Here is a 72089-nt window from a genome sequence, read left to right on the forward strand (position 1 = left end):
TATATAATATTGATAATATATTTATTAATTATGTAAACTAAATAAATTACATAACATTGATTTAACTTAAACTTATTCAATCTATTTTTAATAATACTCTTAATTCATTATCAATAATCTATATAAATTCAAATTCCTATACATTTATCGAATTTTTCAACTCAACAATAGAACTAACAAAATATAAAATACACCTGTTGAACATGCCATTATTTATTTCATCACAAAACACCTAAGTCACAAATTCAAATTAAATTTCATTAATTTATAAACAAATATAATTTTATAAAATATCAAACAAACCCTAATATGTTCAAATCATATATTCATACAACAAATTTCTATGGAAAAAAAGCTATAAAACAAGTAAACACTCAAACAAAATACATATACTAAAAATATACAATAGAAATTACATTTGAAAATTGAGTTCAAACAAAAAAAATGGGTAGTTTTACTCACTTAATATGGGGAATCCTCAAATTTGAATCAGAACAATGATACTAATAGACTGAGTGTTGGGGTGGCTAAATTTGTGGGGAGAGGTTGATTTGTGATAAAATTAGAGGGGGTGTACTATTTGTTGCAAAGCTAGGAGGAAAAAGAAGAAGAATTAAAGGAGAGGGTGATTGCTAGTCAGGTCATAAATTAAATATTACCGACGACATTACAGATGGAATTCATTGCCGAGTTAATTCTGTCAGTAATTCCATCTATATGAATGACACATCATCGTATTTTTTGGCTTTTTTTTTTTTCCCATTATAAATCCATTGGTATATACTTAGAGAATATTTCTACCAGTATTTATCGATGGATACAACAAGAGACTATTAAGTCGATAAAGTTCATTGCAATTTATTGACAGAAAAATTCCATCGGTATTTTTGTTTGTATTTACTAATTTTTTGATAGCGTTACCTTATTTATACTAGGAAAAACATCCCAAAAAAAGTTGAAAAAAAAAGGTTCTAAACCAAATTGGAAAAAATAATCCTAACTCTAACAAGGAAAATATCGCAACTTCAAACAATAACTTCTAGGTTTTATTTGAAGGCCTTTCCAATCTCAAAAAACTATAAAATTTTATCCCTATAAAAAATATAAACTTTAGCATCTTAAAAAAATTTTCAGCATAATTTCAAATTAAAATTGCATTAAAAAAAAAAACCAGCTCCTCGTTTTTCCCCCTCTATTTAAGGGTGATCGTCAAGCAATTTTAACTTGGATTATTTTTCTTTCAAGTTTTAGATATACCATGGTAATACAGAGGAAAAGGTGAACGACTTAATATATATTTCAATATGTCATTTGATATTTTTAATTGAGCATATTTATTCATCAAATAATTTTTTTTCTTTAATACATCATTCCATTTATTTTTTACATCCAAACTAAGCACATAAAATATTAATTTTTTTTTGAAAAAGCCCCTTATTCTAGATAGGGTACTAATAAATCCTTATATTTTATGTGCAGTGTCTTCAATAAATCTCTACATATGTAATTAGACCTGTCATGTCCCTAGCTTTTAGCATGTCTCCCTTCCTACAACTATTCAACTCAACAAAATTCATGCATCTTAATTCGAAGTGATGTGTAGAGTTAATTTTTAGAACCTCGTATTTCCCCTTCTAACCTGAAAATGATAGTCATCTACGTAATCAGCTTTAGGACAGATTGAGACATTCATGTTTACGAAAAATTATTTTCCAGTGGGTCTGACATAGAATATTTTGTTCTCTTTTAAGTGTGAGATGTGTTGTTTTTTTATTTTTGTATTTTAAAAATATTTTTAAAAAATATTTAATATTTTTATTTTTTAATTGAAATTGATTTTTTTATGTTTTTAAATTATTTTGAATGCGTTGATATTAAAAATAATTTTTTAAAAATAAAAAAAATTATTATTTTGATAAATTTTTAAGTGAAAAACACTTTAAAAATCAACCATAACTATATTTCTAAACACGCTCAACTCAAAAGGAATGCTTTATAGTTAAAAAGATTACTTTCATCAACTTATTGCACTCAAATCTTAAATTTAATATCCAAAAAGATTTGAATATATTAGATTGATATATCCTTCAAAATCATATGAAAAGAAAATTTGAACTGATTATTGATTATTATGTAAACTAGTCTTGTAATATCTTTTATCATAGAGATTAGAAAAAAAAAGATTTTTTTTTTTTAGTTATTGTCAATTCTGAAACTGCTTGAATTGGCCTGGATATTTATCTCCATTCTCATCATTTGCTTCTGGTTTGATTTTCTCCATATTTTCTCGATACTTGATGCAGAAGCATGTGGCAGCAGAACCATCATCCCACCTCGTAGTAACCACAGTCAACCAAACATTATCTCGTCATCTTTGTCTTAAATATCGATCAAACCTTTTCCACACAAGTACCTTTCCAAGTTAGATTCTTGTTATATACAGGTTCTCCATGCATTTATTTATAATTTTGTGATTCCATATGGCCTCGGCATGCAGACAAAAACATGAGAGTGCCACATCTGGACAGATCAACATCTGTATCACCTAAATTATTGGAAAGGGACCTGTTTTTTCCAGGGTTCTCCTTTCCCATGGAGATGTCCTTGTGAGATGCTTCCACTTGGATTTTTCTGTTCTGAGTTGGTATTTTGATGCAATGGAAGAGGACCCTTTTTGTTTTTTTTTTGTTTTTTTTTTCCCGATGCCTCGACCTCTTCAATCTATTCTTGGCAAACTACTCTTGCTTTACACACGTATTCTATATAGGTGTTATTTCATGACCTTCAACCATTTCAGTTTATGCATAGTGATGAAAATATTTTTTTGGTATATATTAAGGGAATTATAATGAAAAAAAATGAAAATAAGTAAAAAAATATGATGACGTGTCATTTTTGTAAATAGAATTACCGATGAATTTAGAACCATCTTTAATATTTAATTTATGAATTGACGAGAGACTATTTTCTCTCCCCTTCAATTTCTTTTTTTCTCTTCACTTTTCTCCATAATAGCCAACACAACTCCTTAATTTATCACAAATCAACATTTCACTGTAAATTCGGCCAACCCAGCACTAAGTTTGTCAGCATCCTTGTTTCAATTTAAATTTTATTGAAGATACTTCATTTTAAGTAAGCAAAACTACCCTTTTTTTATTTGAACTCAATTTTAAAATGTTAATTTTTATTGTATATTTTTGTAGTATATGTATTTTATTTGAGTGTTTACTTATTTTATGGCCTTTTTTCATAGAAATTTGTTATATGAATATATGATTTGTACATGTTAGGGTTTGTTTGAGATTTTATAAAATTATATTTGTTTGTAAATTGATGAAATTTAATTTGAATTGTGACTTAGGTGTTTTGTGATTAAATAAATAATAGCTTATTTAACAGGTCTTTTTTATATTTTGTCAGTTTTATTGTTGAGTTGAAAATTTTGGTAAATATATTAAAATTTGAATTTATATAGATAATTGATAATAAATTAATTTTATTATCAAAATAGTTTGAATAAGTTTGAGTTAAACTAATGTTATATTATTATTTAGTTTACATAATTAATTAATAGACGTTGTCATCTATATAGACATTCTATATAGGTTTAGAAGATTGGCAGGTTCGGAAAGGGAGAAATCGGACATAAAAGGCAGGCATCCAAGTAAGGCAACTTTGAAGTTATCCCTATAGCAATTCAGGCTTGTTCTTATTCAGAAAAGAAAGTAATTCATGCCATGCATGCCATCTTGTTCGAGTAGCCGACGAAATATGTTTATCAGAATAAAAAAACATAAAGAAAAAATACGTGAAGAATGCAATGTAAACGCATCTCAGCTAATGAACAAACAGTTAGCACAGGTAGTTCAAGCAAAGGAAAAATAATAATCAAGCAAGAAGGAATTTTGCGCAGTTGCAGCGTGAAAATAGACATCAAAGAAAGTCGCCTATCATGGGGATGGCATGGTTGCATGCATCTTCTATACAGGAGAGGGGGGGCAATATGGCTCGATGACTCAGGCTCATCATCTAAGTGTGCTGCAGTAGGTGCAATGTCTTCCAGCTCTGACCTCACCCTGTCACATGGAAGTAGTAAAAGGTCAGGATAAAAAATGATGTTGGGTTTTCTCCCTTTTTTCTCTCTTAATTGATGAAATTGAATGACCCTTGGGTTATTAGGAAAAAGGGAAGATAAGCAATGTCTTCCATTTTTTTTTTTTTCCATTAATTAGAGCATGCATGGTCAGGTAAGGAGAATGTTAAAAAGCAAGCAAATGCCCAAAAATCTGGAAAAGAATTTCAACGGGAGTTATGGGAAGATTGTCCTAAACCTGTGCTGCGCTGGCTCAGCCTGGAAATGAAGCCGCCTTCTGGTTCCAGTGAGGCTGGGTCCCTCGAGATCCTACTGAAAATCTGAGCTTGTTGTCTGGAAAGATGCTGAAGAGCTGATAGCAGGAGGAGGGATGCCTATCGGAGTTATTAGAGTGGTTGGTGAGGGCGTTGAAGAGCTGGACGAAGCTGCTTTTGAGCTTACTGGAGTGGTGTCAGACTGTGATGAAGGTTTAAGGTGTTTTATATGCAGGGCCGGTCCTTATACATGACTAAAAGGATGCAGCAAGTGGAGCTGCTATGACGAGAAAAAAAACGTGGCAGCCTCTCCCAAATTGAAATTGATCGGAACATGTAAGAAATAGACAGGATTGAAAGTGAATTAAAACCATAACCAGAACAAAAAGAAAACCATCACCTAACCCAGTCAAAAACAAACTGACCTATAACAAGAACCCACAGAGAAGAAGAAACAGAATAAGCAAAAAATCTAGTTAAAAATGAACTGACCTTCTAATCACACCAAACAGGGAATAATCCATCCCAAAATAGAGGACAGACTGAGCAAATTGCCAACTTGAGGGTGCATTAAATTAAATGCACGTCCATTCACAGCACCCAACATGCGTATAAAAACCCATGTTGTTTAGCCATCTGAGAACCCGAAGCCCGCACCCTAGGAACCGGGGAGAATTGTTGATGAGCCACAGAGTGAACGCAAGCCACTGGTGCAAGGAGCAAACTGATGGCTAACATGGACAGAGTTTAAAAACGAAGCGCCTGGACCTAGGAATTGAACGAAAAAAGGCTCCAATTTGAAGCCAAGCAAGGCAGATGACGGGGAGAGAGAGAGAAGCTATTAACAAAGAAAGAACAGGGTTGACCTAGCCCACCCATGCTGCATGAGCAAGCAATGTCACGCCAAGCTGCCTTTACCCCTCATACAACCACTCCCCCAGAAAAGGAGGCAACAACCCCAGCCAGAAAGAAACCTCATCTCATCCAAAGCCTACCAGCAGGCAAGTCAAGAAAGCATGAATTGATATTTCACTGTTAATAAAAAAAAAAAAGCATGAATTGATACAACTGTTTTGGTGAATAGGGAATTCTCTCCAGGTCCGTAGTGAATCTCTTCCATGGTTTTTTTTTTTTTTTTTTAATGTTCGTTCACATCTAATGTGTAGGTTTGCAAACTATCAAGTTATTCAATAAGCCCCAGATTTCTAATTCGCATTCCAAAACATTATTCAACTTTGTGTATAGCTTATTTACATATAAAATGACAAGCAAGCCTGTAGCCATGACATAAAGCAGTTTGCTGTCAGCTCACTCAGGAAATGAAGGCAGGTTTGGATTAAGTTTAAAAATGCCAGACTTCCAGGTCGGATGCTTTAGATTGTCAAATATGCCAGAGGCTTGGGACCTCAGTAGAGAGAGTAACCAATATTTGATGACGAGATGCATCTCGCCTCAACGGCCAATGTCTTGATAACCCCGCGGCATGGGTCTCCAAATACAGCATTCGAAATCGCAATATCACACTTATTTTTCCCCTGGCAAGCCTGCATGAAACGAATAAAAAGATAAAATCGCAGGGACAGACCACCGGAAAGACAATTTATCATTAAAATGTGAACTCTTCTAGTCCATGCAGTACAACTTGCATGTCTTGCGGAATTCCCAAAGCTATACAATGAAAGAATGTTTCTTCTAGGGGTTCATCTAGCACGCTCTCAGGGAAATATGTCAAGAGATTACTTATCAACAGTTATCCTATTTCTGCTTATCGGAAAATCCAATGGCCTGGAATTCATGGAAAAATAGAGGTGTAAGAGATTTTTAAAATTTTCAAACACTATTTTATTGACGAGTGCTCTGAAGGCACATTTTAAAATTTGCAAAATTCCAATCCAAGAAATTTCATTTATTTATACAAGGAAAAAAAGTTATGCTGTTCCCACAAAGAAGAACAGGAAGGTGAACTTCAGCCAAATAAATCAATGGATTGAGAGTGAAATATATGCCGTTCAAGTGTTGGCACTCACTGTGTCCTCCTTCTAAATGTTTAAACACCTCGACATGCAGTTCTAAGAATTTCAGGTTTTATGCCACTCAAGGACAACAGTCAACTAGATGCTTAACATTCATGACCAAGTTTGAAAATTCCAATTTTATACCTTGCATAGAAATATCTACCATGAAGTAGCTGTCGTGTGCTTGTGTTCTTCAATACATATTCTCAGAACCAAAAGAGCTTGACATTTAGATTAATCGGGTTCAAAAAGTTGTGTTGGTATGTTTACCTCAGTGACCACAGAAGAAGAATTGGAGGCATGGCAGTTGCCCCTAGAAAACTTCTGGCAGCTACCGTTAGGAGTTCCATAGCTAGCAAATTCTATTGAGGACATTATATGCCCATCTTGACACTTCAAGTGCATTTCTGGTGTCATATCATTGCGTGATATATTCCCACCAGTTAAATCTGCCCGGGACCACTTCCTGAGAGGTGGATAATGGGACTCCGACACTTGAGCACAAATCACTTTTGCTGACCGTGACTTAACTGAAATCTCAAATGGATTCCCTCCTGTTTCCTCAAACACGACTAGTAGATTATTTGATGCCTCTAACCATGCACGAGGGACATGGTACCTGGACATAAACCAATAACAGCAAATATTATTAAAACCATGATTTTTCATTGCTATTGTCAAATTGTAGATGCAAAACATGGTAAATAATTTATACTAGGGAAGCAAGCGTAGCTCCATCATGCACATACAAACAAACTGATACACAGCATGTCTGAGGAAACGTTACCAGGTTTGCGTAGGATTGCCACAATTTGTTCTACACTTTCCAGAACTGTAGGCTCCACGATAATCACAACTTCCGCATCCATCTTTTGGAGAAACCAATGTCCAGTATCTTCCTATGTGGTGACCATTGACCCATGCCTGGCCCTTTCCCATGCTTCCCAAATCAAGAGCAACTGGGTCAACCCCGGATGGTGCATCGAAGAATGTCTTCATGAATTGAGAGAAAAAAGATACTATTTTAGACTAAGAGTAAAATGCATGACATTATGTAATCAGCATCAGCTGTGTGTGTGTGTTCCTACCATTGAGGATATTTGTTAATCACTTGTGAATACCAACTTCGACTTAACTAATTAATATTTTATATTAATATTTACAGTACTAGATAAAATGGGACCAACAATCAGTTTATCCAATCCTCTATAAGCAAAATCAGTAAAGAAATTAACTTACAAATGTTCTACATAATAGCTTTCATGGTTGAATACCATAAGATATTAGCCTTACCTTATACCAGGTAAATGTGGATGGAGTAGCATCAACTGCCAAATCAGACCATTCAAACTTTTCATTATCGCCTGTGCTGTAAACTTCAAGGAACTCACCCTTAAGCCCAACCTTTATAAGAAATAAACAACTCAGTCTTCTACCTTTAGGAGAAAGAAAACATCGTGCACTTTGTTGCCATAACTAAAGAATCAAATCAGATGTGGAAAATAACATAATTGACAGAAAGGAGCAAGAGCCACATGATTTAAAATTTGCGCCACTGTGAGTATCAAAGTCTCTATTTAGTTTTGATGTACTAAAGGTAATGCATTGGTGCTTTCCTTTTAACTGCACATCCATGTATGTTCTGCTGCTTCTCATTTCTCCATCAAACTCACTTACTTTAACAGATAAACAAACTCAAAATAGCAAGATATCAGCAGTATTATAGTCAAAATACACACAGGATTCTATTTCAGTATTTCAGTCGAGAACCAAGGATGCCAGGCCCCAGCAGTTAGACATGGATTGTATTTTTCTAAGCTCAAGACATCAACATAAGCAATTGACTTCCCTCAGCCATGTCTTTGCCTTGTATAACATGTGGACATCCTGACTGCCACTCTAGAACCACTCATATTCCATAAGATTTTAGAACTTGATGAACAAACCGTTTGCTACAGGGACAACTTAGCAGATAACAGCAAGAATTTCAGTTGCCTAGTAATCCAAGTAGTTTTAAAATCAAACAAATAACAAAAAGTATTGTAAGAAATTTACCAAATACATGTTTTCTTTCATTTGCAAAATGAAACTACAGGATGTCGAACAAAATCATCAAAACATACCTGGTAAGTCCATGATAAGTTTGAGAGGTCTATATCCCCATTTTTAAATCCAGTAAGCTTAATTTGACCTTTAAAGCCTGCTCCATCTCTTTCTAAGAAGGCACCGTAATTCTGTATCATCAATTTAAATCATAGGGCAGAGTATATGGAATTAGTAATACCAGACCTAAGGAGACAGGTAACATACAAAACTCGATGTGCAGCTAAAAAAACAAGTTAACTAAGATGCTACAAAAGCAACTGAGCGAGCCTATCATCTGCCATTACAATCCAACATAATCTGTTCTGCTCAAAATTTACAACTCACAAGGATTCAAAGCCAATAACTGAGGAGAGAACAGAGAGTTCATATTCACAAATCACAAACTAGGTAGTGTGTCTGTAATATCAATCCAATTAAGGCAGGTAATTTTAAGATATTTTACATGCCACATGTAGTATATATGTGGAAAAATGTGGAAATCCCAAATTTAATCTGCCCCTTACCTGGGAGTAAGAAAAAGTAAACAGAAAGTCACAGCTCTAAAATATAATCTCCATGAATTAAAAGGAGATATAAGGATTGGAAAAGCTTAGATTTGTCAAATAAAACAATATTCATTAAGAGGTTCAAGCTTCAAATGTCCCAGCTTTTAATCACAGCAAAAAGGGGGAGAAGTGCTTTTCTCCCATGAAGAACAAAAAGTAAGAAACATGGAAATCCCAAAAGACGATGATAGCATGGAAGAACACCTATGGCAGCTTGAAGCTCATCAACGAACACCTGGGCTGACTTTTGGGGCATAAGAGAGATTTTTTTAAGTAATCTTGCAGCTTAAAGTTCATTAATAAATATTTTTCATTTTGAAACATTTTCCAGCTGAATCTCAAATATTATCCTTAGTAAGAACTAATTAAGCTAATTGAACACAAAGTGCCCTAGGGGGTTAGTTCCTCAAGACTACTACCGTTAAACACTTCCTTACCTTTGATCTCCTCATAGAACTACGAGTGACATAAAACTAGATTCCTTGTGTTTTTTCTAGGGAAATAATTTAACCTATTTTCAGGAAATTAAGAAACAAATGAAATATTTTCTATCTAGAGGTGAGAAACAATGCCTTCATTTCTCTTCTTCTTCATGATATAAGCCCTTCCATTTTCCTGCAGTCATTCTAGAAGAGCAAAACAATTGCAAATATCTAATTGTGAGGTAAAATATTTCATGGATGTCATCATTGTTTCCTGTAATAGCACCAATGAGGCAGGCTAAACCAATAGGCCATAAAGCATCTTCAAGAAAACAATTGGTCTACACAATTAATGGAATACAATAACCAAATATTGGCAAGAAGATACAGGATATTTTACCTGCAATCCAACTGTCTGAGACAACAACACTAACTCATTGTATCCTTTCTGAAACTGAACTGGCTGGACCGCCTTGACCCAATGACCAACCACACTGCCTTAACTTCCACGAGATATTCCAGCATGAATGTTAGAGAATAACAGGTTAGGGAGGTATTGAGAATATAAAGATGGCAAGCATTATAAGCAGTGCCTATGATAGAAAGCAATAATTTTTCTTTTTACTCGAACAAGCAGTCATAAAAATGCTGTAGCAGGCAGGAACCTACAAAATTACATGAAACATCTCTAATTTGCAATAAAATATTGCATTCAATCTTGGTGAGGATTTCTGGTAGAATTGATGCAAAAGTAAATCTAACACCCATGACTTTGCTACAAAGACCACACAAGCTGGAGTCAGTTGCCCTGCAAAAAGTGCAATTTATTTCACCTTTTCCCAGTAACCATGTTATGATTAGGAAAATGTAATGCTCCAGAACAACCTCCAACAAATCAGGAAAAATTATCTTAAATGAATTTCAATCTCTTTCAGCCTATGTTAAACCACTGAATCCCCCTTTTCATAAATGAAACAAATAATCAATGATTTAAAAATGGGTCATTAAAGAACAGAGTTTTGATAGGCTACACATTCTTCCTATGCTTCAAATGCATTCTTAACAGTTTCCTCGAAAACATACATCTACTAGTCTATTAAATAAGGGCAACTAGGGTTTATTATAAAATCATTTATACTCTTGGAAAACATTTCCTGGCTGAGTTTGCAGAACTTCACCGCTAGGATGAAACAACATAGAAAGAACAAAGAAGAAATGAAGCGAACAAAAGGAAATAAAATACAAACACACACATGGTAATGTAGATGGATGCACTTATATATGAAGGATAATACACGCCAATACCTGTAAGCTGGCCATTGATAAATACACGCAACACATCACGCATGCTATCTATTGAAACTGCAGGGCTGACTTTATTTTTCTCCCAAAATGCAATGTCATCATCAGAAACATATATTCTGCATTTCACGAAAGCATTTAATTGAGCAGGCATTAATTACATGAAAACTATATAAAAAATATGAACCTGTTAAGTACACAAAGCATTCAATTAACAACCTAAGGTGATAGAACTCAAGCATTGAAAGCTCATTTGTAAATATTGAGTTCCTTATGATGCTAAATGTTGATTGAATTCACCTGAATAACTAGATCTAGTTTTTTTAAACAAGTTGTGGAACGACAACACAGCCCGGTCATGGTAAATTTATTTTAGATTTCAGGTTGCTAAAGCCTTGTTATATGTTACTTACAGTAACTGTATTGGACAAATGAAATGCATAGCTCTATTAACACAACAAATTATATATCATGTCCAGCATACTGCATTTCTTTGTTTTCTACAAAGAATAATACTTTTACATCCATATTCAAGACACAATGATGCACCTTGTGAAATACCATAGATAGTCAGATTCATCCTTTGTCACATTCAAATGCTCCAATATGCCTTTCACAGTAAAATTCTCCTCACTCCACAAAGTAATTGGCTCTTTGGCAGTCAGCCAGGATGTTGATTGTGGAGAATCTTCATTCTGAACAATGAATTGTGGAAGTAGAGAACTGTTTGAAAGAGGCAAAACAAACTCCACAGTTTTGATATGAGTCTGTGCTGCAACCTGATTGATTTTATGGGGGGGGGGGGGGAAGGAAAGAATTAAAAGAAGAACAGCTTCAAACATCTACCAGACATCTTTGTTAAAAAATATAAAGGTAAAAAAACCTAAAATCTCATAAAGTCAAGTCATATAAAATATTCTTAAAAAAACATAGAAAGGGATGGATGTCAGGGTTTTCACAATAATAAAAATGGAATTTCTTGGTGTTTGGAGCGGGGGAAGAGAGAGCCAAATGCTTCTATCCAGAAGGATGCAATTATCTGGACAAGTAAACAGCTAACTTGAGAAAGATTTCATACTTTTTCATTTTGCAATTTGTTTTTTTGGTGAAACGTTGTACAAGAGCTATAACAATATTTAGTTTCAAAGGCATTCCTTTTGATAAATTATTCAGATGAAATTTATGATGGATTGTAATCTTCAGATTTTTTATGAGCATGATTTGACTTCAGCATGGAATTGTACAACTTACAAAAAGAACAAACATTCCCAAGCATAGGAGAGTATAGATGTGAAGTTATAGGACTGGTGCATTAAAATGTCTAGCAAACATATAGCAAATAAAGGCAAAATACATTTACAAGTGTCCACACAAGAGTGAATCATATGTAGATTTCAGACAAGTGCCTAATTTCCCAAATGTATGCATTATCCTAAATATAAGAACCAAACCTTGGCAGTGTTGAAGACAGTATTTCTGCAGTCCGGTAATATACTCACTGACCATGGAGGTAAAGTAAATGATTGACCAAGGAATCTCACAGTAGCTGCTTGATGTTCATCTATATTAGCAAGAAATGCGGAGCACTTGCTTTGACTTCCATACTGAGAGAAATTCATGCCTTGAATGCTTAGACTTCCACCGTACACATGTGCCTGAATAGTTTTTTGTTCAATAAAGCTCAAACCTTTGACTAGACAAAACAAGTAAAACTGCCAGTATAGTAGCGTAGAGATCACACCAAATCACATGCAAAATGGAAAAATGGCAAAGGTTCTTCATTCAGAGCAAAGAATAATTCGGTAGCTCTATTTTTCTAAACACTTCAAGCTTCAAATGGTTGGCATGAGTTAAGGAGTTCACAATATTTTCTCAAAAGCATTTTCTTTTTGTTAACATGAATTTGGAGTCGGACAATGCTGGGATTTCAGATATATCTCATTTCTGGCTTGTAGGATAACTGTTTTAAAATATGTCCTCATGTCGATTCATCTAATGCAGCCCTAAACAAAATAGAATCATTCAAAATCCATGCAACATCCATATATTCATGAGATTCCTAAGGGTAAATTGCACCATCCTTCCCTAGGTGGAGGTTAAACTTAAGATCTCCTCACCTTCTTAGATATTACATTGACTTGAAAATACATGGGCAGGTGCTAGCGGGAATACTGTTAGAAATGGTGATGCTTGTTTCACAGGGATCTGTTGGATCAGATCTAAAAATGGTGAAGGTGATGATGCTGGTGAAGCTGATACCTGGTATTTCTTATGCATCTTCCACATATAGTAACATAGATGAGATAGGTACAAGGGTTGAAGACAGCAATGAGAATACCATCCACTAGACAACTATGACATGAAGAAGAATCCTGTATTCAGGCTTTGGAAAACGATTCTAAAGAATGGAAAATCATTAGGTTTGAAGGCAGCAATGAGAATAACATCCACCTGACAACTCCACGTGAAGAGAAATCCTGTATTTAGGTTTTTGAGAAAGATTTTAAATGATGATAGAATCTCAACTCCCTTTGGTAGGAAGAAAGTGTGTTAATAAGGCTTACTGTGTGATAAAATATTATATGGGATATGTTTAAGAAGACTCACTGATGCCATAAATAAATCCATGGATTTATTTGTCATTTTATTAATTTCAGAATTTCGTAATTATTTATGTCATAAGAATTTAGGTCTATCCCTTTTCTATCTTTTTCCTTCAATTGTTCCCTTAGTTTTACATTTGATTGTCTCAGTTACCTTTGCAATTGATCTAGAACAACAATCTACATTTGATTGTTGATCAATTGCAAAGGCAATTGAGACAAAACCAGAAGAATCAGGACACTTTTTCTCCCCAACTTTCTGAATTAGTGCATATTGAAACCAATGCCATCAAATTAATGCAATTGTGGGGCATCACAAGTTGCTAAAGGAGCTCCATCAGTCATGCCACAACAAGACCTATTCATCTTTATTTATTTATTTCGCTCAGAAATGGTGTGACCATATCAATCCATGGAAACAACAACCTAAAACTATTCATGTGTGAAAACCCAAAGAAAATACAACACAAACCTCTTGTTTTGGTCCCAGTTTTATATACTGAGCTGAATCTACAGCAACTAAAGCAGGTTCACAAAGCTTTATGGCGGCATGCAAATCTTTCAAATGCCCCCACTTGGGCTCACTCAACAAACCTAGAAGAAGAGAAAAACAGGTTCATTAATTTAGCTGTGATAAGAAGATTGATATTTATAGTTTAGCGTGCACAATGGATTTATATGCAACTAAGGCAAGTTACTAAAGCCTCAGTGAAAAAACAGTTGCCCAATGATTAACTCAGTTCTCTGAATTCTTTCACCTACCATATTCATCAATTGGAGCATCATAGTCATAACTAGTTATATAGAATGGGCCCCCAGAGGTCCGGCCGAAGTTTGTTCCACCAAAATACTGCAGCCAAGCAGGAAACTTATCAAGATGCAGCAGGTGCACATCAATGGGGACAATGATTTCTAATCTTTTAACCTAAAGATATAGTTGACATACATCATGATGCCTATTACTGAAAAAAATCATGGAAATCGCTGGTTAACAACTATTGCTAGGAAATTTCTCCTAGTTCATAGAAAGCATTCACTGATGCTTTGGCAGTTCAGAACTTAAGAGTCACTCCCACTCATATATCTTTTTTCAGACCCACTGCCAAAGGAATTCAAGTTTGGCCCCTGAATTGAACACTTTCCAACAAATTGCATTGCATAATGGGTTCCCATATCATTTTCTACAGACTTCTACTTTTCCATGCAAGTTTTGGTAAGTCTAAATTAGCAGTCATTTCAGTAATATACTTTACCATATAATAATTCTGGAAACTCCCTCCACGTTGAAAAAAGCGTGCAACAGCAAAGGCAAGGTCTTCAACAGGCCTGTGAGGCAATCTTCCACCCCAAGTTGTATACCTAGAAAAACCAACCTAAAATGATTAACACTACCCATAAACTTTAGCAGTATGCATTTACGAAGTGAAGCTGGAAAAAGTGATGGGTTTTGAAATGAAAACAGTTTGAATTAGCAATGATATGAAACAGAAACATGCACAAGTTTAGCATGCCTCAAGATATGAAATCAAATTATCTCTGCAAGCACATTTTAGACTACAAATGTGACCCACACCCTAAGAGAGAGCTGTTTTGTGGGGTTTGATTGTGGTGGAAAACAGCATTTATCAAATGTCATCTAAATCATAAATTCCACATCATCAGCCCACCCTATCCCCACCACCAAAAAAATAGAACAAAAGAAAAGAAAAGAAAAGAACAAAAGAGAAATGAACACAAAGTTTACTTGGTTATTATTTCTTAGTCAAGAACTCTACTCTTAATAAGAATGTAAGCACAGAAGCCCAAAACGACACTTAAGGTTAGATCCACCCATTTATGCACAATGCAAGGAAATATTTCACTGCAACAAAGGTTGGCCTTCCATTGTGAATCTGTAGCATATGTCTTCTTATCATTTCTCTGACCATAGGTTTTTAGCCAGTGTATACTGCACAACTCATCAGCCTGCCTCAATATTTGATTCTAGTCATACATGTCATGGTATTTATAAATAACAAATCTTCCAAGTAAAAAACACACAAAAAAAATATGACATGAAACAAATTAATTTCCATATTGTGCTAAATTGAATCATAAGGCTTGGCCATACCATCCATCCCAATCTTCGGTCCAAAATATTGGTTTCTTAGGGGAATTTGGTTTAAAACCATCACAATAGTATCCATTGCATGCATCTATCTGCGTAAAAGTAAAAAAAAAATATAAGATGACTGGAAATTAACAATTCAAAGCCTTTTAGCCTTCAGATTATCAAGTCTCAAAACTGGATAAACCAGTTGATTTCAATAATTTCAGATTCTCCTTTTATTGTTCCTGACCAAAAAGCTTGAGCATTATTTATATCGCTAAGAAATTTACTGCTGTAGCAATCCTTAGGTGATGAGTCCTTACAATGTTTTCTGGAGCATCAGTTTGCTTGCACATCACCCATGGAACCCCTGCATCAAGTGCTAAAGCCATTCCAGCAGCCCATTTCATGTATTCCTTCCCTCCCTGGCCAAATGAGTGCTCAATATTCCCATATTCGTTTTCAATCTGTCAAAAAAATTGTTAGTTATCACATGTTAATTAAAAAACCACTATAGTTTTTGGGAGCATCGTATTGAGCAAGAACTGAATTTAACATGATTGATCCAAATCCCCAGACTGTATTATGTCTGCTGGAATTTGTGCCAATGGTCACAATAAGTTTCATAGCTGGAAATAATGGCCTCCAAAGCCTGCCCACCCAACCCCACCCACCCACCCAACAATCCCTCCTTCCTCGCATTCATGTCGTGTTTCTCTAACGGTACCTGAGAACAAAAATACTGCCCACTGGCAGGAATGAGATATCACCTCTTAGGCAATATCCATTTATCATGCCAGATTCTTCATTTCAATGAGATGAAAGATATGTGTGAATTAAAACAGTCCGAGAATGTAATTCCAATCCCCTCCTCCGTGATTCTTGTGAGCAAAATCAAACCATATGAGCAAAATCAAACCACAGAACTTATCCAAAATAGAACAACATTACTCTAAAAGCTAAACAGATTGGACAAAGAAACTCAAAATTGTATACAACCTGGAACATGATGATTGGACCACCTTGCCAAGATAATAGCATTTCCTCTCTCATCAGATCTACTATCTTTGTAACAAACTTCTGCATCTCTTCCTGTAAATGATACAGATATCATCAGCATCAGCATGTTATGCTAACCTCTACAATCTAAGACTCGTGGCTCAATTTCAACAATTTTACTGTTAGCACGAGGATATTATTTACAATCCCCCATCTAACAAGATTCTTTCACTAAGTTGTGGTACATGTGACCCATATAAATAGTCCAAAGAAATAATAATAACTTTCCAGGGATTAGTAGAGGTTAAATAAAAAAGGAAGATAATAAGAAATTAGTTAAAGGTTTAGAAACTGCAAAAATTGATGCCTCAAAGATTAGTTAGTAAAGAGGAGACAATAGAAGGTCAATGAATTATTGGATAATTTGGTGTTGCGTGAGTCAAAAGGCATGGATACATGGGTAAAGGCACAATGGTTGACATTAAAGGAAAAATAATGAAAGGAAAGCACAGGGAAAAAATGTTTGCCCTTCATTTTTATGATGGAGTTTGCTGATATTTTTATGATACTCCTGTGGCAAAATGATTCTTGAGAATGCAAAGGGCAAGTAGCAAAGGTATTACAAGGGCTCTATGATCAAAGCTGCTGATATTTGTATGATACTCCAATGACATCACCAAATATTACCACTGGAGATCTTAAATGCTTAAAACATGACAATAAAGGATACATTTAATGCAAGTTTAAGGAACTATGATATCTCATATTCAGTTTAAAGAAGCAACATAAATCTGCAGTATAGATGCTCATAGCTCCAATGTACCTTAAAAGGAGCATTATCTGTTCTAAAGACTACGCCGGGGACATCTCGCAACCACACTGGGAAGCCCCTGCAATATGATTGTCAAATAACAGCATAAATCAATTTAAGTTTTTAACAAAAAAGACCATCCTTTGCATTACACTACCCCCCCCCCAGCCTTTCCTATGTTGAAAATTGAGCATGCCATCAAGGTTTTCTTGCATTGAGTTGAGGAAATGTGCATTCCATCTCTCAATAGTCTGTCACTTCATTTACTCATAAATATCTTTGTTTTCTTATTCCTCTTTTTTTTTTTTCCGACAAGAACTAAAATTTTCTATCTTACACACATCAGCATCAATGCAACACCATCATCTTGATGCTTGCATATAAAACTTATCACTCCGACAAATAGATTCAATGATATCATAGGGGAAAATGGCAAAACAAATATACATGCTCAAAAAAAGAAGTACGCATTTTAAGTTTTTATGCACTATCTTATCTGCAAAGCATCTAGCAGACGATGGGAATAAAAAAAATAGAACGAGCAATGATACCAAAGAGACAAAAAAAAAAAAAAAAACGAAAAAGAAAGGTGAGACCCGAAATTCCACTCGGCACAAACATAAGGGCCTATGCGAAGATGAAGATAGAGTCCACTTTCACCCACTAGCTTCACAAACTTTACAAGATCATATCTCCCTTCAAAGTAATACTGGCCAAGAAAATAACAAAAAAAAAACCCATTTAGTATCAAGTTTCACAGAGTGATAAAATTACAAAAAAACAGGAAACTGTCATAAACAATCAACCAGGCTCACCTGTCCTTTAACTGGCTCATGCCCACCCCAAAATACATAAGTTTGAACTACATCCGCTCCACCTTCCTTACTTTTTGCAATCAAATCAGGCCACATCTGATATTACGCGAAAAACACACACTATAGTAATCTGATAAGTTGAATAAATAAACAGTTAAACAAGAACAAATTAGCTAATACAAAATTAACAGAAGCACGCACGCATCATCGCACATTTATTTATCAATTTCTCCTGTACCGCACATTTGCTTTTTGTTTTTTTTTCTCTTTCAACATCAAAAAGAAAAATCTCGAAAATCTCTTATAAAAATACTTTTTATTCTCAGATTCTAGGTCAGGTAGCATTAAAATAGCCTTAATTTATCTCATCAGTGTATAATTAAGAATTAACCTGGTTGAAACACAGAATTTTGAAGCAACATAGCGAAAGAGAAGAGACAGTTTATGGTATACCTCGGGAGTGGCGCGAGGATAGTGGATTCCGGCGGAGTTGAGCATGCGGCGGCGGCCGTCGATGATGAGAGCACGGTGATCGTAAGTAACATTGAACGGTTCGAAAAAGTTGGAAGATATGAGGGTGAATTGGATAATTAGATGAAAAGAGAGAAATTGAAAGAAGGATATTTTAAGTCTTGAAGAAATCATCGTTTTTTTTATTTTAATTTTTTTAGGGAAGGAGTGATGAGCAGAGCAGAAGGTTATAGCTTACAAGGAAGTTGAAAATTGGAGTGTAGTAGAAAGGAAGAACGATCTTTCGGACGTTGTTCTTTGGAGTATGGATTAAGGTGACACGTTGGCAATGACAAACTAACTAACGATCAGAAGGTAGTGACAGCTTATCCATCTCTCTATTTATCTTAATCAACAATAGTAATTATATATTATTAAGATAAACTGTTTATAAGAGGTGTCGTGGTGTAGTTGGTTATCACGTCAGTCTAACACACTGAAGGTCTCCGGTTCGAGTCCGGGCGACGCCAATTGTTTTATGTCAAACACCTTTTTCATGATTTGGAAAGTAAAAATGGTTGACGTGCACAATAACCAACGGAGAACATTTTCTGGCCCAACCTCTTATTGCAAAGTCCTACGCCCAATTTATTTAGATTTTTTTATTATTTTGATTGTTTTTTTTATATATATATATTTAAGATGGTTTTTTATTTTACAACTTCATCCTTCTTAAAAACACTTAAGCACTGTCTTAACGAGTGTTGATGCGCTAAATGAGAGTTTGAGGACGGTTGAATATTTTTCTATGAAATTTAATTATTAATGTTTTATTTTTTTTTTGAAAATATTTTAAAATTGATATTTGTTTTTTAAATTTATCCATTAATATTAAATTTATTGAGTATTAAGCTTCTTGATTGAACATAAATTTATGATTTAATAGGTTACAGATTTAAAATATTGACTCAAGATTAAAAAGTTCACTAAGATTTGTTTGGTCTTTAATAAATTTAGTTTTTTTAAAATGAATTTTATTTTTTAATTAAATTAAATTAATTGATTGAATGTAAGCATTAAATGCTCGCTTCATAGTATTTTATTTGGTTAGCTTTTCGAGTTGGTGTTTGACATTTGGGTCAGCGGGTTAATTCAGACCCATTTTTCATTCTATATTTATTTAATTAAAAACTAAATTTTTTTTTATAAGATTTCTTAGTAATTTGAAAAATGACATGGATTATTTTGTTTTTTTTATTGAATTTAGCTTTTTAAAAAATTTAAATTAAATCATTTTATAATATTTTGTTTAGTTTGTTTTCTGGATCAATGCTCTAATAGTGTATATGATCTCTTTTAGTTATCCAAAAATTAATTTTTTTTTAATATTAATATCACCTAAATATTTTTTATATTAGAAAAAATTTGACCTATAGAAAAACTTCTAACTAGTTATTACATAATCTTCCAATACAATCAATAAAATTGAATCCAAGATACTTCTGGTTTTTTCATTAATTGTAGCCGATGTAGCATGACAGTATTGAACCCAGAACAGTGTTTCTTCCACGGTATAAAGTAAACTCTCCTAAAAAATAGTTTAGCGAGAACCTTTGAAATTCCCATTTCCTTTTGTATAAAATATATATAATTGGACCCGTTGAGTTTTGACTGCTTCAAACACCTACACAAACTATGTAATAACAACAAAAAAATAATGGCAGTACACCAGCTCCCTTTCCATGATGACCTTCTAGATTCCAGTTCTCTAATCTTGTAATTTTCTGACTGAACTGTTGCAGAAATAAAATGGAGCAGAAACTTCCTTCCATTATCATTATCATTATCATTATTATTATTATCATTAATATGAACTGTTCAGATTAACTTAAACGCAGCTCAATCAATCTTCACATGCTCTGAAGTTAATTAACGATCATGTAAATTTCTAATGGCTTAAAATTTATAGAGCTCAAACTGGTAAGCTCTAAGAAGTAAACTTCAGAACCTGACCAGTTAAGCTACAGCACATAGAGTTTATTTTTATTATTATTAACGTGATAGTCTAAATCAGCTTGCACGCACCTCAATTAATTCTATGGGCCTTGAAGTTAATAACTATGTGAGTCTTCAATGATCCTAAAATTTATAAAACTCAAACTAATAATTTCTTAAAAAAATAAATTTAAAATCTAACTAATTAAATTTTACCTTATATACTATTATTATTATTATTATTATTATTGATCCTGGGTCCGATGACCTATTCAACTAACTACAAGCCTGAATCTAGAACTACAAGAAGGCCATGACTATTGACTGGTTCATTCATAGGTCAAGTCAATTGTTTTTTACTCATGGAAAAGGTCAAACTTCTACTTCAAATATAGCTGAAAACCATTGCTTAATAATGCTTTCGTTATTCTAGATGAATCATCCTCAAACAACTGTAAGAAAACCAAAATCAAGTTGAATAGCCATGTCAAGACTCCCACAAGAAATCATTGTTGATATTCTCACCTATTTACCAGCCAAGTCCCTTATAAGATTCAAGTGTGTGTGCAGATCATGGCGGTCATTGATCTCCGATCCTCAATTTTCCAAGTTGCATCTCAAAAGGGCCTATGAAGACGAGAGCATGAACCGTCAAAGGCTCCTCGTTGCTACTGATCCTCTTTATTCTGTAGACTTTGAAGCAGCTAGCGATGGTGATAATGGCAATGCATTAGTGAAGCTTCCTTATCCTAACGCAGAGAGTCATAAGGACTCCTTTGCCGTTGGATTATTTCTGGGATCTTGTGATGGCATAGTATGTATACTTGATGAAGTTGATAACGTGGTCTTATGGAATCCATCAACTAGAGAGTCCAAGAAATTGCCAGGACCAAGTTCTTTTCTGAACAAAGATTTCTCGACTGGACTTGGTTATGATTCCTCCACTGATGATTACAAAATGGTAATTGCCTCTTCAGCTACTGCCACTGGCTCTGATCAAATTATGGTTGAAGTCTTCACATTGAAAACCAATACATGGAGAACAGTTCAAGGCAGCCTTTCTGGTATCACCTTGGGAGGTCGCTATGAAGGAGTATTTTGGAATGGAGCTCTGCTTTGGTTAGGGAAGCAAGAAGGTGGCGCCGCTCATGATTTGGATGTTATTGTTCCATTTGATATAGAAGAAGAGAAATTCATGGAGGCTGTGCCACTTCCAAATCATTTTTATACAGCATTTTTGAGCATCTCAGGAAATTGCTTGTGTTTTAGGCCAACTAAAACCATCTGGAAGCTGTTTTGAAGCATGGTTAGCAAGTGAATACGGTGTCGAGACATCTTGGAAAAGACTGTTTGCCTTCCCAGTTGACAAACTATATCTAGATTGTTATTCAACAGAGATGTGGTTGACAAAGAAAGGTGAAGTTCTGGTAGACAATCGTGGATGTCCTGGGAAATTGACACTGTACCACCCAGTAGAAGATGCAAGAAAGTTATTAAAGGTAGAGAATGATGGTGATCCATTTTATCATTCGGCAATTTATACAGAAAGTCTGGTTTCACTATGCTAATATCAGAATCTAGACTCTCAAGAATATGATCCAACGAAATAAAGTTAAGAACCAGACCTTTTCTTTTAATTCCTTTTTGTTTTTGTTACATTTCTGTCCTCTTTTATAGGTTAATTTCAGAACACTGTTTCTTCTAGTGCATGCAATGCTGATTGATTGCCTGGCTACTATGTGTTGTAGTTAGCCACTTGGTTTTACAGTGAATTATATTAGTTTCGTGCCTGTCTGGTGCATATGGCTCTGCAATAGAGGTAAGTACCAGATATATAATCCTCCTCTCAACCAGACCTCACTGTAGAGACCTTGAACGTGCCTGTGATGGCTATGAAGATATATATTGCAGAACACGAGCCTAAATCCCGACACAATAAGGAGAAAAATATCCCAGCTTCAGCATGGCTGTACAAACATTTCAATATACATGAGGCCTGTTGTTTGGGGATCTTAGCTTGCCAGTTTCTATATCCACATGTTTCCCTTTTCTAAGGTTGTTGTGTCTGTAAATTGAAATATACCTGCTACCTCACTGCTACATTTAACAGTTTTACTGATAGAATTTTCTATCGATATCTACTCTATCAGCCAATCATCTCATATTAGTCTAACGCTTGATCGTTGAAAGGGACGGCAATGGAAGAGCTCATTTGTACGAGAAGAAGTCAAATGGCTTTATTCTACTCTTGCGGTTTCAGTTTACCCCTTCCCTCTCGAAACATGACCAGGTCAATGAGGAAACAGTATAATCATAAGAAAAGTGAAGCTTCTAATTAAAAGATGAAAACTATTTCTTAGTAATACTTTCATTATTTAATCTTAAAATGCATTTTTCTGGAAGAGTTGCTAAAGAAACCAGCATCAGGTTGAATAGACATGTCCAAACTCCCTCGAGACATCATTTTTTTACATTTCCACCTTCTTACCAGGCAAGTCCCTTGCAAAATTCAAGTGTGTGTGCAAGTCATGGTGGTCATCAATCTCCGATCCTCAATTTGCCAAGTTACACGATGAGAAGTTACTAGTGTGCTGGAATGAAAATATTCACACACACTTTTATTAGTTTTGCTTTTATATATATATAGTTGTGCAGGCAGCAGGTATGTTCTAAATTACCCCCGAGAGAAGACTACGTAGAAGAATTTTGCAGAACATATAACATCCTTTCTTATGTTTGATTTTGAATAGTGGTTTTTGCAAATCTACAAATCTAAGAAAAGAAAAGGTTTCAGGCAAGCATCCTTAACTACGAGGCAAGAAGAACATTTGTTTTAGACCAAGATTTCCTAAAGATGGAATAACTTAAACTTACAACATTCGAGCAAACAAACATCAACACAGAATAATATAAAAGAAAGTAAATGAATCGATTGTATGGGGAAAAGAAAAACATTTTAATTGATCAAGAGTCGTGCTAATTTGAATAACCTGTACTAGTGATTCATACAAAGATGAATGATCTGTACAAGTTTCCTTAAACAATACAACAACTTAAACTCATAATCCTAGAACTCTCTCAATGTACAGGTTCAAGCAAGCACCATCAACACGTGAACCTCGTGATCAGTGCCAGTGGAGGTTTTTCTGCAACAATTCCCGTTTCAGGACTTTCAAATAACCTAGTTGATTTTGATTCAAAGCACCATGTCGGGGAATTTCCATGCCCATCTTATCAGCCAACAGAATCAAGGATAATGATTCTGGAGGGTGTTTCCAAACATGCAAATCAAACGATTCAGAAATTCCTATCTTTGTTAATGCATCAGCTGCAAAGTTGCCTTCTCTGAGAGTATGCTGGATGAAACAATCCCAATCTTGATTTACATACGCTTGACATTCTAAGATGACAGCCTCAAACTGATTCTTTGGTTGGCGGATAACTTGATTTCGAATTCTTTTGACCACGGTCTCCGAATCAGATTCCAAAATAACCTTTTTGAGCCCTTTATCCCAAGCCAACTTTAATGCTTCTCGAACAGCCAGCAACTCAGCTTCAAAGGCAGATTCAGATTTGACTCTGCAAGAGAAACCAAACAGCCATATTCCATGTTCATCCCTGCAGACACCAGCAATAGAGGATTTTGAAGAAATGTTTTTATAACTGGCGTCAGTGTTGAGTTTAACAAAGCCAGGAGGGGGTTTGTTCCAGCGAATACCAGAGGGACATAATAGTGGGGGTTGAGGACAGTAGGGAAGAGGCGGTCGAGCACAGTAGTGAAGAGGGGGCGGAGGATAAACCAAAATAGGGTATGGAGGGGCAAAAAATTGTTGGGATTGCAGGAGAATGATATGATTCATTATTGATCAACAATGGAGATTGAAACAAGATAGAGGAAACAAAGCAGATTGACTGATTGATTAACAAAATAATGGCATAAAGAAAACGTTGGTGTTAGTCCGAAACTGGAACGGATTGACTGAATATAAAAAGATTTTGATGAACAATGTCAGTTAATCCTAAGTTAAGACGGATTGGATACAAAGCATGGATTTCTGAACATTACGCGCGTTCTCCAACGGTCTTCTTCTTTTTTTTCTCTTAATTTAAATTAATCTGTTTGACAGACAGTCCCAGCCCGAAGCCCATATACCACATGTTCTTCTTACTCATATAACTATATTTCATGGGTTCGAAAACCAGTAAGTAGATGGTTTCTCTCTTTGGGCTAAGCTTCTTAACCTAGAAAGTAGATGTTAGGCCATTCCAAATCTTGAAGAAAAGAAGATACGAACAGCCTGTGTTCAGGTCAATGAAGAAAAGACTGTAATGAAGTGAAAAATAGAAAAAAGAAAGCAGAGAGAAAAAAACATGCTATCAATAGTTTCTCTCCACGAGGGAAGGATTTGAATCCATATGAATCTCTTTTTCTTGAATCAGGCATGTAGGTGCTTCTAGCAGCCTCTGAGAAAATGACCCTGACCAATTGGTAGGGCTGGAATCGCAAACTCCGTGTTCAAGATAATAATCAACAGCATCAGAAGTGAGGAATTCGTCCAGGTTTGGTGTAGCTTGAGTCCAATAAGCGCTAGCCTGTGCTGTTGCTTTAGTTGCTGCCTCGTCATAGCAACCACTTAAATCAAGTAGCTGAAGACAGAAATTATGATCTAATGCTGAAGCGGCGTCCGCGTCTTTTTCATAGATGCACTTGGTGGTGCAGCATTGTTAGTGAAAACTAAAACATGGAGAAAAGTTCCTGATATCGGTAATGCTACTACCTCTGTAGAGGCTTATCAAGGGATATTCTGCAATGGGGCTGCTCTCTGGTTGGGGATGCAAGAAATTGCGTCTAAAAAAGTGTATGTAATTGTTGCATTAGATATATCAGATGATGAATTCAAGGAAGTTGTGCCCCTTCCTGATCATTTTGACACAGTTGTTTTGGGACGTCAGGAAACTGCTTGTGTGCATCTGGCGAATGCAATGGAAGCTATTTCGAGGCAAGGACACATGATCAAGAACATGATAGCAAGGCAAGGCATCTCTGAGAAGATGATTCAGGCTCCCAGCTGACAGGCTTTCTGAAGAAACCTAAAACAGAATTGATATGATTTTGCAATATACATCCAAGGTCTAGTTTCCATCAACGATGATGAGACCCTAGAAGAAGAAGAAGTTGAAGAAAAAAGATAGGCAGAGATGGCTGCCTATTTGCCAAAGAAAATTGTTAGGTTACTTTACTGCCATGGCTGGTTATTGTGATTTTTGGAATAATTGTGGTGCATTACTGTAGCTCAGGTTGCTAAATTCCATTTCAGATAGCCTGAAGATTGGAGCGGGTGAGACAAGTTTTGCTTCGGCTACTTGTAAATGCTTGTTTTGATTAGTCGGACCAAATACTCGGACTTTCGAGGTGTCTTTTCTAAAATTGTGAATCTCCATTTCCCAAAGCTAGCAGCAAAGGACTGATAAAAATAAAAAAATAAAAGATTTTTTTTAGTTTAAGATAAAATTAAAAATATATATATATATATATATATATATATTAAATTAAATAAATTAAAAAACTTTCCTGTATAAATTTGTGAAACTACAACTTGAATTATAAAATTGAGATAATTTTTGTTATGGGTTATGAAATTGGATAATTTTATAAAAAATGAATTAAAAGAATATTAAAGTTTAATTTTTAATTAATTTAATATTAATTATAAAATTAAAAAAATAATAAAAAATAAAAACTGATTTTTAACTTGCTATGGTTTTGATGTTCTTGGCTCTCTGTCTATTTTTTTGGAGCACATAATCACGTTTCTGTTAACTTATGCTGCTAGCCATGCTTGGTCTAGCTAGATCTTTTTTTTTAACATAAAAATCAATGCTAAGATATTGAAAATATTTTTAAAAAAAATAAGAAAAATTTGAGAACTAAATCATTAATTTGATTGAATCTAATAAATTTATTAATTTAATAATATAAAACAAAAAATATAAATAATAATTATAGAATAATTAAACAAAAAAATAAATTGAGTTAACTTGAATTAACAAATAAAATCTATAACTCAACACAAAAAATCAAAACAACTCAATAAAATAAAAGGAAAAGAGGATGAAAATGTTGTGCAAGATCAACAACAGGCATCCTCGGATAGGACAATGCTAATGTGATTTGGAAAATATATATTTTCAAAGGAAAAGTTGATGAATGTTTGTTATTTAAATAGCAATATATCAATGAAATTTATTGCTCTGACTTAATTATGTCATGGTATGCAGAGTTTTTAAACCAAGTTCAATGATCGACCTAGTATAAAGCTCGCGTTACAAGTTTTATTTAGGTATTGGGTTTTGATCGAGTCACTCAAGTCAACTCCAATATTTTTCATAAATCAAAACAGCGATGTTTTGGTTATAAAAAAATAATCAACGGGTTGCAACTGAATTTTTAATCGGATCTTGTCGCGTTAGCCAAGTCATCGATTCAGCCGAATCACCTAGATTTTAACTTTTTTTATTTTTTATTTTTTAAACCCGTTTCGGTTTCAATCTTCAATTAACAAAGTTCTAGACCGACTTGTCGAGCTGAAATTTAAACAATTGCAAGCAATCACATTTTCCCTGAAACGTTAAAACATTAATTAATTGTAGCTTTCAATAACTAAACTCAAATGAGAATTAGTCGAGCGAGAGTTAATTAACACCAAAATTTATTGTGGCCTGCATCATAAGTTACAATGGCGGTATGTTCTTATCTACTTTTCTCCGTTGGTTAAACCTTCCTCGCAGTATATAGCGTGAGAATAGGGTTCACTGCACGTAAAATCTTTCGAAAGGACACAGTAATAATTAAATTGGAGAGAAAACTACAGGTTTAAACTTTAAATTTAAATATTCCCGAAATTGATAAATGAGTTTTAAACCCTAAAATAAAAATTTAAATAGTCTACCATCATCAATCATGGGCTATACAGAGTAAAAACATCATGACCAAAACTAAAATTAATATTGAAAAAAAAAAATATTTAGAAAGGCTAAGTTTTTAAAACATAGGCAATCTGGGATATTTTTAAAATATCAGAATTACAAAATGACTTAAAAATAGATTCTCAAAGTGGATTTTAGTCTAGTTTGTTTGGCAAAATAGCTATAGTTACTTTTCAAATAACTTTTCATGTCAAAATATATATAAATGATATTTTTTTATTTTTTAAAAAATTATTTTTGATATATCAGCACATCAAAATAATTTGAAAACACTAAAAATATGTTAATTTAAAGTTAATAAAGAAATAAAAAAATTAATTTTTTTTAAAGTATTTTTAAAACACAAAAATAAACAAACTTAAAAAATTTCTTCATCAATATTTACCTTCTTTAAAATATGGTAATAGCCATATATAATTCTTGGGCTGAAGCTTGTTGCTTGTTGCAAGTGCCAGTTGGAAACCTCTATTTGTGGAGAAACATCATCACCATATCACTTTCATGTTCATACAATGTTTATCTACAATAGCTTTGTGCTGGGTAGTGGTATTTCAAACTTCTGTGTATTTAAAAGGGTGATAATAATTATAGTTTAAAGTGTTTTTTATTTAAAGATATATCAAAATAATATTTAAAAAAATATATATTTTAATATTAATACATCAAAACAATATGAAAATATAAAAAAATAATTTTAAACAAAAATAATCAAATCCTTTAAAAATATGATTTGAACCACGTTCCCAAATACCGCCTACAACTATTCCATAACAATATCTTAGCTTTTGGTGCTAGTTTTCATGTATCATTAAGTTTACTCGTCTTTGACATGTCTATTATGAGATGTTTGAAAATGTGATAATGGTTGTTTTTCAAAATATTCTTCATTTGAAAATGCATTAAAATAATTTTTTTTATTTTTTAAAAATTATTTTTGATATTAGCATATAAAAATGATCTGAATATATAAAAAAATATTAATTTAAAAAAATATATATTTTTAAAAAATATATTTTAAAAACATAAAATTAAACAAACTTATATCTCTAATAATAGGTTCGACAATCACCCCATTAACCTACCTTGTTCAACCCATCTTAAACACCTATCCTCTAAAAATAAGCTTCTCATTAACTCTAATTTCAACCACTCATTTCATCATCCTTTCACAATCAGCAAGCCAAATGTCCATGAAATACTTTATTCCTAAATCTCCATTAAAAATGACTGTCAATTTCTAGATTGAACTTTCTTAAATTAATCAATGATTAAACTATCTTGCCTCTCTCTATCTTCTCTACCATACTTAGAAAAATATTCCCCTCCAACTGCTCCTCAACACAAATTCTCCACAAAAGCCTTGTAAACACATAGATTTGGTTTTGCATGTACATGTTACTCTATTTTTTTTGTGTTTTGTGTTTTTAAAAAATATTTTTGAAAAAATTTAATTTTTTTTTTCTTCAGATTAATATTTTTTAATATTATCAAATCATTTTAATGTGTTAATATTCAAAAATAAATTTTTTAAAAAATAATTTGATGTAGTTTCAAGAAAAAAATACTTTAAAAAACAACAACAACTACACTTTCAAACACTTAGCAAGTCTCTTTATACTCTTATTCGAGCAGTCTTGAGCATCTGATCAAATTGATTTGTTATCTTATCATTGAGTTCTAAATCCAAAAAAAAAAATTTAAATATCATGTCTAAATATTCCATGCAAAACCCTGAAAGAAAAAAAAATACAATAATAAACTATAGAAAACAACTCATAAGTCTAAGCATGTTCGAAAATGATAGTTGAGTACCTATATCCTAAAACAAGAATTTAAATATCATGTCCTTTTCAATCATATGCCAAATATATATATATAATAAAATCTAAGATCAATACATAAATAAAAGAAAATGATAATTAGAAAAATCTAAATTTATAAAGCAAGAGTAATCTAGGGCTAAATGAGAGTTTGAGGACGGTTGAGTATTTTTCCTATGAAATTTAATTATTAATGTTTTATTTTTTTTTTGAAAATATTTTAAAATTGATTATTTTGTTTTTTAAATTTATCCATTAATATTTAAATTTATTGGGTATTAAGCTTCTTGATTGAACATAAATTTATGATTTAATAGGTTACAAATTTAAAATATTGACTCAAGATTAGAAAGTTCACTAAGAATTTGTTTGGTCTTTAATAAATTTAGTTTTTTTTAAAATAAAATTTATTTTTTAATTAAATTAAATTAATTGATTGAATGTAAGCATTAAATGCTCGCTTCATAGTATTTTATTTGGTTAGCTTTTCGAGTTGGTGTTCTGACATTTGGGTCAGCGGGTCAATTCATACCCATTTTTTCATTCGATATTTATTTAATTAAAAATTAAATTTTTTTTTATAAGATTTCTTAGTAATTTGAAAAATGACATGGATTATTTTGTTTTTTTTATTAAATTTAACTTTTTAAAAAATTTAAATTAAATCATTTTATAATATTTTATTTAGTTTGTTTTCTGGATCAATGCTCTAATAGTGTATATGGTCTCTTTTAGTTATCCAAAATTAATTTTTTTTTTAATTATTAATATCACCTAAATATTTTTTATATTAGAAAAAAATTGACCTATAGAAAAACTTCTAACTAGTTATTACATAATCTTCCAATACAATCAATAAAATTGAATCCAAGATACTTCTGGTTTTTTCATTAATTGTAGCCGATGTAGCATGACAGTATTGAACCAGAACAGTGTTTCTTCCACGGTATAAAAGTAAACTCTCCTAAAAAATAGTTTAGCGAGAACCTTTGAAATTCCATTTCCTTTTGTATAAAATATATATAATTGGACCCGTTGAGTTTTGACTGCTTCAAACACCTACACAAACTATGTAATAACAACAAAAAAATAATGGCAGTACACCAGCTCCCTTTCCATGATGACCTTCTAGATTCCAGTTCTCTAATCTTGTAATTTTCTGACTGAACTGTTGCAGAAATAAAATGGAGCAGAAACTTCCTTCCGTTGTTGTTGTTATTTTAATTAATATAATTGTTCGGATTAACTTGAACGTACTTCAATTAATTTTATATGTTCTAAAATTAATGATTATGTAAATCTCCAGTGGCCTTAAAATTTATAAGGCTCGAACTGATAAACTCTAGAGAGCAAACTCAGAACCTGACCAGTTAAGCTACAGCTCTCAAGGTTTATTTTTTTTATTATTAACGTGATAGTCCGAATCAGCTTGCACGCACCTTGATTAATCCCACAGATCCTGAAGTTAATAACTATGTGAGTCTTCAATGATCCTAAAATTTATAAATCTCAAACTAATAATTTTTTTAAAAATAAATTTAAAATTGACTAATTAAATTTCACCCTACATATTATTATTATTATTATTATTAATCCTGGGTCCGATGACCTATTCAACTAACTACAAGCCTGAATCTAGAACTACAAGAAGGCCATGACTATTGACTGGTTCATTCATAGGTCAAGTCAATTGTTTTTTACTTATGGAAAAGGTCAAACTTCTACTTCAAATATAGCTGAAAACCATTGCTTAATAATGCTTTCATTATTCTAGATGAATCATCCTCAAACAACTGTAAGAAAACCAAAATCAAGTTGAATAGCCATGTCAAGACTCCCACAAGAAATCATTGTTGATATTCTCACCTATTTACCAGCCAAGTCCCTTATAAGATTCAAGTGTGTGTGCAGATCATGGCGGTCATTGATCTCCGATCCTCAATTTGCCAAGTTGCATCTCAAAAGGGCCTATGAAGACGAGAACATGAACCGTCAAAGGCTCCTCGTTGCTACTGATCCTCTTTATTCTGTAGACTTTGAAGCAGCTAGCGATGGTGATAATGGCAATGCATTAGTGAAGCTTCCTTATCCTAACGCAGAGAGTCATAATGACTCCTTTGCCGTTGGATTATTTCTGGGATCTTGTGATGGCATAGTATGTATACTTGATGAAGTTGATAACGTGGTCTTATGGAATCCATCAACTAGAGAGTCCAAGAAATTGCCAGGACCAAGTTCTTTTCTGAACAAAGATTTCTCGACTGGACTTGGTTATGATTCCTCCACTGATGATTACAAAATGGTAATTGCCTCTTCAGCTACTGCCACTGGCTCTGATCAAATTATGGTTGAAGTCTTCACATTGAAAACCAATACATGGAGAACAGTTCAAGGCAGCCTTTCTGGTATCACCTTGGGAGGTCGCTATGAAGGAGTATTTTGGAATGGAGCTCTGCTTTGGTTAGGGAAGCAAGAAGGTGGCGCCGCTCATGATTTGGATGTTATTGTTCCATTTGATATAGAAGAAGAGAAATTCATGGAGGCTGTGCCACTTCCAAATCATTTTTATACAGCATTTTTGAGCATCTCAGGAAATTGCTTATGTGTTTTAGGCCAACTAAAACCATCTGGAAGCTGTTTTGAAGCATGGTTAGCAAGTGAATACGGTGTCGAGACATCTTGGAAAAGACTGTTTGCCTTCCCAGTTGACAAACTATATCTAGATTGTTATTCAACAGAGATGTGGTTGACAAAGAAAGGTGAAGTTCTGGTAGACAATCGTGGATGTCCTGGGAAATTGACACTGTACCACCCAGTAGAAGATGCAAGAAAGTTATTAAAGGTAGAGAATGATGGTGATCCATTTTATGATTCGGCAATTTATACAGAAAGTCTGGTTTCACTATGCTAATATCAGAATCTAGACTCTCAAGAATATGATCCAATGAAATAAAGTTAAGAACCAGACCTTTTCTTCTAATTCCTTTTTGTTTTTGTTACATTTATGTCCTCTTTTATAGGTTAATTTCAGAACACTGTTTCTTCTAGTGCATGCAATGCTGATTGATTGCCTGGCTACTATGTGTTGTAGTTAGCCACTTGGTTTTACAGTGAATTATATTAGTTTCGTGCCTGTCTGGTGCATATGGCTCTGCAATAGATGTAAGTACCGGATATATAATCCTCCTCTCAACCAGACCTCACTGTAGAGACCTTGAACGTGAATGTGATGGCTATGAAGATATATATTGCAGAACACGAGCCTGAATCCCGACACAATAAGGAGAAAAATATCCCAGCTTCAGCATGGCTGTACAAACATTTCAATATACATGAGGCCTGTTGTTTGGGGATCTTAGCTTGCCAGTTTCTATATCCACATGTTTCCCTTTTCTAAGGTTGTTGTGTCTGTAAATTGAAATATACCTGCTACCTCACTGCTACATTTAACAGTTTTACTGATAGAATGTTCTATCGATATCTACTCTATCAGCCAATCATCTCATATTAGTCTAACGCTTGATCGTTGAAAGGGACGGCAATGGAAGAGCTCATTTGTACGAGAAGAAGTCAAATGGCTTTATTCTACTCTTGCGGTTTCAGTTTACCCCTTCCCTCTCGAAACATGACCAGGTCAATGAGGAAACAGTATATTCATAAGAAAAGTGAAGCTTCTAATTAAAAGATGAAAACTATTTCTTAGTAATACTTTCATTATTTAATCTTAAAATGCATTTTTCTGGAAGAGTTGCTAAAGAAACCAACATCAGGTTGAATAGACATGTCCAAACTCCCTCGAGACATCATTTTTTTACATTTCCACCTTCTTACCAGGCAAGTCCCTTGCAAAATTCAAGTGTGTGTGCAAGTCATGGTGGTCATCAATCTCCGATCCTCAATTTGCCAAGTTACACGATGAGAAGTTACTAGTGTGCTGGAATGAAAATATTCACACACACTTTTATTAGTTTTGCTTTTATATATATATAGTTGTGCAGGTATGTTCTAAATTACCCCCGAGAGAAGACTACGTAGAAGAATTTTGCAGAACATATAACATCCTTTCTTAGGTTTGATTTTGAATAGTGGTTTTTGCAAATCTACAAATCTAAGAAAAGGTTTCAGGCAAGCATCCTTAACTACGAGGCAAGAAGAACATTTGTTTTAGACCAAGATTTCCTAAAGATGGAATAACTTAAACTTACAACATTCGAGCAAACAAACATCAACACAGAATAATATAAAAGAAAGTAAATGAATCGATTGTATGGGGAAAAGAAAAACATTTTAATTGATCTAGAGTCGTGCTAATTTGAATAACCTGTACTAGTGATTCATACAAATATGAATGATCTGTACAAGTTTCCTTAAACAATACAACAACTTAAACTCATAATCCTAGAACTCTCTCAATGTACAGGTTCAAGCAAGCACCATCAAGACGTGAACCTCATGATTAGTGCCAGTGGAGGTTTCTCTGCAACAATTCCCGTTTCAGGACTTTCAAATAACCTAGCTGATTTTGATTCAAAGCACCATGTCGGGGAATTTCCATGCCCATCTTATCAGCCAACAGAATCAAGGATAATGATTCTGGAGGGTGTTTCCAAACGTGCAAATCAAACGATTCAGAAATTCCTATCTTTGTTAATGCATCAGCTGCAAAGTTGCCTTCTCTCAAAGTATGCTGGATGAAACAATCCCAATCTTGATTTACATACGCTTGACATTCTAAGATGACAGCCTCAAACTGATTCTTTGGTTGGCGGATAACTTGATTTCGAATTCTTTTGACCACGGTCTCTGAATCAGATTCCAAAATAACCTTTTTGAGCCCTTTATCCCAAGCCAACTTTAATGCTTCTCGAACAGCCAGCAACTCAGCTTCAAAGGCAGATTCAGATTTGACTCTGCAAGAGAAACCAAACAGCCATATTCCATGTTCATCCCTGCAGACACCAGCAATAGAGGATTTTGAAGAAATGTTTTTATAACTGGCGTCAGTGTTGAGTTTAACAAAGCCAGGAGGGGGTTTGTTCCAGCGAATACCATAGGGACATAATAGTGGGGGTTGAGGACAGTAGGGAAGAGGCGGTCGAGCACAGTAGTGAAGGGGGGGCGGAGGATAAACCAAAATAGGGTATGGAGGGGCAAAAAATTGTTGGGATTGCAGGAGAATGATATGATTCATTATTGATCAACAATGGAGATTGAAACAAGATAGAGGAAACAAAGCAGATTGACTGATTGATTAACAAAATAATGGCATAAAGAAAACGTTGGTGTTAGTCCGAAACTGGAACGGATTGACTGAATATAAAAAGATTTTGATGAACAATGTCAGTTAATCCTAAGTTAAGACGGATTGGATACAAAGCATGGATTTCTGAACATTACGCGCGTTCTCCAACGGTCTTCTTCTTTTTTTTTCTCCAAAGCATGGATTTCCACATGTTCTTCTTACTCATATAACTATATTTCATGGGTTCGAAAACCTAGTAAATAGATGGTTTCTCTCTTTGGGCTAGGCTTCTTAACCTAGTAAGTAGATGTTAGGCCATTCCAAATCTTGAAGAAAAGAAGATACGAACAGCCTGTGGTCAGGTCAATGAAGAAAAGACTGTAATGAAGTGAAAAATAGAAAAAAGAAAGCAGAGAGAAAAAAACATGCTATCAATAGTTTCTCTCCACGAGGGAAGGATTTGAATCCATATGAATCTCTTTTTCTTGAATCAGGCATGTAGGTGCTTCTAGCAGCATTTGAGAAAATGACCCTGACCAATTGGTAGGGCTGGAATCGCAAACTCCGTGTTCAAGATAATAATCAACAGCATCAGAAGTGAGGAATTCGTCCAGGTTTGGTGTAGCTTGAGTCCAATAAGCGCTAGCCTGTGCTGTTGCTTTAGTTGCTGCCTCGTCATAGCAACCACTTAAATCAAGTAGCTGAAGACAGAAATCATGATCTAATGCTGAAGCGGCGTCCGTGTCTTTTTCATAGATGCACTTGGTGGTGCACCATTGTTAGTGGAAACTAAAACATGGAGAAAAGTTCCTGATATCGGTAATGCTACTACCTCTGTAGAGGCTTATCAAGGGATATTCTGCAATGGGGCTGCTCTCTGGTTGGGGATGCAAGAAATTGCGTCTAAAAAAGTGTATGTAATTGTTGCATTAGATATATCAGATGGTGAATTCAAGGAAGTTGTGCCACTTCCTGATCATTTTGACACAGTTGTTTTGGGACGTCAGGAAACTGCTTGTGTGCATCTGGCGAATGCAATGGAAGCTATTTCGAGGCAAGGACACATGATCAAGAACATGATAGCAAGGCAAGGCATCTCTGAGAAGATGATTCAGGCTCCCAGCTGACAGGCTTTCTGAAGAAACCTCAAACAGAATTGATTTGATTTTGCAATATACATCCAGGGTCTAGTTTCCATCGAATGAATGAGGACCCTAGAAGAAGAAGAAGAAGTAGAGAAAAAAGATAGGCAGAGACGACTGCCTATTTGTCAAAGAAAATTGTTAGGTTACTTTACTGCCATGGCTAGTAATTGTGATTTTTGGAATAATTGTTGGTGCATTACTGGAGCTCAGGTTGCTAAATTCCAATTCAGATAGCCTGAAGATTGGAGCGGGTGAGACAAGTTTTGCTTCGGCTACTTGTAAATGCATGTTTTGATTAGTCGGACCAAATACTCGGACTTTGGAGGTGTCTTTTCTAAAATTGTGAATCTCCATGTCCCAAAGCTAGCAGCAAAGGACTGATAAAAATAAAAAATAAAAAAAAAGATTTTTTTTTAGTTTAAGATAAAATTAAAAAAAATATATATATATATATATTAAATTAAATTAAAAAATTAAAAAACTTTCCTTATAAATTTGTGAAACTACAACTTGGATTATGAAATTGAGATAATTTTATTACAGGTTATGAAATTGGAAAATTAAAAGAATATAAAGTTTAATTTTTAATTAATTTAATATTAAATTATGAAATTAAAAAAATAAAAATAAAAAATAAAAATGATTTTTAACTTGCTATGGTTTTGATGTTCTTGGCTCTCTGTCTATTTTTTTGGAGCACATAATCACGTTTCTGTTAACTTATGCTGCTAGCTATGCTTGGTCTAGCTAGATTTTTTTTTTAACATAAAAATCAATGCTAAGATATTGAAAATATTTTTAAAAAATAAGAAAAATTTGAGAACTAAATCATTAATTTGATTGAATCTAATAAATTTAATAATATAAAACAAAAAATATAAATAATAATTATAGAATAATTAAAAAAAAAAATAATAAATTGAGTTAACTTGAATTAACAAATCAAATCTATAACTCAAAACAAAAAATCAAAACAACTCAATAAAATAAAAGGAAATGAGGATGAAAATGTTGTGCAAGATCAACAACAGGCATCTTCGGTGAGGACAATGCCAATGTGATTTGGAAAATATATATTTTCAAAGGAAAAGTTGATGAATGTTTGTTATTTAAATAGCAATATATCAATGAAATTTATTTCTCTAACTTAATTATGTCATGGTATGCAGAGTTTTTAAACCCAGTCCAATGATCGACCTAGTATAAAACTCGCGTTACAGGTTTTGTTTAGGTATTGGGTTTTGATCGAGTCACTCGAGTCAACTCCAATATTTTTCATAAATCAAAATAGCGATGTTTTGGTTACAAAAAAATAATCAACGGATTGCAATTGAATTTTTAATTGGATCTTGTCGCGCTAGCCAAGTCACCAATTCAGCCGAATCACCTAGATTTTAACTTTTTTTATATTTTTTTTAAACCCGTTTCGGTTTCAATCTCCAATTAACAAAGTTTTAGACCGACTTGACGAGCTGAAATTTAAACAATTGCAAGCAATCACATTTTCCCTGAAACGTTAAAACATTAATTAATTGTAGCTTTCAATAACTAAACTCAAATGAGAATTAGTCGAGCGAGAGTTAATTAACACCAAAATTTATTGTGGCCTGCATCATAAGTTACAATGGCGGTGTGTTCTTATCTACTTTTCTCCGTTGGTTAAAGTTAAACCTTCCTCGCAGTATATAGCGTGAGAATAGGGTTTACTGCACGTAAAATCTTTCGAAAGGACACAGTAATAATTAAATTGGAGAGAAAACTACAGGTTTAAACTTTAAATTTAAATATTCCCGAAATTGATAAATGAGTTTTAAACCCTAAAATAAAAATTTAAATAGTCTACCATCATCGATCATGGGCTATACGAGAGTAAGAACATCATGACCAAATCTAAAATTAATATTGAAAAAAAAAATATTTAGAAAGGCTAAGTTTTAAAACATAGATAATCTGGGATATTTTCAAATATCATAATTACAAAATGACTTAAAAATAATTCTCAAAGTGGATTTTAGTCTAGTTTGTTTGGCAATGTAGCTATGGTTACTTTTTAAATAATTTTTCATGTTAAAATATATATCAATGATATTTTTTTATTTTTAAAAAATTATTTTTGATATCAGCACATCAAAATAATTTGAAAACACTAAAAACATGTTAATTTAAAGTTAATAAAAAAATTAAAAAAATTAATTTTTTTTTAAAATATTTTTAAAATACAAAAAATAAACAAACTTAAAAAATTTCTTCATCAATATTTACCTTCTTTAAAATATGGTAATAGCCATATATAATTCTTGGGTTGAAGCTTGTTGCTTGTTGCAAGTGACAGTTGGAAACCTCTATTTGTGGAGAAACATCATCACCATATCACTTTCATGTTCATACAATGTTTATCTACAATAGCTTTGTGCTGGGTAGTGGTATTTCAAACTTCTGTGTATTTAAATGGGTAATAATTATAGTTTAAAATGTTTTTTATTTAAAGATATATCAAAATAATATTTAAAAATATATTTTTTTTGATAGTAATACATCAAAAAAATATGAAAATATAAAAAAATAATTTTAAACAAAAATAATCAAATCCTTGAAAAATATGATTTGAACCACGTTCCCAAATACCGTCTAAAAACTATTCCATAACAATATCTTAGCTTTTGGTGCTAGTTTTCATGTATCATTAAGTTTACTCGTCATTGACATGTCTATTATGAGATGTTTAAAAATGTGATAATGGTTGTTTTTCAAAATGTTTTTCATTTGAAAATGTATTAAAATAATTTTTTTATTTTAAAAAAATTATTTTTTGATATTAGCATATAAAAATGATCTGAATATATAAAAAATTAATTTAAAGAAAAAAATTAATTTTTTAAAAAATATATTTTAAAAACATAAAATTAAACAAACTTATATCTCTAATAATAGGTTTCGACAATCACCCCATTAACCTACCTTGTTCAACCCGATCATCTTGAAACACCTATCCTCTAAAAATAAGCTTCTCATTAACTCTAATTTCAACTACTCATTTCATCATCCTTTCACAATCAGCAAACCAAATATCCATGAAAATACTTTATTCCTAAATCTCCATTAAAAATGACTGTTAATTTCTAGATTGAACTTTCTTAAATTAATCAATGATTAAACTATCTTGCCTCTCTCTATCTTCTCTACCATACTTAGAAAAATATTCCCCTCCAACTGCTCCTCAACACAAATTCTCCACAAAAGCCTTGTAAACACATAGATTTGGTTTTGCATGTACATGTTACTCTATTTGTTTTTATGTTTTAAAAATATTTTTGAAAAAATTTAATTTTTTTTTCTTCAATTAATATTTTTTAATATTATCAAATCATTTTAATGTGTTAATATCAAAAATAAATTTAAAAAAAAAATTACTTTGATGTAGTTTTCAAGAGAAAAAATACTTTAAAAAAAATAACAACCACACTTTCAAACACCTAGCAAGTATCTTTATACTCTTATTCGAGCAGTCTTGAGCATCTGATCAAATTGATTTGTTATCTTATCATTGAGTTCTAAATCCAAAAAAAAAAATATAAATATCATGTCTAAATATTCCATGCAAAACCCTGAAAGAAAAAAAAAAATACAATAATAAACTTATAGAAAACAACTCATAAGTCTAAGCATGTTCGAAAATGATAGTTGAGTCCTATATCCTAAAACAAGAATTTAAATATCATGTCCTTTTCAATCATATGCCAAATATATATATATATATATATAATATCTAAGATCAATACAGAAATAAAAGAAAAGGATAATTAGAAAAAATCTAAATTTATAAAGCAAGAGTAATCTAGGGCAGTTGGGTCATAAAATGATTTTGATGATGTCATGTCTCTTCTCTTGTATTTTTTACCTTTCATTTCATTTTCTTTGTATGGTCCCCGGAACGAGGTGGATTGATGTTTTTATGCATGGTTGTTTCTTGCAAATTTAAAGGCGGCTTAAACTGTTATTATAATTGTTTTTTAAAATATTTTTTATATATATTAAAATAATATATTTTTTATTTTTTAAAAATTATTTTTATATTAGTACATTAAAATGATATAAAAATACTAAAAAAAATATTAATTTAAAAAAAATATTAAATTTTTTTAAAAATATTTTTACAATACACAAAATAAACAGAATATAATAATGTGCTAGTTTTCTAAAATAAGTACACATGTAATTTTACATATTTTTTTTAGGGCTTTAGCTAAGTTAATGATTGTCAAATTTCTTAAAATATTTTAATTAATTTGGTAAGGATTAATGGATATACTGGATCGAGTGTACGATGCTTTAAATTTATTAATCAGTTTTTATTAGTGTTTGGTTATTGCTTGGAGTTCTATGTTGTTGATTTTTGTGTTTCTTGATGATGGGTTATGATTTATTTATTTATTTCTCCTTTAATGTTGATTGAGTGTGATACAAGAATGAAATGAAACCCTACTGTTTGAGTTCAATGCAATAGTCTGAATTTAGCTAACATGATGGGTCATGTTATCCTTAACTTGGGGGAATCCCAATCCCATAATCCACCTCTGTTTGTAGAAGATTTTAGTGTGATTTTCAAATTAAGTAGATTATTCTATAGTTTATGAGTTAATTTGCAATGTGATTATAACTGTCTTTCATGTTTGAAAACCTGTAACTCAATTATTTGAACTTTATGTATTTATTCATTTTCTTTATTTGAACTTTTTTTAATTTTCATCGTATTTTTCTGTTCAATATTTTTATTAAATATTTTATTAGATTGGACTCATACATAAACCTCGCAAATTGAGGGAATGAATCTTTAGGAATTTCTGAAGTGTTAAAAGGCCTGAAAGGAATTTTTAAAAAGCAGTTCATCATGTGAAGTTAATGATTTCAGCTTCATGATGTCTGCAAGACTCATTTGAGTCTATCTTTCCTAAATTCCTAAAGATAATCCCAGGAACACACCCACCATGCAACATTCATTTGAGTCCACTCTTCCACAACTAAAATCCCACGAGCACAATGTTGTCCATCAATTTACTTCTTTACATCCCTTGCGGTTGGTGGCATCACTGGGAATTTGTGCAAGCACATGAAGAACACACCATTGCTTATTATGCAACAACAGAACAAGTTTCAGTATCAGAATCCGGATCAGACGATGAATCTGATAATCAGATTGCAGCAGTTCCAGATCATAGTCAGATTCATCAAGTTCTGATTAGCACGAAAGACACATGAAATGGCATATATAAGAGTAGTTATAAGGATGAAAGATACAGGAGACAGATCAGAAGAGAGATTAAGGAAACTCGTGTTGTATGTATGTTCATGTGGCAGAGACATACAAGAGAAGATAAGTTGATTAAAAAAACGTTGATGGGCGAGTTTCAGATGCCAAAGCATTGTTAAAGACGGAGTATAGTTTAAAATATAAGCAATCTAGTTACAATAAACAACTGCATCTATCTTGTAGATCGGATCTTAGTTTCAATGAAGTCTCTTATTTTGGCCTATTTATCCCACTGCAATCCAGTTTTAGATCCACTAGTTAGAGTTCTACAATGAAAATGCTAGTAGAGACATAGCAAGAGGTATTTCCCAGATCAGCAATGAAATGTTTTTATGATTCAATCGATTCATTAGCTGTCCCACAAAATGCATGCTAATACCACAGCCTTCTTTCTTATTTACTAATACGATGCAGATACATAATAGTAATAAGATTCCACAACCAAACACAACAGATTCAAGTTTATATTGTCAAGATTCAGATTTAGTAGTAAGAAGAAAGTTGATGATGAGAAGTGAATTCAATAGGACAAGCAAAATGTAAGCACAATGGAATACCGTTGCCTTTAAGATTGTGTAAGATTTTGTTTCACTTGCGTTATTTTTATGGGATCCCACTTGGTACTTTTCTTCATTAACATAGCAAATAGAACAACCTACATCAATACTACCATATCATGAACGATCCCATGACAAATGCCTAGACTGGAGACAATGATGTCCTTGCTTGAAACTGTTTCTACTTCGTGAGGAAATCATTGAAACCAAATTAAGAGTGTTTAGAGGAGGTTCAAAACTAATTATGAATAACTTAGTCATCCCTACAGCTAAGCTAAGAATTTTCTTGGTACATTAGATGGACATCAATTCAGGTTCTAAGTTGCTCTTAATCCTCAAATATCCCTTTCTAATTGGGATAGCACTTGTGAGCCTCAAAAAGGATTTTGCAGCCAGGAATTGTGTGAAGGATCTGTTCATCTGGCACCTGACCAGGTAAATGCCAAGAGCAGCAGTTCCAGATCAGAGTCAGATTGATCAAGTTTTGACAAGAAATAAGGACACGGGATATAACATAAGTGTAGTTAAAGGGATGACAGACACAGGAAACAGATCAGGAGAGGTTAAGGAAACTTGTGTATGTTCATATGGTGAACAGATATGAAAAAGTGATATTTTGATTCTGGAAAAGTTGATGGGGAGTTTCAGATGCCAAGTCTTCAAATTATAGATAACTAGCATCAATGAACATGTCCAAGCAGATATAATCTCTTCCAAGTCCAGGGCGAACTGGTACGTGACAGAAGGCTTTATTTAGAACTAGATTATGAAATTGAGATACTCACGTGAACTGGTATCCAGGCAGGCACAACAAAGGAATTTAATGCAAGGGGGGAGGGGGTGTGAGGAGCAAGAAACTAAAGACTTAACTTGAAGAACAAACACAACTACCATATTTCCAGAAAAGTTGATTTATTATTTTTATCAAATATAGTTACAACAAAATCGAAACAAACAATAACCTATCCCTTATTGACTACGATTTTGCACTAAACAGATAAATATACAAGCACCTCTATCATCAGAACAAGACAAAATGACTGGCAATTCTGACCTATACAATTGTCACCAAAGTAAACATGCAGAAACATTTCATTTTTATCCCAGCTCAACAAGAGGATGGTGGTTTTACAGAAAAGGAATCATCCATCAACAATAAATTGGTCATCCTGAGTATCTCCATCAACCCTACTGTCCCCATGAACCATACCATTTACATGATGCAAATTCTGCATCATTTGTGAAAGATAATGGCTGTTAGCACCAGTATGATCAGAGAGCCCAGTTGGAGCAGTCCATTGTGAAACAATTCCAAGCAACTGGCCAGTAAGGTTTTGTTGCTCATGAAGAAAACGGGACTGGATCTGTCCCATTTCTGTTTGATGCTGATTCAACATCTCATCAATGCTCTTCTTCCATTCTGACCTCTTCCTGTTCATCCTCTCTCCCCATTCCCTCTCTTGAATCATGTCCTCCTCTCTTCTTCTTCTATCCCTCTCTTCGCTCTCCTTCTCCATAGCTTCCCATTCTTGAATCCTCTGCCTCATTAACTTTTCCCTAGCTTTTTCCATCTCTTCCCTCTCCTTTTCCCTTTCTTCCAACTTCTGCTCCCATTCTCGCTCCCTCTCCAGCTGAATGTTCTCTCCTCTCCGCCTCTCCTGCTCTCTCTCCAGCTCACGTTGCTCAAACCGAGCCTCCATGTCCCTCAACTGTCCCAACTGGTTTGATAGAAACCCAAACACCCTCTTCCTTAGTCCCTTCAGAGCCTTCCTCTTCTTTCTCAAATTAGACACATTTGGGTCTGGTTCTTCATACATGAAACCATCATCTCCATCCTCCCTCACCCGATCATTACCATTGCAATTCTCCTCTGCCTCTTCCCCTTCATAATCAAACCCCAGACCCAGTACCCCATTCTCACCCCCATCAATCCCAGCAAAATCCCCATCAGCCGAATTACCTATTTGGCCAAACTCTGCCATGTCCATTCCCCTGACACCCCCTAACAAACCCCCACCAGTCTCCCTATCTTTGTTCAAGACTCCCATCAAATCACTACAATTACTACCATTAGTCCCATAAGCAACTGGAAGATCCCCAAAAACCTCCTTGTACCGCAAAAAATTTGACCAATGTGTAAGCCCTTCCAACCAATCAAACTCATCCTCATTGCCACACTCCCCACCACCACAACCTGAATTCTCCATCGATGAAAACTCAGGTTTCTTAATCTTTTGCTTAACAAGCATGTATTGATGCCTCATGTTCTGCACCTTAGTGGACACATCTTTCCATGTCCATTGCCAAGGGTATGTCATCGGATCATGAACATGGTGCACAGAATTCACGTACAAAGCAATTGGTTTGTATTTCTTCTCTCTAGTTTTCATTTTTGCAAGGGTCCCATCAGAGACCATCTCTCCATATTTCTCAATTAGGGTTTTCTCTTCTACTTCTGTCCATTTCTTTCTTTTTGGTGGCATCATTTGATGAACCAAAAACTTTACAAAAACTACCAAAACCTATTAAAGAACCACCACTAACACTTCTTAACTTAATCAGGATTCCAAAACTATCACCTACAAAACTGTCTAACATGAACCAAAACAAATCTATCCAGATCAAGAAAACAACATTCTAAGCTCCAAAAGACATAGTAATTAACAGTACTTACCTTGAAATGGGTATTGGAGAATTGTGGAGATGGATTTCTTGAAAGCTTTCTGAAGGGAGATTTTCTCGGAAAATTGAGAGAGAAAGTGAAGGACTCTCAAAGTAGCGCTTTTCAAGTGATTTATTTTTATTTTATTTTATTTTTCTATTACGACAATTCCTGTACAACAATGATATAGACGGTAAAGTTTTTTTTTCTTATATCTTCTTTCAAGTATAAACGGTGGTAGTTTGTTCGGTTAACGACATTATAGTGTCTTAGAAACGGGCAAACTACATACATGACCCTTAACTATAAAAAGTTCGATTTTAGTCCCTTATGTTTTCTTTACATTTGAGGGGTTACGTGAGCAGTAGAATAATTTATGAGAGAGGAGAAATTTCCAAGGAGGTTAATATTTAGCATAAAAAGAGGGTTAAATATTATGTTGCATTTGGTTTGGCATGAGGTGAAAATCTTGAATGAGAAATATTAAGATTTTATTAAAGGAGAAATGTTAAGGGTGTAAAACATATCAAAGAAAGAAGTTTTAGGCTCTTGTTTATTTTGTGTTTCAAAAGTGTTATTGAAAAAATTTTAATTTTTTTTTTTTTCTTCAAATTAATATATTTTTTGGTATTTTTTAAATAATTTTGATGTGCTGATATCAAAAATAATTTTTAAAAAATAAAAAAAAATTATTTTAATACATTTTTTAAATAAAAAAAACAATTTGAAAAGTAACTGTAACCACACTTTCAAACAACCTAAAATTATATGATAATAGTTAAGAAAAAGATGGATAATTATGGATCTCCATATAAATAAAATTAATTTTATATTAAAAATAATTGTAAAAACAATTAAATCATATATATTTATGGTTTAAAATACAGATGAATATATATATATATATAAAAGAGGAAGGAAAAACATTCAAGAATATTTACTTTTGAATATTCCTTTACCCTTCCCTCTCTGAAGTTAACACTTAACCTCATCTTTTTTTGTTTAAATATCTAAAGTTACGAAGATAATTTTTCACTCGCTTTACTCTCATTCTAAACATCCCCTTGATCTTTGAAAAGGAATGGGTAAATGAACTTTACGAGGGAAATTTTTGGTTTTCATGTTATTTTCTTTTATTTTTAAAATCTAATATTAATTTATTCTTTGTTTATTTATACTCCTGTTTTGAATCACAAGTATAATATTATTTAAATTTTTATAATTTTATTTAATTTAAATATTGATTTGATTTAAATTAAAATCCATTTTTATCTCTAAAGTTTTCAACTTATACTATTCATTCATATTATATGAAATGGTGATACAAAGATCAAAATACCTACATCAATTATATTTTTTATTTTTAAGACCCATCCTCAACCCATATCTTTTCCTTTTTCTCATTTTTTTTTTATGTTGCTTTTGCATCCATAATTTCACTTTTTCAAAATTCTAGTCTGAATAATTTTGTGTCATGGACATTCATATTTGTTATATTATTAATAAAAATTAAGTAATGTTCATCTTTTTACAAAGCATTATTTACTAGAGTTGTTTTTTTGTTTAGTATTTTTAATTTCATCATTCAGTATTGAGTTTAATTTATTTTGATTTGTTTTTTATAAAAATATTTTTATCTCATAACTTGTGTTAACTTGTACGACTAATATAAACTTTTAACCGAGTGCTTTTAGCATTTATAATAGGTCCAAGGATAAAAGAATTCATTTTACACCATCAAGCAATTTTTGTTTCATTTTTATTGTAATGCCGTAAGCTTGAGAAAAGAGCTTGGCACATAACTAAACAGACTAAGTACAATATTGTGTTAGTGCTCGTGTTCTTATTACCTAAAAAAATATTACTTGTCACATACAAGTTTATTGTTTATTTCTTATATCTCATTCAATCTCTTTATGATTTTTAGATGTGAGCTAAAGGGTATCATATAAGATAAATCTAATATGCTAAGCATATAAATGCAATGAAAAATTAATAGGATACATACCTCCTATCATGATTGATTAAGTGTTAAAATAATTGTCTATAAAACTTTGTGTTGTCAAGAATAAAGAGTCTTTTAATCTAAGCCAAACTTTATGATTAATGTGTGGATAGAAGACAATAACTTTTCATTAATCTCTCTATTTAGCTTGACAATAGATCATTTATATGTAACCTAATTTTTACACCTTCATCCATCATGGATGTGCTTGTCTCACTATTAGAGTTTAATGGGCTCTAATCCTTAATTGTCATTTATTTAAAAATCTACTTGACATATATGACACTTTGAGAATATTTTTCATCATTCTTTCACTTTGCTCATATGACAACACCTGAAAAGTGACAATATCTTTATAGAGTTCAAAATATCTAGTAAGTGGAAACACTCACACTTAAATCAAGAATACAATATATGAATCATGATGGTTACACTTTATAATCAAGTATTTCCTTCCATGTATTACAATATATTGCATCCTTAAAAAAACACTTAATGAACAAATAAACTTTATGAATGAACTTTTAATAAGCCATTCATATCCAACTTTATATATCCTAATGGATATAGAAAACAATACTTTATGTGCACAAAACACCACTTTAATCTCTAAGAATAACATTAAAAAAATATCTAGACAAACAACTAAAAGAAAATGTAGTCAAACATAAAATTGGTTAGTTAGACCTAGACAATTCACACGATCTTTATATTATTTTGTTGACAATGCTTTAGTCATGAGATTCACAATCATTAGCTCAGTGCTAATATGCTTAATAAATACTTCATATTCCTTCACCTTATTTCTCATAATAAGATACTTTATGGTAATATATTTATTTTGACTTTCACTTTTATTATTCTTAAAGAAGAAAACCACAACCAAATTGTCACAATATATCTTTATTGGTCTTGATATGAAATAAACAACTTTTAGACCAGTAATACAATCTCTTAACCAAATCACTTGTTTCATTGCTTAATGGCATGCAATGAATTCTGTTTTTATAGTAGATGGATCTATATTTCACTCCTATAATGATGATAATTAAAACTAAAAACATGTTTGCATATGAATGGTTATGCATGCTAATGAGAATTTATATCGGGTATAGATTAGCCCTTCCGAGTGAATCAAACATATGGGAGCATTCACCTATAGGCAGGTCCTAGTAATCAAGTGAATATAGGTAGGTTTTCTTTCTGGTCTAAAAAAGGATCTCAGATTTGTCCATTAACAGTCTTTGTAAAGATAGCATAAGGGCATTGCGAGGAATGGTTAAGGCATATATATCCATCATTACCAAGTAGACACTCAGATATAAATTGAGTGTTTCACACATCTAAACCATGACTAATAGTCATAGGGCAGACAATTAATCCCCTACCAAATCTAGAAGCTTGTGTTTGCTCTCAAAGTAAGTGATGCATGAAGAAATTAATTATACAATGCATGAACAATTTCTACAAAGATTAAAGCATATAAAAAAATATTTACAAATGGCATGTTGAAAATAAATACAAAATAAATAATTTAAAACACAACAATCAGACAAAATAATAAAGCTTAGTTCACAAGTTTTCCTAAAAGAGTCGTCATTCTATCCAATGTGTACAACATTGCAATGATCATTCTCTCGGGTTGGGATTTTTCTAGTGATGAAGGAAAGAATAAGAAATTCTCCTTCCTTATTAGTAAAAAAGGATGGAGTCACCACCTGCTATTTTGATCATTAGAAACATTAACTGATCTCTAAGTCTAGATAAGGGGATTGGTTGTGTATATGGAGGACATATCACCTTACCGAAGATAACCTGTATTGTTTGTATGTCTAATATAAACTAAGGTATTTTTGTGTTTTCTAGTCGTTGGTTTGTTTGAGATTAAAAAAAAAAGTCTTTTTTCTATAAAAAGATTATTATCTTATTAGGTTAAAGCCTAACAATTCTATAGTCAAAACATATTTTTGTATTTTTTTCTTAATATCGGAATACATCTTATGTATAAGTTTATAATTGGGTAACATGCCATGATGTGAAAAATAACTAGGATTTTTTACAAATGGTCTTTGTTCGAGCAATCAACCCATGATTTATTTTCTTGGCGCTTCTTGATGGCAGGGTTAACGCTTGTCCTTCCTAATAGCATGGTTGGACTTCTTGATTGTAAGGTTAAAACAGAGAATTTCTTATGACAAGATTAAATGGAGATTTATGATGACAGAGTTAAAACTGAGAATTCTTGATGATAGGAGTGAATATGGGATTACTAGTGACATGGTTAAAATGGATTTTCTATTGATAGGGTGAAAATAAATTTTCTAATGACATGGTTGAAAATGAGAATTCCTAATAATAAGGTATTATTAAGTGTAAATGTTGTTTGTTCTATAATAATGATATTTATTATGATTCTAGTACTTATACAAATGGTTTGTATATACTTGATCTTGCCATGCTCAATATAAATAGCAATAATAACATATTAGATAATCAATATTCATATTATTTATGACATTGTAGATTAAGTCATATTAATGAAACAAGAATCACTAATTACATAAATAAAGATATGTGATCCTTTCGATTATGAATCATATAGAACTTGTAAAGCTTGTTTATTGGAAAAAAAATAATAATCAACGCGTCTTTTATTGAAAGAGTGAAAGATCTAATGAATTATCAGATCTATTAAATATACATATAAAAAGATCAATAATGATTTATGCTATAGATAGATATGTGTGTTTCATAATTGATAACCATATTAGATATGGTCATGTGTATTTAATGAAAGTTTGAATCATTTGAAACATTCAAAGAATTCAGAAATGAAGTTAAAATACAAATTGGAAAGAGTATTAAAATACTTTGATCAGATCAAGATGATGAATACTTCGGCTAAGATTTTCAAACATTATTTAAAAAAGAATGAGATTCTCTCACAACAGACACCTCTTAGAATACAATAGCATAATAAGATTTCTAAAAAGAGAAATTGTACCCTATTAAATATGGTATGGTTTGTGATGAGCTATGTAAACCTTCCTTATTATTTTTTTTTTTTTAAGGTTATGCCTTTTAAACTACTGTTTACTTTTTAAAATGGCTCCATTAAAATCTATTGATAAAACTCCATATGAGATATGGAATGGTAAGATATAAATCTTATCATACTTTAAAGATTTGAAATTTGATGCTTATGTGAAACATATTTTATCTGAAAAACTATGAGCTAAGTCAGATAAAGATAAGTTTATAAGATTTATATAAAAAACCATTGGATATTATTTATATCATCTTGTTGAGAAAAAATATTTTGTCTCAAAACATGCTACCTTTTTAGAGAAAAAAACATGTTATTCAAAGGAGTGGTGGGAGAACAATAGAACTTGAAGAAGTTGAAGAACCACGAACTGCCATCTAAATAGAACATGAGCCTAAGGTTATCACATTGGATGTTCAACTTGAAGCTTAAGAAATATAAGAATTATGCAGATCTGGTAAGGCACATCATACGCTAATAAGATATGAATTTCTCATGGAAACTGAAAATGACGAGTTGCTTATACTTGATGAGTCTACCAATTACATGAAACCAATATATGATATCAATTCTAAAAAGAGCTTGAGGTCATGAAATCTAAAATGGATTTCATACACACCAAGTATAGACCTTGTTGATCCAATTAAAAAGATAAAATTCATTGTATGTAAATGGATTTTTAAGAGGAAAACTAACATGGATGATATTGTATAAAAGTACAGAGTTAGACTAGTTGTCAAGTGTCGTAGAAAAAGACTTGCAGGTAACCATGTTAAAATCCATAAAGATTTTGTTTGTTATAACTGCATATCATGATTATAAGATTTGACAAATGGATGTTAAGACTTTATTTCTAAATGGGAATCTTCAAGATGATGTGTATGTGACACAACTAGAAAATTTTGAATATAAGAAATTTGTCAAGAAAGTATTCAAGCTAAAAAAAATCTATATATGGAATTAAACAAGCTTCAAATAATTGAAATATCCATTTTGATGAGATAATCAAACAATATGATTTCATAAAAAATATGGATAAACCTTGTGTTTATAAAAAGGTTAATGATAGTGGAGTTGTATTATATATAAATGACATATTATTGATAGGAAGTGAAATTCCTTAACTCTAATCAGTAAAGATCAAATGGTCTAAAAATTTCTGTATAAAAGATATAGGAGAAACAACCTATATACTGAAAATAAAGATATATAGAGATATTTCTAAGAAGTTACTTGGATTGTCCCAAACTATATACATAAACAAAATGCTAAAATTACTTGGTGGAAGAGTCCAAAAGGAGGATACTTATCTATTTCACACATGATACATCTCTCCAAGGATATGTGCCCTAAAATACAAATTGAAAAGATATAACAAAACTGATTCCATATACTTCAGATATAAGATTCATAATATATGTAATGTTATGTACAAGATCATATATATTTTATAATTCAAACATAACAAGTAAATATTGATCTAATCTAAGTGGAGGTCTCTAAAAGATATTTAAAAATATTCTTAGGTATTTAAGAAGAATTAATAATGTTTTTTGATATATAAAATAGATGAACAAATAGTTCATAATTATTTAGATGATAACTTTCATTTAGATATTGAAAATAGAAAATCCACTTTGATTATATTTTACTATAAACAGAGGTGTTATGAGTTGGAATCATTTTAAATAAGAGATTAAAGTAGATTCTACAACTAAAGCTAAGTACACATTTACATTTGAAGGGATAAAAAAAGGTTTTTTGAATCAAGAAAATCATCATTAAACTAGATATGATTTCTAACATTGATGATCCAGTAGCTATATATTGTGATAACAATGGAGCTATTATATAAGCAAAGGAATCAAGGTCTCATCAATGATTCAAAAATGTATTTAAACAATTCTATTTAATTATAGAACATAAAAAGTAAAGATAAAAAATAAATTAAGTACCTACTAAAAAGAATCTTGCAAATCCTCTTACTAAGTCATTATCTTAGTAAAATATTATCAACAAGTAGAGTGATATGGTATTTAATACATGAATGATTGACTTTAGTGCAAGTGGTACATTGTTAGTATATATAACCTATAACTAATCAGTTGGTGACTTGTAGCACTAGTTTTGTAAAATATATTTATTATTAATAAAGATTTTATTTATCTTTAATATTCATTTGTATTCGATTAATGAATCTAATATTTGATTAATGAATATAGAGTAAAAATAAGTTTATGAGATAAAAATATTTTGCAAATGAAATTATAAAATTGTTATAATTATGAGATTCATGTTACATCAAAACATTGAACTTAAATATTCATGGTCAATGTTCTATTAATATTGGATATTAAGTATCATGTTTCTTCTTTTATAAAAGGAATCAGTTGCTCTTGTAAGCTGACGTGTGAGAGATACCTAAAACGAATATGTATGTGTTTGTTAGATAGCATGTATATTGAATTAACCCATATGAGAATTCCATATAATGAGATCACATGTGTTTATAAAAAAGCTTACATGATGGTTGTGTAAGTAATTTTTAAAGTTAAGATCACTAAGTTATCTTATATAGAAAATGCTATGTTTTTATCATGTTATATGTTATTTTAATCAAGGATAACAAACAAGCATATATTGGGTATAACATGAATTATATTAAGGTATTTAAGTAATAAAGAGAGAATTAATCACCCTAGATGAATTGAGAAAAATATTTCTTATGCTCTCAAATAATATTTGATTGTAAATCTTTGAGCAATATGGATTGAGATTTGAAAATAGTTTGAGATCTTATTCAAATAAGCAATGACTATGATGTTGAGAATAAACATGATTTGACATAGTAAATATATTACATGTTATAATATCTAAATCGGAACATTGTCGATGAAAGGATAATAATTACACTGAGAAATTGATTATTGAAATGTTAAGTTAAATCACTTATGGCTTTCTTAATATTTGGGGGATCATGACAAGTTACTATACATTGTACTTGATCTTTAAATATAAATCAATCAAAATTAATTTTTTTTAATTTACTTAATCTTATTTTATTTAGGATTATAATTTATATTGAGGCCAATTTATTAGGGAACCTAATGTTTCACACACATAAAAATCATTGGTCAGAAATTAGATTATGATGATTAATCAAGTGTGACTTAATTGCAAATAAGTATTAGACTAGACATAAGAAATTACAATTTTAGACTTAGAAAAATCATGTAGGGATATATGTGATAAATTATCATGAAATAATATATATGATATTATTCAAGGGGTAAATTCCTCTTTTTAATAGCTTTTAAGAGAAAAGAGCTGGTACTCAAAGGTATAACAATTCCTCTTTTTTTATAAGGGTTTAATAGCTTTTTCACTGGTGATTTGTATGGATTACAATTAAAGACCAGACATTTGAATGACTTATGGTTTGTGATAATTTAACCTCAAGCAATTATTCAAAGCTAAAAAAAACATTTGATCTTCATGTAATCTTCATATAAACCTTAAACAACCCTGGATTGTCTAATGAGATCTTAGGATTCCTGAAAAAAAATTTAAATTTATTGTTTCTATTGCATGTATGTGTTCTAAAGAAACCTAACAAAATCATAACCTAGATTTTCTTTCTTTTCTCACCAACGAAATAACTATGAAAACATTGGATATCAAAGAAATTATTGTGGTCATAAAGACATATATACGATCTGTCATCTTAGTACTTTTAATGAGAGTTTTGTCAACTAGGAAATCAATCATTATGCAAGGAGATTACATCAAATTTTCTTTTTCTTTTCTATTATTTTTTACCAAAGACCAATTAACAAGTGTTCCAATTTTTTTCTTCTATATAATGCTAACAAACCTAAAAATTTTGAACTACCAACCCAAAGGTTCCTTTTTCAAGCTAATGCTTTTTAATGTCAAAAGCCAAACAACCTATATCACATAATTCAAACACATAAATAGAATATAAAATTTCTTTGCAAGTGGTGGAAATAAAATCTAAAGTTATTTAATCTGAACCCTTCTTAACACATGCAAATATATCATTTTTTTAGTCAAATATATAAAACTAAATTAATACAAATCAATGTAGTAAGGAAAAGACTTTGATACCAATGTAATATAATTCTAATATGCCAAGTATTTAAACGGAACATAAAATTAATATAACACATACCTTCGACCATTATTGATTAAATGTTAAAATAATTATCTAGAAAATTTTGTGTTTTCAAGAATAGAGAGTCTTTCAATCTATGTCAAACTTTAAGGTTAATGTGTGGAATAAAGATACATGATTTTTTATTAGCCTCTATATTTGACTAGATTAGAGACTCTTTATATATAACCTAATTTTTATACCTCTATCCATCAAGGATATACTTGAACCACTACGAGTTTAATATGTCCTAATTCTTTTTTTTTTTCCTTGGTGCTATTATGCTTTTTTGGCATCAAATAATAAAAATGATTTTCAATTATTAATAAAAATATTTTAAAACTTTTATGAAAAATAAGTTCCTCAAATGGTAAGATCATTTTTAAAATATTTTTATTAATAATTGAAAGTCATGTTTATTATTTGATGCCATAAAAAATTTGAAACTATTAAATACATGTTTATGTGACATAAAACATACTTATTGTATTAATTTGATGCTTATATAGCAAACATGTTTTTATTTTGAGAAATATATTTATAAGTGTCTTATTCATATAAATCTTATTTAGAGCTATCTTTAAATTTTTTTTTTTTTATTTATTTGATGTGAAAGAAACACATCATAATTCACTATCAAATGAAACACATAAAAAGAATTATTTGATATGAAAGATTGTTTACATTTCCAATAATTAATATTTTTATTAAAATCTTTTCTATGTTATTTGTAATTTTTAGGGGTAATCATTTTTGGTTTGGTTTAGTTTTTATGAAAAAAAATAACCAAACTGAAATGTATTTTTTTTTTTTAAATCGAAACTGGTTCAAACTGACCAGTTTCGATTTGGTTCGTTTTTTAAAACAAAAACCGGTTGAAATCGGTTTGGCTCAGTTTTCCAGTTTTGGCTTGGTTTTTTTCGGTTTGGGTTGAGTTCGGTTTTTTTTGGTTTCAGGCTTATAAAACCGATTCAAACCGATCGGTTTTGTTTTAAATTCTAATCGGTTTAATTGATTTTTTTGGTTATTTTTTTTTATTTTCTCAGTTTAATTAATTTTTTCAGTTTTTTTTTCTCACCTTTAGTAATTTTTATGTATTTAGAGTTTGTAATTTTTGTTATTATTTTTTTTAAAAATCATTTTTGTCTTTTAAATGATGACGCTTCTATTTCTTATAACAATATTGGACATTGAAAAATCCTAGTTTTCTTCTAGTTTATGCTCTTTCACTTTTCATTTTAGCCTTTTACAAGCTAGGGATACCTGCTATGTTGGAGGTAACATTCCAAGCTAATTTGCAAAACAATAAAAGAAGGCTCCAGGGTTCTGGTAAAAACTAAAAAAATAATGTTTATGTTTTATAAAATAAATTAAAAAATATATGAACTAATAAATTATAAAAAGAATTATTAACTCTAATTAAAGATTAAAACATATATATGCACATGTAAATTTTAAACCTAGTGACATGAATAATTTTTTAATATTTTTATTTAATTGTGTGGCAATAAAATATATTAGTAAGAAAAAACAATGATTTAAATTATGGAGTAAAAATGAATTTTTTAGTTACTTTTCTTATTAATTTCTAATAATTTTTTAAAACATATCTTTTATTAGAAGTATGGTGTAACCCAGTATAGCTTAACTGGTTAGGTTTTAGGTTTGCTTTCTAGAAGTCACCGGTTTGAGTCTCACAAATCTCAGGATCATTGGAGGCTTATATGATTGTTAACTTTATGGTCTATGAAATTAGTTGAGGTATATACAAATTGACCCGAACATTCACGTTAATAAAAATAAAAATGAAGGCAATTAACATATAAATTAGAAAAACTTCTATTGATTTTAAACATCAAAACTCTCTTTTTTTATTCACATGCTTTTTTTTTTATTATTATCTACCTGCATTAAATTTGAATTCAATTCTTAAATAAATTAGTTTTAGAAGTTTTAAATAAATAAAATAATTTATATTTGCTGAATTTACATATTTTTTAAAAATAGAATTTAATTTATCTTGTTTTCGACATTACCATTATCATGTTATTATTTCAAATGAAAAAAAATATTTTGGGAAGTTAGTTTTACATTAATTTCAATATATTAAATAGAAAATTTGACATATAATTTACTTGTATATATTTTTTAAAAATTATTTTTAACATTCAAAATAATTCAAAACATTAACCTATGGTTTAGATATTTACAAAATTAATTGTGTGAATAGACACAATGGCTGTGCCCATAGCAAATTCATTTTTTTTTTGTTCACTATTCAAAATATTCTCTCTCGAAAAAAAACAATAAAAAAAAATCCACCAATAAGGACAGCCTTTCCCCTTTGTTTTCATCAACGCTACCACCAATTCGCCCCCCCAAAAACCCCAAATTCTCGCCCGCAGAGCAAATTAGGGTTTTACGATGACAGATCGGAACAACACTACCATCACTGCCGCCGCTACCTCCACTACCAACCACTCAGCTACTAAACCAATATGGATGAAGCAAGCAGAGGAAGCAAAACTAAAAAGCGAGGCAGAAAAAACCGCAGCAGCGAAAGCTGCATTCGACGCGACCTTCAAAGTATTATCAGACAAGGCTGAGAAGCCCGCGGATTCAGATTCCGAGGAGGAAGATGCAGAGGAGGATTTGGCCAATAAACCAGTGGGACCAGTTGACCCCAATAAGTGCACGGCAGCAGGTGGTGGCATTGCCGGTGGGACCGCGTGTGCACCTGCCACGTTTATGGTTGTTACTAAGGATGCGGATGGGAGGAAAGTTCCGAATGGAGGCGCGGTGATTAAGGTTACGGTTTCACCGGGAGTGGGAGTTGGGGGAACGGAGCAAGAAGGGATTGTTAAGGATATGGGAGATGGGACATACACGGTTACATATGTGGTGCCGAGAAGAGGGAATTATATGGTTACTATTGAGTGTAATGGGAAAGCTATTATGGGGAGTCCTTTCCCTGTTTTCTTTAGTGCAGGTATATATATTTATGGTTATGGATTTTTTTTGTGTTTTCTATGTGAACTTTATGTTGGTTATACAGTTCTAGGTAATTGTCTTCGGTAATGAGTTTGTATATTGCTATTTGTCAATCGTTTGGAATGTTTTCAACACTTTTATAGGCAGCATGTGTATAACTTGTTCATTTTTGCAAGCAAATTTTGAATTTTGTCTTGGTTCTTTTGTCCGGATTTTTTTTTGGGGAGGCTGTTTAAATTGGAGCGATACTGTCTTGACGCTTCTGAAAATTTTGATTGTTGATCTATTATGATAATGTGCTGCATATCTTTATTTGGTTTATGCATGCATATGGACATTTGCAATTTCTTTTGCATGGAAGTGAGGGAAAAGGAATAATTGGGATATTTTCTTGTGTGTTTTGTTAAAGTAACTAAAGATAATGGAGGATGGTTTTCCTGATTAAATAGCTGCTAATAATTTGTAAACTGTCTATCTTTTCCTTTAATAAGCCATGTTATATCACCATCCAATATATCCTTGAATTGTTCCCGACTTGTTATTCAAATATTCAGTCTTGCTATTCATCTCTAACACTTTTAGGTATTGAATTGTTGTCATGCAACACAGGCACTTCGACTGGAGGGTTGCTGGGTATGGCTCCTACAACAACATTTCCAAACCTTGTGAACCAGACCATGCCTAACATGCCAAATTACTCGGCCAACATTTCTGGGGCATTCCCTGCATTACTAGGAATGACTCCAGGCATTACTTCCAGTGCTTCAGGTGGTGCTATTTTGCCTGGAGCTGGATCATCTCTTGGGGAAGTTTGTCGAGAGTACCTTTATGGTCGGTGTGCAAAAACCGATTGCAAGCTGAGTCACCCTCCACAGAGCTTACTGATGACTTTGTTAGCCCCAACAACCTCAATGGGGACTCTTAGTCAGGTGCCTATGGCGCCTTCTGCAGCTGCAATGGCTGCCGCCCAGGCTATTGTTGCTGCCAAAGCTCTTCAAGCTCATGCTGCTCAGTTGCAAGCGCAAGCTCAGTCAGCCAAAGATTCATCTGGTATTCTAACCTCTTAATAGCTGCTCATGCATGTATCAGATAGCTTGTATGGATCCTTTCTTTTCTCATTGCCCGAAGCTATTGATTTTACTTGTGCTGTACCTGGTTTAAGTATTTTTTTCCTTTCATTTTATGTCCAAAGTTACTGCTGAGCATTTATCCCCTTGCCAGGATCACCTGACAAAGCTCGGAGGGAGGATGCACTGAAGAAAACACTCCATGTTAGCAATCTCAGCCCGCTTCTGACAGTGGAACAGCTGAAACAACTGTTTAGCTTTTGTGGCACAGTTGTTGAATGTACCATTGCTGATTCAAAACACTCTGCTTACATAGAATACTCGAAACCTGAAGAAGCAACTGCTGCTTTAGCATTGAACAATATGGATGTGGGGGGTCGGCCTTTGAATGTTGAGACAGCTAAATCTCTTCCGCAGAAACCTATTTTGAACTCTTCCTTTGCTTCATCTTCTCTGCCAATGATGATGCAGCAAGCAGTTGCCATGCAACAGATGCAATTTCAACAGGCTTTGCTTATGCAGCAAACTATGACTGCACAGCAGGCAGCTAACAAAGCTGCAACAATGAAGTCGGCAACAGAGTTAGCAGCAGCTAGAGCTGCAGAAATAAGTAAGAAGTTAAAAGATGATGGGCTTGTCACTGGAGAAGGGGAAACAAAAGCAGAATCCAAGTTTGTCAGCTTGTCTCTTTCTTTTATAATAGATCACTGATGATAATTGGCATTACTACTCTTTGCTTTTGCCTCACATTAAGATTTTGGATTAGATAAATACCGCAGTGGGTATTTCATAATCCCTTCTCTTTTTTATTGAGAGACATGGTACAAGAAAGGAACACAAGGTCTTCTTAGTATGATTTTTTACTACCATGGCTTTCTTTCTTTCTCCCCTCCCATATCTGTTAGCCTTCATGAAATCATTTGTCAGAACTGAGTTGCCTGAGTTGGTGGAGAGTCCAACTTGGGGCTTATCAATTTCTAATACCATAGTTATTTAAACATATGCAAACCTTTTATCTTTTGTTAAAGCATGCAAGTTTGAGAATTGTTAGGTGATTGTTTTCGATTTGTATAACAAATAAATTAGACACTCTAATGAAAACTTAAAGACTTTGCTCTGTGGTTTTTTTCTCCACTGATGATTTTATTGCCTCTTGCAGGTCACCATCCCCACCTCGAGCAAGGTCCAGATCCAAGTCGAGATCACCAATTAATTACCGAAGAAGAATGAGGTCACCTTCTTACTCGCCCCCATCCCGCCACAATAGAGACCGTAGATCTAGGTCCCCTGTGAGATTTCGCTATCACTCAAGGTATAATTACGAAAGAAGATCATATAGAGATAGAGATAGTAGAGATGATGGTGATAGAACTAGAAGGCGGGAATTGGATAGATCCCGTGATCATCATTCACCTGTTTCAAGGAGAAATAGGAGCAGGAGTGCAAGCCCTCGAACAAGAAAATCCTACAGAGCTGATTCAGGCTCACCAAAACATCGCCAAGAGAGTTCAGCTCATAGATCAAGAAAAGCATCAGACAGTGGTTCAAGATCACCTAGGCATCATGGAGGAAGTCGATCATCCCCAAGGAACAACCCAGATAGCAAGCTCAGGTACAGAAGGCGCTCACGCTCTAGGTCCAAATCGGTGGAAGAGGCCAATGACAAAGTGGATGAAATCCAAGAAAAAAAGTCAAAGCAGCATGAGAGGAGGTCTAGGTCATTATCTGTGGAGCTTAAACACCATGGAAGGAGGCCATCCCCTAGAAGTTCAAATGAAGATGACTCAAAGCACAGAAGTCGGTCCAGGTCTAAATCTGTGGAAGTTAAACACCATTCCAATGAGAAAGTAGACAAAACTGGGGATGGAAGGCTGAAGCACCGTCATAGGAGGTCCAGGTCAAAATCTGTTGATGATAGGCATCATTACAAAGAGAGGGGAAATGAAACCAGGGATAAAAAAACAAAGCATCAAGATAGAGGGCGGTCTAGATCAATAACTGCAGAGGGAAAGCATCACAGAAGTAGGTCATCCCCAAGAGGTAGGGATGGGAGCAAGTCAAAGCATAGACGGCACTCCAGGTCAATATCTCCAGAAGGCAAGCGGCGGTCCAGTCACAGGGTAGATCAAAATAAAGATGAAAAGTCTAAGCACCGCCATAGACGAAGGTCACAATCCGCTGAAGGTAAACACGGCAGATCTCCAAGAAGTTCAGAGGAAAATAAATCAAAACACAGGAGGCGCCCTAGGTCAAAATCTGCCGAACGTAAACGTCATTCAAATGATTATGAGGATATTAGAAGAGGGGAAAATGAGACTCATCATGGGCATGGATCAGACAAAACAGAAGATGCCAATGAGGAAAAAAAATATTTTATGAATGAAGAAATCGTGGATTTAAAACGTAAAGGTTGTGATTCAAAGGAACTGGTGGAAGACATGGTAACGGGGAGCAATGGTTTGCCAAATTCTAGCAATGAAGAACCATAGTTACTGAAAGCTGAACATCCAAAGCTGAACTCAAATGGTAATGACAACTAATGCGAGAGGGAAAAAAATATTTTTTCAATGTTGTTGGCCATTAATTAGCTTAATATTATCCTTGCCTGGTTTACAGAATTTGAAGAGCATAAGAGAACTGAAGTTAATGTTTGAGGACAGCATATATTGCTTGGAAGAGAAGCTGTTTTTCATGGAAGGCTCTTTTTTATGTTTTTGTTGCTGTGCACCTATTTGAGAAGCTTGCGGAGATGCATGAACTTAATTCCAGCAGAATCAGACTTTGCTCGCATGAAGGGCGATTCTTACAGAAGATTTCTTGATGTTCTTTGGTTGGATTTTTCTGCCAGCTTTGGCTCCTCATAAATATGCGCACTTGTGTGTTTGTTTATCTTTTGCAGGTTCACTTGTAACAAATTGGAACTAGAGTCTTTAAGGCTGAGCTGACCATGATAAGGATTATATGTTTCAAATGGTGTTCTGCTGTCATCCGGGTCAACCATTCAATCTTTCTAGCAAAGCTTCTATTGCTGCTAGATGTATGTTGGACTATTACTACCTCTATTGCTAACTGTGCTTCTTCTTTTTTTATATATAAAAATGTCTATTTGAGAAAGTATTTCTAGTTTCAATTTTCTTTCTTCTTTTTCCTTTTGAATTTGATATGATATATATAAAATTTCACATATATATTTTTGTTAATTTTAAATCTTAACGAGGTCTTAGGCCCTTTGATGGAGTGGTAGAAACTATGCTTTTATTACATAATACAGCAGCATGTACCTAGTTAACTTGCTGTGTTAATGTTTTTTGGATCATAAGCATGCCCTGCGTGTGATCGAGTGGAAGCTTACTATAGTTCTGGTTTTCATATCCACCCATCATGATTTAGGTCTGCCCATCTCCATTTACAGTTTTCCATCTCCTTTCATCATTTTTTCAAGATGAAAGCTTAAAGAGTGTATGTGGTAGGTAGGTTGATAATGGGTTACACATTTATTTATGTTTGATGGTGTGGTGGGCTGTCATACCCCAAATACATGCAGGTTATACATGATGTTTCCATTGGAGCTGCCGACATCAATGAAAGGATTGTTGATATTTACTGATGTAATGAAGGTATGCTGTCAGTAGAGTGGGACGGCTATCTGTTGAGCTTTCCACCAGTCATGGAATTTTTAGACTTCTAATAAATTCAATTGGATAGATGTGTCTGTAGTCAATACTTGTGTAACTTGGGCCAGCATGTTTCAAAACCCAGTGTCTTATTCCTTTTCCCATCTTTTTTCTTTTTTTCTTTTTCCTTTTCCTTTCTTTTCTCCTTCCAAAGGTGTCTGTGTTAGCGAAGCTACTTTTGAGGTCAAGTGAAACCAGAGTCGCTGGGATGAATAACATTACAGTTGCACAATGTTGTACATGAGCAGACTGGGTGACTAAATTTTTCAGTGAAATGCAGAATTTTTTTTTCCACAGGTAATTTCTATTCAACTGTTAGGATGAGTTCTGTTTCATGATAAAGCTTCACTAATGCTTGTGTCTTCCACGCATATGATTCTAAATATTGACACTGCTTTCTCTAGTGATTGAAAACAGGAACTTTATGTTTGGCCAAAATGATTTAACTTTAGTTTGGAATGATAAATGTGCTTAGAGGTGCTCTTTCTCTCTTGCGTCCTTCTGTTCTTCAGATCCACTTTTATATGATTGCTCTGTTTCGGCAGAGGTGTTTAGGGCCTGCCTTGTACTGTAAGTGTCATTTAGTTGTAAATATTTGAGCGTCAAACCAGTTTTCTTGAAATTTGACCTTGATTATTAATTTACCAAATAGTCTCTGTGTACATCAAAATGCAGATTAATTCACAAGTTTCCTTTTCTTTTTCCCTTTTCGGTTGTTTGGGGTGGGGTGGGGTTGTGAAGATAGGAGAGGAAGAGAGAATGAGTAAAGCACAAAAGGGGAAAAAAATGCAATGATGCTATCAGCAATGTTGGCCGTGGTGGGTTTATCCAATGTTTTGGTCTCCCCTTGAGCTGTACTTGTCAATGTTAATTTCAGGAGATACAGGCTAGTTGGCCGGTGAGAGGAGTGGAAAACGGGTGTTAATCGGAAGGATTAGTCTTCCTGCCGTGAGATGATGAGATAGGTTAGTGAGTTTTTACTTGTTTTATGTGCGTCAATTAGTCTCCCTTCCTCTTTCTCTCCCTCCCTTTTTTTATCTCCTTTCTCGGTCAGTGATGCGAGGACTGCTCTAAGGGAGGGCGTCACGGCATCCTTGATATAAGCATTTGCCTATGTGTCTGCTGTGTTGTGTGTCGTTTCTGTCTTTTTTGTCTCAGTTTTGCCTGCAAGGGATTATCAAACACTCGAATAGCCAAGGAATTTGATGATTATGGTTTTTAAACTTTGGATTCTGCGTCGTTCGATGTTAGATTGAGCTCATTGATCGTACAGTATTACAGGAAATGAGGGCTACCTTGTAGCCATGAAAAGCCAAAATAGTCAGAAATTTCTAGAAAGTAACTTTTAGAACCCAAGGCCAATCACTAGAATACAAAGGATAGCTTGGGTGTGCTCTATCAGTCACAAACCTACGCCATACAAAAAGCAGCCAGAGACAAAATTTGATGAGCCAGACGGGATAGGAAGGATGTTCCTGATCCCACACGGCTAAGGGATGAACGATTAGTTAGCGATGAAAATAAAAAATAAAAAATTAATTGAACCGAAAAAAAAAAAACAAAACATAACTGAAAAAATTAAATAATAAAAAAATTGATTAAACTGATTAAAATGTTTTAAAAAAAAATATTTAGTTTGGTTTCTAAAAAAAATAAACCAAACTGAAAAATAAAAAAAAACATTAAATTAAAAAAACCAAACCAAATTAAACCCAAGCTCATTATAAAGTCTTAAAAAACCCTAAAAAAATATAAAAAAAACCCTAACAGTATCAAAATTAAACTGGTTGATTGAGTTTTGATTTTTAATATAAAATAATTAAATCAAATCAAAAAACAGTTGTTAAATTTTTGGTTTTTAATATAAATAAACAAAATGAAACTGGTCAAAATAACTTATTTTAATTTTATTTTACAAAATTTTAATTTAATTGTTTTTATAAATAAAAACTAAACCAAACAAAAAAAAAATCACTCACGTCACTAATTTCTGTTGACGTAAACCTGAGGCCAGAGCACCTAGAAATGAACTTACAGGGTAAGCATTAAATCACTTCCAAATTTTCTTGAAGAGTTCTCTCTCGAAAACATCAATTTCAAGAGCATGTGGTGGGGTGATATTCTTTTTATTTTATTTTATTTTAAATATATTTAAAAGGTTGTAGGTTGCAAGGCACATGTCATCCGATTATTGTTTTTAATTGCGAGTTCAGCATTCAATTAAATTGACTGAGTTTCTTCACTTGTCTTTGTTCCTTCGAAAAGGTTGAATTCTGAGATCTTAGGCTTGATTTGATTCTTAAATTAATACACTAAAGACTATAAGCTTCACTTTCAAGAGAACCTGTTTAATTTCTTAAGTGCTAGCCTAACAATCTTCATAGCTATTATAGAGGTGTTTGAGAGTGTAGTTGCTATGATTATTCAATGTGTTTTTTCACTCGAAAATACATCAAAATAATATTTGTTTTATTTTAAAAAAATATCTTTAATATCAGATATAAAAATGATATAAAAACACTAACAAATATATTAATTTAAAAATAAAAATAAAAAAAATAAATTTTAATTTTTTTACAAAACACTTTTATGAAGCAAAACATAAACAAATATGATTTGCACGATGCATCCCTCTTTTATCGCAACAAAAGTGAGAGAAGTTTGGTATTAGGAACATCCCAATTGTCATGTGAAAACAATTTTTTTTTGTTTTTTAAAAATATTTTTTTTAATTTTAGATTAAACTTTTATAGAATTTTCAGATTATATATTGAAAATAATTTTTTAAAAATAAAAAATATTATTTTAATATATTTTATAATAAATAATACTTTTTAAAAAAATGCACTTCTCTACCTTTGTATTATATGTTTAAAGCGAAGAAATGAGTGCTCTCAAGCTATAACACTACCACCACACCACTACCTTTTTCATGTTAAAACTTATTACTTGTGGAGGACAACTGATCTAAAATCACACGTCAATGTCTACTTAGTACTTGCCAAATAAAAATATTACTAAAAAGCGGTGAATTTATCATATTTTTAATAAATAATTTATTTAGATCTATTTATTTTTATATTTTAAAAGTTTTTTTTTAAATTATTATTTTTTATTTTTTACTTAAAATTAATATATTTTTAATATTTTTAAATTATTTTAATATATTAATATTAATTTATATATTTGGGACAGTAGCTAATTTTGTGAGGTTTTTTTTTTTTCTCTCGAAAACATCAATTTCAAGAGCAAGTGGTGGGGTGATAATTTTTTTAAAAAATAATATTTAAAAGGTTGTATGTTGTAACGCGCATGTCATCCGATTATTGTTTTTAATTGCAGGTTCAGCATTCAATTAAATTGACTGAGTTTCTCGAGGATAAAATTGTGAGTTGTGCTTTTAGTTTTTATATTGAATGTGATTTTTATTTTTTATTTTTTAATTGTTATTTTTAATTTTTTATAATTTAATTTTTTTAAATTTAATCATTTATCATCGATGTAGTCGAGAATTGAGCTTTAATATTTTTCCTAACAGAATGATTTTGATCTCTAGCATCCTAATCCTTTTATTTAGGGTTGATTTTCTTTCATTAATTTTTTTTTCAATTTTATCTTTCGACAATATATATATATATATATATAATATATATATATATGAACTAGGCTTTGTTATTTTCTTTGATTTTTTTTTTATGAGGTTATCCTGATCTCATGGTCTGGGTTATAAGTTTGGCGATTTACCTTGGATTGATTCTAAATCTTTTTTTTTGGGTCATCTTTTTATTATTTAATTCTTTTATATTTCATCCTTCAATATTAAATTGATTTTAGAATTACGCTTCATATTTTTTTTATTTTTCTTTTTATTAGATTACTTCATTTCATTTTGGATAGCAGGGTTTGGTGGGTTTACTAGAGTTACAAACTTTTTTTTTTATATATTTTTTTATAATTTCATCTTTTTAAATTGAATTTATTATGATTTGATTTTTGTAATTTTGTAAGGTTTTCTCTCGAAAGCATCAATTTCAAGAGCATGTGGTGGGGTTATAATTTTTTTTTTATTATTTTAAATATATTTAAAAGGTTGTATGTTGTAACATGCATGTCATCCTATTATTGTTTTTAATTGCGAGTTCAGCATTCAATTAAATTGACTGATTTTCTCGAGAATAAAATTGTGAGTTGTGCTATTAATTTTTATTTTAAATGTGATTTTTTGTTTTATTTTTTTTAATTTTATCATTTATTATTGAGAATATTTAGGATTTTTTCACTATATATATAAAAACTAGGCTTTGCTATTTTCTTCGATTTTTTTTTATGAGGTTGATCTTATGGTCTAGATCACAAGTTTGACGATTTACCTGGATTGATTCTAAGTCTTTTTTTAGATCATCTTGTTATTATTTCATTCTTTTATGTTTCTTCCTTTAATATTGAATTGGTTTTAGAATTACACTTTATATATTTTTTATTAGATTATCTCATTCTTATTTTGGATAGTGGGGTTTGGTGGGCTTGCTAGGGTCACAAAACTTTTTTTTTAATTTATTTTTTATAATTTCACCTTTCTATATTCAATTTGTTAGGATTTGATTTTTGTAATTTCAATTTACTCTTGAAAACATCAATTTCAAGAGCATGTGGAGGGGTGATAATCTTTTATATATATATATATATATATATATTATATATATATATATATATATATATATATATATATATATTTTAAAGGTTGTATGTTGGAACGCACATGTCATTCGATTATTGTTTTTTAATTGTGTATTTAGCATTCAATTAAATTAACTGAGTTTCTCAAGGATAAAAAAAGCATTGTTGAAGTGAAATAGCTATGGTGATTGCTTATTAATTTAATGCAAGTGGCAGTCCAAAATGTGCTTGGAGACCCTTTGCGGTTTTAAAATTATATAGCTTTAAGGCTTCCATCAACAATTGCAGACAGAAATCTAAGGTTCACTTGTCTTTGTTCCTTCGAAAAGGTTGATTCTGAAATCTTAGGCTTGATTTGATTCTTTAATTAATACACTAAAGACTATAAGCTTCACTTTCAAGACAACCTGTTCAATTTCTTAAGTGCTACCTAACAATCATCATGGTTTTTAAAGGAATGTTTGTGAATGTAGTTGTTGTTACTGTTAAAGATGTTTTTTTACTTGAAAATACATTAAAATAATATTTTTTTAAGGGCAACCTAACAATCATCATAGTTAATAGAGCGGTATTTGAGAATGTGATTGTGATTACTTTTTAAAATGTTTTTTTTATTAAAAATGTATCAAAATAATATTTTTTTTATTTTTGAAAAATTATTTTTGATATCAGCGTATAAAAATGATATAAAAACACTAAAAAAAATATTAATTTAAAAAAAAATAAAAAAAAGTTTAAAATTTTTAAAAAACACTTTTAAAAAATAAAAACAAACAGATTTGATATGCACCAATACATCCCTCTTTTATCGTAACAAAAGTGAGAGAAGTTTGGCATAAGGAGCAATAGACATCCCAACTGTCATGTGAAAACAATCTTGTTTTTATATTTTTTAAATTTTTTTTAAAAACTATTTTTTTTTTATTTTAGATTAATTGTTTATAGTATTTTCAGATTATATGTTGAAAATAATTTTAATAAATTATTTTTGAAAAATTATATTAATAAATTTTATATTAATATTAATAAATTTTATAATAAATAATACTTTAAAAAAATAAACACTACTCTTCCTTCGTATTATATGTTTGAAGCGAATAAATGAGTGCTCTCGAGCTATAGCACTGCCCCCACACCACTACCTTTTTCATGTTAAAACTGATTGATTATGAAGGACAATTGTACCACTATAGATAGATAGGAACTTTGACAGAGTTGCTTAATACGACCATTCTTAGGGGCACTCAACAGCTACTCACTAGAGTCATGTCTTATTGAATGATAACAAAATCTTCTAGTTTTTGAATGTAAAGGGGTTGAAGAACAGATAATTAGAAAAACAAGTTCTTTTATTAAAGAGGCTTTTCCTTCGAGGTCTACCCTTTTAAGGTTTTGCCTTATAATATCACACACAGCCTCTATTTATATTATTTTTGAGGCTTTTGCTTACATCATACATTACATAAGAAAGTACAACAACCTTAAGATAGAAAAGACAAGCTAGTACAATACTAATATCAACTGACAATAGGTTCATGATCTGGAGAGAGATTCTAATCTAATAGGTTGTCTTGATCACGAATAACTTGGACTTGTAGGGTCAACATATACTTATTGTCGGCAAGCATTTCCATCTCATGTGGTTCTAAAAGTTGTGGTATGCCTAAAATTATCTGCTTGAGTTTTTTGTTTATGTATTGCATTTGCAAGTCATATAGATGAGCAGAATATTGAGGTTCATACAAGTCATAGTCAATTTCTTCATCAGGATCTGTTCCTTTGAGCCATACTTCATCTAGAATAATGTTGTTCTTAAGACACATTTTTTTTTGCAAGGTCCTGAGTTCTGGGAGGTTATCTAAGGGGTTTTCATACAGGAAGTATGGATGAGTTTTGTATATGGAAGCCTGTGAAAAACTCATAACCAGATTGTTTACAAAAGCTTTAAAGGGCCTATGGAATGTGAAAATAGAGAACAAATGGGCAAAAGCATGCTTGACAGACTTATTACAACGTAGGTTGCGTTACTTCAATCTAGTAGGTTTATGGATGGGGGAATTTGGATTTCTGCTGTTGGAGAAGAGAGATCCATTGTGTGGGGTTGTGGAACTAAGTGAGGAACTTCAGGGTGTAGTACCAAGAGTTTGCCAACCAAGAAGTTCGGAGAAACTGAGCGAGAAAGAAATTAGTGGGAAACTCAATAGCAATATGGCATAGGTGACAGAAATACCATAAAAAAAAAGTAGAGTTCTTTGGGGAATAAGCTAGAAGGTTTAAAGGTGAATGAAAGGGTATTTGGGATGGATTCCTAAGATTTGGAAACAAACAGAAGACATATCATAGTTGAGAAGAAGGTAGTCTTGGAGGCTAAACACTTTATCTTTGCCTTGTAGGTTAAGAATGTGGTTAAGAACCATGTCTTGAGTAAGAGGGGGTACATCATCTGCAGGGAAGTCTTGTTCAAGTGGAGGTGGATTGGAAGAGGAGGCTTTAAGGATCAGGGGAAGAAGTAGTTTTTGTGATTTAGATGGTCTGGTAAGCTTGTTTGGGATCAAATTCTTGGTTCCTTTTACATGCTCGACGGTGAAGGTGTACTTGAAAAACCACTATGCTAATCTTAGAAGCTGTGGATGAGGAAGCATTTTTCGTTTGAACTGTAGCATTTTTTGAAAAGAGGAACAATCCATGACCATTGTAAAGTGATAAGCTGCCATGTGAAACTTAAATTTTTGGATGCCATACTTTACAGCTAATATTTCCTTGAAAATGGAGTGATAGTAGGTTTCTGACTCTTTGAAAGACTCACTTTTGCAGCCATATATGTGTTGGTGGCCATTTTTATCTTCAAGGAGGACAACACTTCAATACTGGTCACTGGCATTAGTTTGGAGTATGTGTTATCCTGTTTATGGAATAACTAAAGCAAACAGATTTTGTATGGCTGTCTTTAATTGTTTGACAGCTTGTGTCTGCCTTTCTGTCCAAGGGTCCGCATCTTTTTCTAGCATGAGCTAAAGTGGCCTTGTCATCTGTGCAACTCAAGGAATAAAATTTCTAAGATATTGAACAATGCCTAAAAACTGTTGGACTTGCTTTCTTGTAAGGGGGCCATCTGAAAACTTTTGAAGTTCTTCAGATATATGGGTGCCAGGTGTTTAAGCCATCTGTAAAAATCATGCCAAGAAATTCAATTTTTTTTTTTACAGATGAGCATCTTTCTTTTAGAAAGCATGATGCCATGTTGGTGAACAAGCTCTGCAAATTGTTTTAACAAAGTAACATGTGACTCCTCGTCTTTTGAGAAAAGTAACACATCATCAATGTAGACTAAAGCTGATCGAAACATGGGTTCAAATACTTTAATCATGGCTTTTTGAAATAATGAGGGTGCCACTTTGAGACCAAAAAGCATGACTCGCCATTGATAATGATGGTCTGGTATGCAAAGACCTGTTTTGTATCGGTCTTCAGGATGAATGTCAAGTTGCCAAAAACCGGCCTTAAGATCAAACTTGGAGAACACCTTGGCATTGTGAAGGCATAAGAATAATGTCATTGTATTTGGCAAAGGGAACTTATCATCTTATAGGAAATGATTCAAGGGCTGATAATTAATAGTCAACTTGAGCTTGTCTCGTTTTTTTCAGACCTTTTATAAACATAAAAGGCTTCACAAGACCATGGGGAGTTTGTAGATTCAATTAATCCTTGGGCCTGTAATTGGGCACATTCCTCTTGAGCTAGCATCTTGTGCTCAAGATTCATCTCGGAGTGACTGGTTTTCATGGGATTGATGTCCTCATTAAGCTTGAAAGGAAGCTTAATAAAAAATTATGGATTTTGCCATAATAGATGAGAACATTTAGCAAGAAATTCCTAATGAGAGTTTGAACATGAGTGTTGGATTATTTGAGCTTTGATGAGGGCAATATGGTTTGTGGAAGAGGGTTGAATTTCATAGAGTAAAGGGGTAAAAGTATAGGGAAGGAAATAAGCTTTATACTGAATACTACGAGGAAGGATTCTGAACTTGGATTTGAAGTAAACATCAAACCCAATAACCAAATCTTTGCCAAGTAAAAGAGAACCAAGGACATGGGTTTTGACTGAATATTGGGGCAGGATTTGTATGGTAATAGGCTTTTTTGTTTTGTATTGGGTGTAAAAGACTTAGTTATCAGCAACTCGGGAGTATTTTTTATGGGTAACCCAACAATGTGGTGGAAGAACTTTAGGGTTAAGGATGGTTTTATGGGCTCCTGTGTTGAATAAGGTTATAGCTTTGATGGGCTTAACATATGTGGATGTAAGAATAGTAACAGGGGCTAAAGGTATAAGATGTAAAGGGGTAATGGTAGGTTGGGCTTGATAAAGTTCATAGATCTCATCATCAGAACTTTCATCTACCATAGCTGCTATGGTATCAGGAGTGATCTCATTCATGAGTGAGAATAAGGATTCAACTTCATTATCATCAGGATTCAACTTTGTGTTTTGGGTCAGGAAATCGATTAACTTCAAGGACTGGGTCTTCTTTTGTGAACAAGTTTTGACAAAGTGACCTTTGCGCTTACAGATGAAGCATCTATTGGAGCTGGGAGTGAAGTGCTTAGGGCGTCTAGTATGGCGACGTCGTAAGAACTTCCATTTCTTCTGGCGGCTGTTAAAAGAAGATTGGTGAATTTTCTTAAAATGTTTCTTCTTCTTTAGAGGACAGTTGTAATCAACATTATCTGAGCATTTGATTAGCAAATCTAGTCTTTTGCAAGCATGGAGCATAGTTTTATCAGGTTGTAAGATCTTGGTAAAATATTTGTGTTGATCACATATTTTGTTGAGCGCTTCTAACACCTGATGAAATATAGTGCCGAGAGATTGGTTGTCAATAACTTCTTTTCTGGTTTTGAATAATCTGAAAGTTTCATCGGCCAGATCTCTAGGTATGGATGCCAAAAAGACATGCTTAAGGCTTGGATCATCGGGACCAGAGAGAATATGGTATCTTTGGCACATGTCTTTAAAATATCTTTCAAGATTAGATCTCAAATAGGAACAACACTTCATTTTGAAGTACTCATACCGTGCTATTTTCTTATCGTTTAAAGCTTCTCCAAGGAATTCATAATGAAGCCAGCCCAAAGCTTCAGAAAGAGATGCACTGTTTACGAATTGCATTTGCCTATAATCACCTAAGGCATGAAACCAATCCCATAAGGTGCTAGAGAACTTGGTAGAGAACTATTGTAATGCATCTTTGAGGGTTGCGCCGTCTTTAAGCATATAACTAGTGAGCCATGAATGAAATTCAAAGATTCTGTCTCGCCATTTGACTCGTGGTATATCATCCAAAGTAAAATAACCACCAATACTTGGAGAATTGGTATAGGGTTGATAATGGCGAGGATTGAGATTTACTTCATCATCATTGCTAACTGGTTCATCCATACTAACTCTTATGGTAGAAGTTGGAAGAGGCTCTTGCCGAGTCTATGAGGATTGAGGATCTGATGAGTGTGCTGAAGAAGGATCAACCATTAGTAATGGTGGCATGAGACAGGTGTCAGAAGAATCATCTTCAGTAAAAGATTCTTCATAAGTTACAAGAGTTTCGTCATCAGGAGTATTTTCTTCAGATGTATTGGTAAGAGGTTCATAAATAAGGATCTTAGGAATAGTCTGTTGGGAATATGTGATGAGAAAAGACTGAGTTGGATTGAAAGGTTGATTTGACTGAATCATAAGTTGATAAGGGTCCTGTGAGTCTTGGAAGGGATCATCTAGTTCATGCTTTTTAGAATCAAAAGAGTCAGAGGATGAGGAGATGATAGAGGTTGGTGATCTGGGTTTTTTTAGAAATGGTTGGTATTGGGATTTTCCCTTTATCTCTTTTGGGGAGAGGCTTGGAAGGTTTTTTGGTGCTTGGGTTTCCAAATAGTTGAGGTGTAGCAGATGAAGGTTGTGGGTTGTAAGATGGGGAATGTTTACCCCAATAAGGGTCTGGATAATAGGAGGTCATCCTAGTCTGTGGAGGTTTAGGAAATGGTAAAAGCTTAGATTTAGATTTGGCCAATTCAACTTGAAGAGACTTGAGTTGTATTTTGAGAGACAGAATCTCGTGTTCCTTTTAAGGGTCTACATGTCTGCCATTATTTGTTGGATTTCAGCACACAGTTGTTCGAGATGTAGGATTCTAGAATCAATAGAGATGATCATCTTTTTTAGATTAGTCTGC

At 32.6% G+C, this 72089-nt stretch overlaps 4 protein-coding genes, 1 long non-coding RNA gene and 1 other non-coding gene across 9 annotated transcripts; 4 read left to right on the plus strand and 2 right to left on the minus strand.

Moving 5' to 3' along the window:
• Positions 1-3644: 3644 nt before the first annotated feature.
• LOC118048696 (uncharacterized) lies at positions 3645-5376 on the minus strand. 2 transcript variants are annotated; one of them, XR_004687513.2, is made up of 3 exons: positions 5217-5376; positions 4335-5118; positions 3645-4079 (listed from the first exon to the last, which is right to left on the minus strand). It is a non-coding gene; the product is annotated as an uncharacterized lncRNA (long non-coding RNA). The 2 variants fall into 2 exon arrangements; XR_012168333.1 differs by having other exon boundaries at positions 4335-5376.
• Positions 5377-5533: 157 nt separating this feature from the next.
• Positions 5534-18838, minus strand: LOC118048695 (beta-galactosidase 9). Its single transcript, XM_035058484.2, has 19 exons — positions 18511-18838; positions 18058-18153; positions 17839-17951; positions 17255-17321; positions 16432-16524; positions 15756-15899; positions 15454-15542; positions 14597-14702; positions 14106-14193; positions 13816-13937; positions 12192-12395; positions 11290-11519; positions 10744-10859; positions 9839-9936; positions 8489-8599; positions 7659-7769; positions 7153-7358; positions 6636-6984; positions 5534-5894 (listed from the first exon to the last, which is right to left on the minus strand). Exons 1-19 carry the CDS (start codon positions 18700-18702, stop codon positions 5757-5759), a joined length of 2673 nt encoding a protein of 890 aa, XP_034914375.1. The 5' UTR covers positions 18703-18838; the 3' UTR covers positions 5534-5756.
• Positions 18839-18963: 125 nt separating this feature from the next.
• On the plus strand, positions 18964-19037 carry TRNAV-AAC (transfer RNA valine (anticodon AAC)). Its single transcript has one exon. It is a non-coding gene; the product is annotated as a tRNA-Val (tRNA).
• A 1922-nt stretch (positions 19038-20959) lies between these two features.
• Positions 20960-22786, plus strand: LOC118048697 (F-box/kelch-repeat protein At3g06240). Its single transcript, XM_035058485.2, has one exon. The coding sequence runs from the start codon at positions 20987-20989 to the stop codon at positions 21800-21802; it is 816 nt and encodes a 271-aa protein (XP_034914376.1). The 5' UTR covers positions 20960-20986; the 3' UTR covers positions 21803-22786.
• Positions 22787-31048: 8262 nt separating this feature from the next.
• Positions 31049-32769, plus strand: LOC118048699 (F-box/kelch-repeat protein At3g06240). The gene has a single exon (XM_035058486.2). It carries the CDS (start codon positions 31135-31137, stop codon positions 32218-32220), a length of 1086 nt encoding a protein of 361 aa, XP_034914377.1. The 5' UTR covers positions 31049-31134; the 3' UTR covers positions 32221-32769.
• Positions 32770-55754: 22985 nt separating this feature from the next.
• Positions 55755-61476, plus strand: LOC118048700 (uncharacterized). Of its 3 annotated transcripts, XR_004687515.2 has the most exons (7): positions 55755-56437; positions 57049-57489; positions 57661-58177; positions 58666-60032; positions 60123-60543; positions 61051-61123; positions 61335-61476. XR_004687515.2 is itself a non-coding variant. In XM_035058487.2 (5 exons), exons 1-4 carry the CDS (start codon positions 55873-55875, stop codon positions 59993-59995), a joined length of 2853 nt encoding a protein of 950 aa, XP_034914378.1. In that variant the 5' UTR covers positions 55755-55872; the 3' UTR covers positions 59996-60032; positions 60123-60623. The 3 variants fall into 3 exon arrangements, 1 of the variants encoding a protein (XP_034914378.1); XR_004687514.2 differs by having other exon boundaries at positions 61051-61476; XM_035058487.2 differs by lacking the exons at positions 61051-61123; positions 61335-61476 and having other exon boundaries at positions 60123-60623.
• The last annotated feature ends 10613 nt before the right edge of the window (positions 61477-72089 follow it).

The sequence above is a fragment of the Populus alba genome, chromosome 17, assembly GCF_005239225.2.
Source record: "Populus alba chromosome 17, ASM523922v2, whole genome shotgun sequence".
Classification (NCBI taxonomy): domain Eukaryota; kingdom Viridiplantae; phylum Streptophyta; class Magnoliopsida; order Malpighiales; family Salicaceae; genus Populus; species Populus alba.

Coding starts and splice junctions, on each gene's coding strand:
- LOC118048700 (XM_035058487.2), top strand. CDS start 55,873: ATGACAGATCGGAACAACACTACCATCACTGCCGCCGCTACCTCCACT. Junction 56,438..57,048: donor CCCTGTTTTCTTTAGTGCAG/GTATATATATTT, acceptor CATGCAACACAG/GCACTTCGACTGGAGGGTTG. Junction 58,178..58,665: donor GAAACAAAAGCAGAATCCAA/GTTTGTCAGCTT, acceptor TGCCTCTTGCAG/GTCACCATCCCCACCTCGAG.
- LOC118048697 (XM_035058485.2), top strand. CDS start 20,987: ATGTCAAGACTCCCACAAGAAATCATTGTTGATATTCTCACCTATTTA.
- LOC118048695 (XM_035058484.2), bottom strand. CDS start 18,702: ATGATTTCTTCAAGACTTAAAATATCCTTCTTTCAATTTCTCTCTTTT. Junction 13,938..14,105: donor TGCTCCAATTGATGAATATG/GTAGGTGAAAGA, acceptor CTCTTCTTCTAG/GTTTGTTGAGTGAGCCCAAG. Junction 8,600..9,838: donor CTCAGACAGTTGGATTGCAG/GTAAAATATCCT, acceptor TTGATGATACAG/AATTACGGTGCCTTCTTAGA.
- LOC118048699 (XM_035058486.2), top strand. CDS start 31,135: ATGTCAAGACTCCCACAAGAAATCATTGTTGATATTCTCACCTATTTA.